Raw genomic sequence first — 72,089 nt, forward strand, 5'->3', positions numbered from 1 at the left:
AAACCGGGACAAAACCAAAGTGTTGCTCTCGCAACACAATAAGAGTTCTGAGACACGATATCCTTCCAAACACTAAATTTCATTAAGATCCGATCATCCGTTCGTAAGCTAAAAATACCTCGTTTTTTTCTAATTTTTCCGATTTAACCGTCCCCCAGCTCACTCCCCCCAGATGTTCGAATCAGGGAAACGACAATTTCTAATTTAATCTGGTCTGGTTCCTGATATGCCTGCCAAATTTCATCGTCCTAGCTTACCTGGAAGTGCCTTAAGTAGCAAAACCGGGACAGACAGACCGACAGAATTTGCGATCGCTATATCTCACTTGGTAGATATCAAGTTTCATAAAAAGTGATCGTAAAACTCTGGATTAGGCTCATTTGACTGAAATCCTAACCTAGCCGTTATGTCTACATAGAGGGACTAGGGAAAATGGAAGTTTATAAATCGAGATAAGAATTCAAAGGTCTTTCCACAGTCTTAGGAATTCATTCAAGGTTCTTCCCTGTTGAAGTTAAAGTTTACCTAAGGTCCCAGGAGCACTTATTCTTGCTTAGAAAATACTTGGTAACTATCTTGTCTCGCGTTAAACTGATAAATTTGTGACAACTGGTGAGAGAAATAATCGGTAAATGCCTTGTTTCGAGTTGAACTGATAAATTTGTGTCTAATCATTTGTAGCTATTCTGAGTTTGTAGGTAACTTTGAAAGCCTTTCATTTACTTTCTCGCATCCTATATGAAATACTTTTGACTGATCAAATAAAATTTGAAATAGTAGTACCTCCATTCACGACCTAATTAGCAGCATTGACCTTACTTGATAATTTGGATTGAAGAATTCTAAGGCTACATACTTTAGCCTTAAATAGTTAGTCAAGTGTATTATATTAGATAAATTCAATAGTCCTCAGACTTTACCATAAGTTTTTTTCTCGGTGACGTCTGGGCAGTAGAGACAAACTCTTTGGGTAACTGCAGCACACACCTATCAATTCCGAGGAAAACCATTAGTCAATAGCACGGAATTCAGCGTTTTCAAGCTATAAAATCAAGTTATCACCAAATTCTGAGTACCGATACGAACTAATTGCTTCCTATAAGAGTGCTATCCATTCATTGATTGTTTCCCTAAGAGCTTTAGGTAAATAATTTCACAAAAAGAAAACAATACTTTAAGAAGGAACGTTTAGTAACGCACGTTAACGTTAACGTTAACGCACGTTACAATAACATGACCTGCGAGACTGTAGGCTCGAAGCTGCCGTTTTTAGAAAACAAGTTTCCAAAACATCTTTGTACAAGCAGAATATATTAGACTCTCAAACATTTTTTCGTCATGATTTTTGTATCTATAGCTTGTATAATCCTTTCCTGAGTACTTTAGTATTTTTCTCTTTACACAAGTAATGCCTTTTAGTTTCCTTCCTCTTTTCTTTGATTTCTTTCATCTTTCGTCAGGTTGAGTACTTGTATTACACCTTGGCTCTTTTTCAAGCTCTGTTCCTTCAGACGCTTCAACGGCCACATATTCCTGAGTGTTTTCTACCACATTTTCTTCATCACTGTCAAAGAGAGGCTCATATTCTGAACATTATCCATTAAGTTTCTGGTACTCTAATCTATTCAGGTTTATATTTTCTGTTGAGTCTGGGGAGAGGAGTTTGGCTTATGTGGACTGAACACGTGTATGCTTAATCACAACTGGGTGAAATGGGACTGGGTACGTTAATCCAAAACCACTAGCTTCAGTGCTAGTGGACTAAAAACCTCGTCGAGAATATACTAACCGACGGATCTTTTTTTTTAGTCTAGATGACACTCATAACTCCATATCGCAAAAAAGGGATTGAACATGTTTAAGCATAACGATTCAAAATTATCAAATAGTTTTCAGTAACACTGAGCCCCCCCCCCAAGAAAAAAAAATCATTTTTCCCATCAAAATGATTTAATAGTAAATGTGTCAATTCCGGGAAAGACAGCAAATCATATTCTTGGCAGTGGCTTATATGGAGTCCGTGTCCGTCTGGAAAATTTTAGATAGGTGTAAACTGATAGGAAAAAGGCTACACGAGCATATACTAACAAAAGAATAGTTTCTGACATCTACAATTAGAAGCGATGACTACTTTCTGGTCCTCCAAGCTTTTGAAACTGAGTTCGATCAGTTATTTTAAATGAAGTAAAATTCGTATAAATAATCGTTCAATAGGGGAAATCCTTTTACTAGACACTGAATCACAACGAAATAATCTCTATATATTTCTTTACATATACCCTGGCCGTCAGCAGCAGATAAAATAGAGTTTATAGTAAGTGATGACTGTTGCGTTTGTTGTAGGTGATGAGCGAGTCGGCCCAATAGTAACTGCAACACTAAAAAATGGATATATTGAAAGAATTGGCTTTTTATGCTTATTCCAAATATATAAAATTTCTTAAGTTTTAGCGTTACCTATCAAAAACTACAAGTCTGAGAAAATTTTGATAAACAGAGCCGGATTTTTGATCAACAGAAAACTCCCCCAAAAAGTCATAAGATCGTAATGAAAATCACACCATCACATTCAGCGTATCAGAAAATCTTACTGTAGAGACTTCAGGCGGCTATCTAAAAAAAAAAAAAAAAAAAAAAAATACAGAACTCAGTTTCTTTTTGCCAGAAGAAAGCTAATGAATGCATGTTTATTTGTCTTTTATTTGTTTTTTTTTTCCCAGGGGTGATGGTATTGAGTCAATGGTCTTAGCGAAAGGGATCATTCAAACGTGAATTAAAAATTCGAGTTCCCTTTTAAGGGACTAACGAGATTAACAAATAAACTTTCAAATGAAAATAATCCATTTTTTATAGAGTAAAAAAAACAAGTACCAACACGTACAAAAGCCCAAATATTTTGATGACATATACAGCGACCATCATCAGTAGAAATAGTAAAATTCTACTGATGACGGTCACTATATATGTTATCGAAATATGTTGACTTTTGTACCTATTTTTTCACTGTCTAAATAAATGGATTTATCCCCATTTGAAAGTTTATTTCTTCGTCATAGAACGGCAGTGTGGTCTAAGAAAAGAATATCTAATTTAAGGTTACACGTCGAAAATCCTAACAAGGCTGGTGGACAACTAATCCCCCTTTCACGCCCCTTATCCTTTCAGATACATCCAACCAAACTTTTGAGAAAGATATATTGTTCAGCATAGTTGAAAATTTCAAGGACAATGCCACTGGAAATGATTATCACCCCGCCCTATCTCCTGGAAAAAGGAAAAATGAAATAAGCCGAATGTCTATATACAGTCTTTCTTATTCGGAAATATAGACATTTTTCAGGGGAGGAGAGATTTTCAGGGGGTGGGCGGTTTTCTACAAGGAGAATTTTTTGTTGGGCAGTAACTTTCATGGGGAACTTTCCAGGAAAATTTTATAAGGGAAGGGAATTTTATAAGGGACCGGAAAACATATATGGAATTCGTTTTATATGTCATATGTTCTCACTGGCAACTCAATTTTACATGTGGAGATGTACTCATAGTAGATAATATATGATATCATAGTTCACTTCAACGAGCCACTGCTGACCCCACAAAAAATGTTTTTTTCTAAAGCATCATTGAGCAAAAACATTAAATATGGGTCAGAAAACACCTTCACTAATTTGCTGTTCGATGTGTTCCTTGGCTCGGGGGATTCATTTTCCGACTCAATCCAAAGATAAGCTCTCTGACTTGGTATGCCTTAGAAAATAACTAAGAAAAAAAACAAAGATAGCACACGAATAGTATTAGCTGGGACGCTTAGGATAACCTGTAGAATAAAGACAAAAACAAATTTAGTACGTAAAGTTTTGTATTTGTCTGCCAGTAGAATTTTCAAAGAGGAAGAAACCCTTCCTCTTTGGGGGTAGAAACCCTTCCTCTTTGAATGCAATTTTACAACTTTTTTCGGAATTTTTAATTTTAGGTTTTTTATGCTTCCGAAAAATTCAAGTTGTTGTAAATTGGATTTAATCTATATTACCCATCAGCTCCATTAATACTAGTGCCCCTATAGACCTTTTTTTTAAACTTATACAATTTCGCAGAAATCCAACAGGCGTGTCCATTATTTTTGTTTGATCAAAAAATGTACTATGATGCAGAAGGTGAAATAAATATTCTGCTAAAGTTGATACAAAATTTTCTGATTTTTATTGTGTTTAAAAGAGTAATATAAGACAATTTTAGGTTGTTGCACTTTATTTCTAAATTTTGCTGTGTCCTTCCCACATCAAATCAAACAGTTCGTGGTAACGAACTGTAAGTAAGGAGCGACCCGGCACAATAGCAACCGAAACCCTAAAAAACAGAATCTTGATACGAATAGATGCATCAAAAGAATCGGATTTTTATGCTGATATCAAATATATGAGTTTCATTAAGTTTAGTCTTATTCATCAAAAGTTACGAGCCTGAGAAAGAATACCTTATTTTCGGAAAAGAGGGAACACCCTCTAAAAGTTGCATAATCTTAATAAAAATCACACCATCAGATTCAGCGTATAAAAGAGCCCTACTGTAGAGGTTTTAAGCTCCTATCTACAAAGATGTGGAATTGAGTATTTTTTGCCAGAAGAAAGATCACGGATGCATGTTTATTATTATTTTTTTTTACCTAGGGGTTATCATATCGATTGAGCGGTCCTAGAATATCGTATGAGGGTTGACATTAAAACAAAAATTAATTGAACGGAAATTAAAGTTCTAGTGCCTTTTTTAACTGACCAAAACTTGGAAGGCGACACGGCCCCCTCCCACGAGGATCGTTTTTTATTTAAAAAATGATCAGAAATTAAGTAAAAAAGATATTTATAAACTGAAAGTAAAGAGCAACATTAAAACTTAAACGAACAGAAATTATTACGTATATGAGGGGTTCGCCTCCTAGTCAATACATCGGTCTTTACGCTAAAGGTTTTTAGTACTTTCAAAAGAGCTATATTAGACAGCCTTTGTGATTCAGGGTTTACTGTTAAAGAATTCGAAAAAACTTTGGACTTTAGTGAGATGAGCGAGGATTGACTATGGGGAAATCCCCCCTCATATATGTAATAATTTTGCTCGTTTTAAGTTTTAATGCTGCTCATTACTTTCAGTTGAAAAGACTTTTTTTTTTTTAATTTAATTTAGCACAAGAACAAGGAATTTCGTGCATCTGACCGTATTTTTTTCGGGATTTTATAATCTTACTTACGGTAGCAGCAGTAGCAGTACTAGTAGTGGTAGCTGTAGTAATAGTAGTAGTAGTAGCAGCAGCATTACCAGGAATATTAGTAGTAGCATGCTTATATTTCCAATTGGTCAATTGGTTATTCTCCCCATCATTCACTGGATGCTCGAATTTAATACCCTAGGCTATTCCTGAGATACACTCTTTTGACAAATGACAAATGGGCATATATGTTTTACTCTATGTACCAAGCCGAGGTAAAAAACTTAAGCGAATTTTACGTAGATGTAACATTGATGCTTGCTTTGAATCAATTATTTTTTATGCAGTTGCTTCTGTGTATTCACTGAGGTCATTCGTAATTGTTCATAGAAATACTCCAATCGGATTAGTATTAATTGTTTAAGTAGATATTGGTTTGTTTCTTACTTTTTATTGTTTTTAGTTTTAGATTTCATTTACTTTAGATCCTACAGATTGTTTTAGATTTAAAATTTAGTTCTTTATCAAGTTTCTTCCATATTTAGTGCTGAAGCCGCCTTGTTTTATACAGGCAGAATATCCGTCGTTTAGTTTGTCTTTTCTTTCTACTGGCCGTAGTCCCCTTTGTTTTCTTCTTCTCTTTGCGGTTTTTTCTTCCTTTATTTTGTCATGGCTGGCTGGTTTGGCCTTAGATCTTTTATACTAAAATACCATGTATGGTTTCAATCACCCACCCCTAAGCCTTTTAAAAGCTATTGGGTCATTTATACTCTATTGAAAACTATATGTATTTTTAACAGTGCGTTTTAATATCTTAAAACATAGGAACACATTAAAAGATTAAATAAAATAAAGACGACAAAAACGAAGACTGAAAAAACTAAAGAAAATAAACTGAATGAATAATGTATACTAATTTAAGTCCTGGAAATTTCAGCTGTTCAAAGTTTTATCTTGCAGAATTTTTTATTTTTCACTGTCTTAGTTATAAAACAAAAACGTTTAAAATATGTTTGGCTTAAAGTAAAGCACAAATGATGCAGTGGCATTTAGATAGTCTAGGGGGGAGGGGAGGGAATATCCTTACTCTGATTATTAAAAGTACTTTTGTTTGAAACTTTGCTCGATTATTCATTTTAATTTCTATCCGTCTGAGGATTTTTTTTCTAATTATGCATATAAGTGTCTGGTATCGTTATGTTTCATGTAACTGTCATATTTATTTAATTTCTGTTTGTTTTTGGTTCTTCTTGTTCATTCACGGTGATTTCTGGTTGTTTAAAGTTTCAGTTATTATAGAACTTTGTATCTAATTGGCTTAAGTTTTGAAATGGCGCTTTACTTTTCTTTGAGAAACTTCTCTTTTTGATTTTTTTTAACTATTTTCTTACAACACGATAATTCTCTAAAGTTTTTAGCTTTTAATTGGTGCTAGAGCTTAGGATGTTTAATCACTTTTTTATAGTAAGTTTTTTGTTAGTTTTCGTTGCCGTAGAATACTTTTTCATTACTTAAAGTTAGAGGCTTATTCAGTGACCAAAAATTAGCAATATGTTTCCTTTGTAAAGTTGGAAGAAAAAATCACCAAAAGAATGAAAGTAGAAAGGGGAAAGCATTTGAGAATTATAGAATTAATAGCAAAACTCGTGAGGCTCTGAGAGTGCTTCAGTACTCAAAGGACCTATTCTAACATGCTAAATGTCTTGTTCCCTCATTATTTTTGCACTTTATTTTTGTGCTTAGCTTTTGATTAGTCCTAGACTAAAGGGTATGGAGTTTTTTTTTTTTTTAATTCCATTAGTTATTTCATTTTCTAACTAATTTTTTTCAGTTAGTTATTGTTATCAACAGATCTTGACTCAAAATAAGCACCTTATCTCTTTTTTAAATTTCATTTTATGCTTTTCTGTATAACAGGTCCTAGTTAACAAATAATTGACTTTTGTCTTATCTTTTATGCTAGTTCTTGGCTATGAACTTTGTTTATATTGTTCTTTGATTCATCACAAACTTGCCATAATGGCTCTGTATCCTGTCTAAAAAAAAAACTTGTCGTGGTAGCTCTTTATGTTAGTTTAAAGAAGTAGGGAGCGGTATTAAAACTTAAAACGAACAGAAATTATACCGTATATGAAGGTTGCTACCTCTATTCTAAATCCATTGCCCTTTTTGTTTAAGATTTGGATTTTTCTTGGGTTTCTCAAAACTACTGCTCAAACACAAAAACCGTTGGTATGGAATAAGAAATATATTTAAACCACTGCAAATTTTTTCGTGGTTTAGTGGCTGTCCTCTTCTGAGACACATGCTTTTTACGCAAAGCCTTTAAATTGTTTTACAGCGTAAGGTTATGACTCAGCAGCCTTGCTTAAGAAATTGAGACAACAATTCAAACTTTATCATATAGAAAGGGGTTCATGAAAGGGTAAATTCCAATTTCTATTCAGTTGGACTAAGCTTTAATAAAGGTACTGCGGGGTGATAGCTTTTCTCTTTTTTGGCAGAATAATGTTGTCTTCTGTAACAAAAAAGGATTTTTTTCCACATTCATATCAACACAGAGATGAAGCGATAAAGTAAGGACATTTCAAATGTATCATCAGAAAATTTACCAAGAGGAGGAAGAAGATGACACTAGGAACTGCAAATTTAGTAAATAAGTTCCTTCTCTTGAAGCATTTCTGTATGAATTTAAATTTTGATTTAAAGAGTTTGGTTTGAGGGTGGCACCCTTTCTTGCATTCTGGCTGATTCTATAAAAAGCCATGAGCACGCTACATAAATCAAACCGAAATCAAATAATAAAAGAATTTTACTTCAATGAAAGTATAAAACAACGCTAAAACTTAAAACGAACATAATTTTTCCCGTAAAGGAGGAGCGTAAAGAGTGGGTAGTTGAGACGGAGGCAGCCCCCTTGATGTACAGAATAACTTTTGTTTGTTTTAAATTTTGCTGTTACTCTTTACTTTCGTTGGAGAAAACTTGAATTTTCAAATTGAATTATATGGAATACGCCTCCACGTAGGCCTTTGAAGGCCTTCGTTTTTCGGCTTCTGAAATTGCGAAAATCTCAGTCCCACCTTATCTTGATTTGAAATTGACAACACTGGTTGTCGGTAAAAGTCAATCCAAGGACATTGTGAAAAAAAAAAATTATTAGCTTGATCTTTGTGTAACAAAATGAGCTTTAACAAATTAAGCATTGATGCCGTTGATTTGAAAAACAAACGGGTTCTTATGAGAGTAGATTTTAACGTTCCTTTAAAAGAAGGAAAAATCACAAACAATCAAAGAATTGCTGCTGCACTTGAGACAATAAGGTAAGCCAAGTTAGGTTCAACTGATAGACCTAACTCATTTAACTTCTCTTTTCAGGCATGTTTCTTTCCTACCAGTCATTATCAATACTTTTTCTTAGCTTCAAGAATTATGAATAGGCCTACTGGCCAATGCATTTTTTTTATCATCAATGTGTTGAAATAGAAGGTAGCTTAGACTAATGCAGCATACCAGTTTATGGATGCCAGAGCATGGAGGTCAATAATTCCTCTGGTAAAATTCTAGTTAATTGACTTCTTGCTATCTCAGTAAAGGTTTAGGTCTAGAAAATGAAATGATAAAATTCTAGTTAGCCTAATTGACTTCTTGCTATCTTGGAAAGGGTTTAGGTTAGGAAAATGAAACTTTCAGGGATGGGTCTACAAGCTAAAGTGTGTACCAGGAAGGTATTTTAAAGTACCCACCCCCACTCCTTCTCTCTCTAGAGGGCCCTAAAATTTGCCTACATGACAGGTCTATACCTATTGAAATTTTGACAAAACAACATTTTACCTTAATTCTCAATTACCAATTGCTTTTTCTGCCTTTAGTTCTGAAAGTGCAATTCCTGTTATTGAGTAAAATTCTGAGCCATATCAGTGTTTTTTTTTCAAAATTTAGGAAATGTATTTGCATATCTTTAAAATCTTACTAATTAGGATTGAGCAAATTTGTGAAGCGGAAAACAATTTTTTCAACCTTCATTCAAGCAGAAGATTTATTTTGCAAGGTTTCACTTTTATAACACACATATTTTGAAGGTCATCAAAGGTTGGGACCCTCTAGAGAGAGAAGGAGAGGAGGTAGATACTTCAGAATACCTTCCTGGGACATACTTTAGCCTGTAGACCCATCCCTGAAAGTTTCATTTTCCTAGCCTAACCCCTTTCTGAGATAGCCAGAAGTCACTAAAATTGAATTTTACAAAATTTTTCATCTTATTCTGTAATGCCACTTAAAAACTTCCATTTCAGCTATATGTTGAAAAAATATCAAAGCCAACAGAAGAAACATGGTCAATGGAGAAATTGTTTTGAATTTTTTTTTTATCCAACTTAATCATGATAAATCAGTGCTTGTAGATTCTAAAACTTTAACAATACAGATCCTAACATGAAATAGGAAATTTGATATATTTAGAAAGAGCATAAAAAATGGCATTGAGTGGTATGTTATTTTTATTTGTTGGTTGATTATATGAACTACTCAGTGTTTACCACAAAACTATCATTATTCAAGATATGGTATCATTGGTCTGTTGCCTATGAAAGAAAAACTGGTATAGTTCTAGACAAGCTACTTTTTACTATCTTAGAAAGGGGTTATGTTAGGAAAATTAAACTTTAAGGGACAGATCTCTAGACTAAAGTATGTTTTGGGAAGGTATTTGAAGTACCTACCACCACTTCTTCTTGCTCTAGAGGAATTGACCTTTGATGGCCCTTTAAAAATCTTTGTGTTATAAAACTGAAACCTTGCAAAACAGATCTTCTTCTTAATGAATACAAGAAAAGTATTTTAGCTTTACAACTTCACTCCATCTCAATTTATGAGGCTTAAAAGATTTATTATCAAAAATAAAACCAGAGGAAGAAAAGCATGAAAACTAAAAATTAAGGTATTATTTTGTTGTGTTAAAATTCCAATGGGTGTAGACCTGTCAAGCAGGCATATTTCTAAGATTTAGAAATCAGAAGAGGGTTTATATAGTAGCTTGGCAATACCTCTCTAGAGTATTTTTTTTTTGCCTTGGATTCATTATTAAAAGTTTTATTTTCCTAACCTAACCCTTTCCAGGATTCCTTGAATTAATAAGTTTATGAACCAGAATGGCATCACCCCGTCTTCTTGTATAAACCAGAGTTGAGAGTTTCAGCTTGCATAGCCTTGTAGGGTAAGGGAGTTCATGCAGTCCACTCACCATCTTAGTGGCTCTTCTCTGGGCTTCTTTGAGAATTTTAACATCTTTTTTGAAAAAGGGTGATGCAAGGAACATACCTGTCTCAAGCCTTGGCCAAACAAGTCCTTTATATAAAAGGCTCAGAGTTTTAGGAGAACAGGAGAAAATTGTTCTTTTTAAGAGCCCTAGTGATGAGCTAGCTGATGCTGCCACCTTCTTTGCATGAGTTCTAAATTTAAGATGATTGTCAACAATTACTCCTAGGTCACATTCTTCCAACACTGGAGAAAGGGACTGACCATAAAGAGAGTAAGTTGTATTGATATTCTTGTGTTCAAAGTGTAAAACATGTCATTTTGACATATTGAAAGTGAGTAGCCAAGATTTTGCCCACATGCTAAGGAGATCAAGGTCTTTCTGAAGTTAGAAAGTATCCTCAAGAGTGCTAGATGGACCAATTACCTTGGAATCATCAGCATATAGTGTTATTCTGCTTTTGAGTGCTAGAGGAGCATTGTTTATGAAAATATTGAACATGGTGGGGCCAAGCACGCTACCCTGTAGAACCCCACTGATAACAATCTGAGAGGAGGAGAGGATAGGATTGTTATCTGCATCAAATAGTCTTACATGCTGAACATGATTTCTCAAGAAATCCAGAATCCATTAAGAATTTTTTTCTCCAAACCAATAGATTGTAGCTTGAGCTCAAGTCTCTTATGACAGTCTTTGTCAAATGCTTTTGAAAAATCAAGAAGGATCATGTCAACAGGGATTCCCAACTCCAGTAGTTTTGTAATATAGTCATATGACTTGAGCAGATTAGTGTCAACTGATCTGTTGCTTTGGAAACCATGTTGAGAGCTGTTGAGAAGATGATTCTGATCAAGATGCTCAATAACTGCTTTGTTGACAATATGTTCAAGAAGCTTAACAACAACAGAGGTAATGCTAATAGGCCAGTAGTTTTCTGCCAAATCTTTCCTTCCCTTTGTGTGAATGGGGGTAATATATGCCACTTTCCACTCTGTAGGAAGCTTTGAGCTATCAAGAGATAGTCTAATGAGCTTTGAGAATGGGTATGCTATTTCTGTTCTGCACCCATTCAAAAGATGGGGATGGAGGCCATCTGTCCCTGCAGATTTATTTAATTCCAACAAAGCAAGCTGTTTCAAAAAAGACTCCAGTCAGCTCAAGAGGTGGTATTGGTTGAGAAACAGTATATGAGGGAGGAGCCAGGAGCTGACTAGCAGTTTCTGGTGTGAAATCTGATGCAAACTGGTTATTTAGGATCTTGACTTTAATAGCCAGGTCTGAAACTGTCTGACCATGATGGGTCAAATCAGGGACTGAGTGCTTATTTTGACATTTGACTGAAGCATACTGTCAAAACAGCTTGGGGTTATTTTTATATTTTCAGCTAACCTTTCTTCATGACTCTTCTTCAGTTGTTTGATGGAATTGATGGCCTCATTCTGTACCTTTTGATACTTCTGATAGTTTGCAGCTGTTTTCTTTTTTTGAAGTGTTTCCAGGTTCAATTATTCCTGTTCAGTAGTAAGTTCAGTTCTCATTAATTTAACAGTAAAAAATCTTTTGATCTAGTACAACATGCTCTGAAAGTTTCAAGTTACTATCCTTAAGTGTTCCTGAGGCATTGCACACATACTACTTTGACAACCTGGATGCACTTAATATCTTTTGAGTTAGTTCAATATCCCCTGCTAATCCCAACTAAATCCCTTTGCTGTTCCAAAGATATTGAAGATATTCCGTTTTGACAACCTGGATCCAAAAAGTGTCTTTTGATTTAGTTCAACACCCTCTCAACATTCCTCAGAAGTTTCAAATAAATGACCTTAGTCATCCCTGAAATGATGCAGAAACACCTTATTGACAAGCTGGATACCCACAGTATTCTTTGATTTAATCCAACATGCCTTAAAAGTTTCAATTTAACACCCTTAGTTGTTTTTTAGACAGTGTATATACCCTGTTTTGAAAATATGGAGGTAATTAGTGTTTTCAACTCAGTTCTGCATTCAATTCATCAATCCTTGATAATTTCAGCTTAATATTCTTAGCCCTTTCTGAGATATTTATGACACACTCTTTTGATAAGCTGGATACACATAGCATACTTTTATTTAATCCAGCATGCATTAAAAGTTTCAAGTGAATATCCTTAGCATCTTCTAAGACAGTGCAGATACCTTGTTTTAAGGCCGTGATTAAGTGAACTTGAAAACATCGGGGTTCAAAGTTGAAGTTCGGGTAGCCTTCTGTCTCTCAATTCTCTAGAGACTGTCGATTGTCAAAACCCTTCAAATAGCACTTATTCATTGGTGGAAATAGCAGGTTAATTATACCAGCTTGTCAATTTGGTCTCTATGGCAATCTGAAATGATTTTTTTCTGGCAAAAAATTTGTAAAAATTTCAGGTAGCTGAAAATATTCTGTGGGACTGTTTGAAAACAGAAAAACATATTGAAAAATGGTTGCAATCATCTTGCAGGTTATTGTCTCCTGCTCATGATAGTACCAATTTTGTTCTAAAAGCGATATTCTTCATAGAGTACACTTGTGAAAAAGAGCTAGACATTTTCTAAGATTTCTAAGCAATTAGAGGAAATAGAGCAAAATCCTAGCAAACATTTTATAGCATCTTCAAGAGGCTACAGCCTGATATTAAAAGCTGTATCTTCCACCAATGAATACTTGAGTACTTTTTAAATATAAATTTTCAATTTAAAATGGGATTTTCGAGTTCCATCAGTTCACTTAATCACAGTCTTAAAACATAGAGGCTCAGAGTGTTTTTTATTCAGTAAGCACTCTGCCCAACAGTCCCTATTAATTTGAAATTAATATCCTTAGCTATCCCTGAGATATTGCCCATATGCTCCTTTTGATAATCTTAATACATTTAGTCATTTGATTTAGTTCAACATGCCCTGAAAGTTTGAACTTAATACCCTTAGCAATTCGTGATATATTTCAAATATGTCCTTTTGAATCTGTTTGTCAAAAAAACATTCAGAGTTAACTAAGAATTAAAAAAATGGTAAAATCTACATGTTAATTAACTAATATAGTAAAACAAACAAGGCTATGTGTAAACGAAGGGAAACTTGCATGATTTATTGCCCCTGTCCCAGTGGCTGCTGGGGGTCATCCCCAGAGGTATAGTTATTCAACTATTTTCAATAAAATAGCTGTCTCAAAATTTTTATTAGATGTTTTTGGTGTTCAGTTAGGGCAGTCAGCTAAAAAGGGCATGAGATGGTTCCTGGTTGCCTTCTAACCTATTGGAACTCTCAGAAAGGGTACAACTTTCAATTTTTAATTAAATGAGCCCTATCCAATGTTCTTATGATAACTCCTTCTGTTGTTTCTTCAACATACTTATCTTTGTTCCTAAAATTGTTTTTCTTCACCTCCCCCCCCCCTTGATGGATATATAGACAGTTTACTCTATAGCTCTGAATTATTTTACAGTAAATACTAATTCGATTGGCAGGAAGAAAAAAGTTACATTATTAAAAAAAAGGCTTAACATCTATTGTGGGCTGTGTATTTATCTATCAGGGGAGGGGGTAAGTGAAGTACTGCACTTTCATTATGGAGATAAGCAAGTATTTATGATTGTCTTAAAACAGTTTTCAGAATTCATGGGAACCAGTTTTTATCAGCAAATGATAGGGACCAATGTGTCACTAAGGGGTAAAAATAGAATTTGCAAGAGAAGCAATTAGTATATTTGAAAAGAGGAGAAAAATGCCCATCAAGTGGTGTGTTCACATTTTGCCTAGCTAATAAATGATTCATTTAAATAGGGATAGAAAACAACCATGATTTTAAACTGAACCAAACTACTAACCTCACTTCCTAATGTAACTGCAGCAATATATATCATCAATATATAGCATTTAGCAATATATTAGCATTTATTGTTTATAGCATCAATCACTTTAATGTTCTTATCTGTTTTACTGCACAAGGATAAGACTTAAGCTTTCTATTTCCAACTAAAGCTTTTCTATTTTCCAAATCGTATGCCTGGTTATAATCTACAAAATTAAAGGCTAAAGGGGTCTGATGATTGAAACACTTTTCAATTAGTAATCTGGGAGTATAAAATTTCCTGAAATTTAATTGTAATTTTGCAACCACTGTATTAAAAACTCATTTTTCACACAATCAGCACCTGAGGCCCTATTATCTTTCAATCATTTTTTGTACTGTGTCTACCTCTCCTTACTAAATTTATTTTATTGCATTTACAAACTATTGAAACGCTTGTCAGCTTTTTTATCGTATTTCCTTCAACTTTATCATGGTTTAACACGTTCTCAAAATATTTTGCCCATCTCTCTTGAAAAAATTCCTTATGAGTAACTGAGGCCCCATCCCCATCTTTAACTCTGGTAGGTCCAGATTGACTACTTCTCTTCAATCTATTAACATGCCAATATAATATCTTGTTGTATGTGAGATTTGGAACCATATGGTAATGTCTTGCCATCTGGTTGTATCATCCATATCCTTAGTATTTTTGTCCATGGCTTCCATTTCATGTCTTCTGGATTCAAAGAAAAGTTTTTCACTGATGTTTGTAGCTGTGTTTCTAACTTTTCTCTCTAGGATGTCTTTCACTATTTCACAAACTATTTTCTCAAAATTATTCCATGTATTTTCTACATTGTCAATTTCTAAAATCTCTAGTTTCATATCCTACAGTTCTGGGAAAGTTCTTCTCAACTTCTCATAGTCGCATCTATCAACATCAGAATTAGAAGGTAGTTACCTTTCCTAAATTTCAGCTGTAAAATTAACTATAGACAGAACTAGATGGTCATCTTCACTTTTAACATCTATAGCAATACCCTAATGTCTTGGACTGATCCTGCCAGTTTTTGATTTGCAATAACATAATCAAAAAGGTTGGCCATTTTACCATGATACAAGTACTATTTTAACTCATGGTTCATTTTTTTACCAAATAATGTAGCGGCCTTAAATAAGTTATTTTACTCTCAAAATTGCAACAGCCAGTTACCATTGTTGTTGTTCCTTCCCACACCAAAGTTAGTCAAGACAGGATGCTATCTATCCCTATTTTCTACCAACCCTGGCAATAAATTTGTCTATAAAAATATCATATCTCTACATGGGACCTTGTCTGTTTTTTCTTGCAACATTATAAAATTTATCTGTTTCACTACTGTTTTCATTAGTCAGTTTTACAGAAGCGTATATTATCATAGCTAATGCCTTGTACTTTTTTGTAGTCAAGTAAGCAGCTAGAATTTTGTTATTAGTACCCTCTCATTCTAGGGAAGACTTAAAAACTTCCTTGTTCAACATGCCTATACACCCTATCTTTCCTGCCTGAATAAGTAAATTGTATCACCTAATTCTATGCTTCCTAATCATGGGGCATGAATTTCTGGAACTCCCTACAAGTGCGATTCAAAACATATGAAATTACTAGTCAGTATGATAGTTGTCTTTCAGCTTTGTAATGCTCTGTGTCGCAATTTTTATACTATCTAAATCTTTGAAATTGTTATAGCCTCAAGCAATGGGCCCCACTAGTGCAGGTCAGGGGACTAGCAATCTCTTCTCAAATCTATACAAAGCACTTAAACTGACTAAGAACCTGACAATAGGAAGTCCCCAGACAACTTTTTTGTCATCAAGAAAGCAATCGAAAATTCTTGCCTTACCTTCCTAAGGTAAGACTTGAGAGTTTCCTTATTTGTCGATAGCCTTACTCCTTACCTATACACCCCATCCTTCCTGTATGGATAGGTAAAATTTATATTATCTAATTTGGTGCTTACTAACCCTGGGGGATTTATTACTAAAACTTTGGAATAGTGTAATTGAAAACATATTCAACATAGTCAAAATGTCAGTATGATAGTCGTCTTTCAACATTGTAATGTTCTATGTCGTGATTCTCATGTTATTCAAATCGTTGGAATTGTCATGCTTCAAGAAAAGCAATGGGTCCTATCAGTGAAGGGTAAGGTCTAATAATTTCCTCATGTCTTCTCAAAGTAGTTAAACTTATTTTGAACCAGACAATATAAAGTTCTCAGAATCTCCAGCCGCAGGAAGACTTTGTTAAAGCCTAGGCATACCTCGGTCATTACATTGCTTTCTGAACTTGGTGATGTTCTTTAATCAACAAGAGTCAACATACTGCACAAGCAATCTCAGGCCAATGACCTCCAACTCCTTTTACATTCATGGCTGCAAGTATTAGACTGCAATGGGTATGCAGCCCATAATGAAACATAACCAGGAACATGGTTTTAGGCCAAAAAAGCCCACCTGTACAAACAAAACTCCAAAACCCATGTTTTGCTTATGAGGTTATAGTTTCTTCAAAGGGTTGCTGCTCCTCAATGTGGCCCTGCTTTGCTCTTTGGAGTCATGGGTAGGCAAACTCATGAAATCTACCCTAATACCACTATGAGGGAAGACTAACAGGGTATTCTTTCCTGGGATAGGGATAAGCGAAGGAGTTGAAATTAAGTTTAGATCCCAAACCATCTCAAAACAATTGAACAGAATTTTACCCAGCCTTTCCCTGTAAGGGTATTTACTATGGGCTGATCAAATTTGGTTTTGTGTTGTTGCTTCATCTAGGTATTTTTCCTATTGATCTTGTCACATTATTTTGATCTTCATGAAATTTTTGCTATGGGTTGTGCTTCAGTCAAATCCTAAGGATGAGTTGAGATGGGTTATCTTAAGTGTCTGGTCATAAAAATGTGGTTTGGACAGAAGTTGCAAAATTGTCAAATGGGATGTTTCTATATTCAGGAAATGCTATATATTCATCTATCCTAGTTTAGTATGCCTTCTCTGTGATGCATTTCATTGTTGGGATAGTTGTTTCTGCTGATTACGAAAACTAGGGGCATGAAGCATGGTTCGTTATGCCCCAATCGTCTGTAAAAGATTTAAATATAACAGGGTAAAATTACGAATTATCATTGGATATCAGTATTTGTGGTATTTGTAGGCATCCAAGGGATATTTGATTCCTTGATAATGCCTTTGAAGTTATGCTGGTGATAAAAAGGAACATTAAAACTCCTACTATATTAATTTACAAGGACTATGTAATCCCAGAAAGGGTCTCTAAATATATATGTGACAACTTGCTCCCTAGGGTAATCTGGGGTTATGTGACTTAATATTGGTTCTTTTGTGGACCTCATTTGTAGCTTGTCTTTTTAGCTTGTCATTTATAGCTTGTTCTTTGGTATTTCAAATTGTCACTAATGAATGTCTTCAAGGTCGGGTGGATGCAAAGGGGGAACGTGCCCCCCTCTGGAAGGTAGAAAGTTGCTGTAATTATTAGGGTGGAAGAGTAAATATTTATGATAGAGAAGGTATAGTTTTGTTGGTGGCCCTTCAACATAAATTCTTTATCTACCCCTGTTTTCAAGCATTTGCTGGGGCATAAGAGGTGGTATTGTGGTTTATCAGTCTTAACAAGGATACTATTCCTGGTCAAAACTGTGTTGTTAGTACTTTAGCCCATTGTTTGCCTCTTCTTTATGGACAGTCAGATATGTCTTTAGGCCATCAATTTACAGCCAGGTCTGTAAGCTCTATTGTTTTGTTCAGATTTAGATGGATGGTTTATTTCAAGAAGGCAGTGATCACTAATGGCTAAAGTGCTAAGAGGAGTGTGTATAACATTCTGGTTTCACATTTAATTTTTGAATCTAATTCTGGTAACGCAAACGCAAAAGTGCATCTGTCATTGCAATGCCTTTTCATGTTACATTAAAATTTGTAGTGTCAATCTGCAGTAAATGTGGTTTTGGAGAAACTGAGTGCTGTGATGATGAACTTTATTGGAGTTAGAAAAACCTTCAAATGGTCTACTATAAACTCACTAGTCAAACCAGTTGCATGCATAATGCTATTGTAAGTGCTCTTGTTTTGTTTATGAAAATTTTCTTCTGCCTCATTTAAATTTCTTAAAGTAAAAATAAATACTTTACATCACAAGAAGAGTTGCTCCAAGCCCATATAGAGGTGTGTCAGTTTCTATTATTGTATCCTTGGATGACTATTCGAAAATAAGCAAGCTTTTCACTAGCACTCCCTTTTTATTATTATTATTGTTATTATTATTATATGATTATTAACTCCCTTAGTATCAAATGATCATATAAATTATGATGCTTTGTGTGACCATGGTATGGTATTTCAGGTTTTTCAGATAAACAATTGTTCTGTTGATATTGGCTCCCTTTTCTTTGGCTATTTTCAAGGTCTGTTCAAGGCATGTATCATGTTCTCTGTTATTTTCTCTGAGAATTTTATATAATCAATTGTAGGGCTAAGTTCGAAATGTGCAATTAAATCTGTGTAATATTTCTCCCATTTTTCTTTGTAATTCATATTTTGCTGGATTAAGACCTGAAAGGTATCTGCAGAGGTAGTATTACCTACAAAGAGTATGCAAGTGTCTAATACTAATAGATTTCTCATGAAACAGCATACTCAAGTAACCATGAGTGGTGACTAGTTTGAATTTTTTTTTGATTTTTCATATTTCAATGTAACATCATCAAATGTTATTGCAGGTAGTTTGGGAATTCGGTTGTTCACAGTTGTTCAAAATCCTCCTTAAGTCTTTAAACAACAACTATGGAGTTTACCTATTCTGTTGGTTTTGTTGTCCATTCTATGGTTTTCAATTTTTTTTCATGTGGCCAGTTTGGCTTTGAAATTGTCAATCAATTGGCTATTGGGAGGTGGGTAACTGTTTATCTTGTGAATTGATGTAAAACAACTGTCGCTATAATTTCAAATAGAAATTACAATAAGTGATTTATCTTTAAAAGGTTAAAGCGGATCCTTTTCAATAAGCAATTACAAACACAAGTTATCCATAAACATTGGCATTTATACTGATAGTTGCATTTAGACCAAAGTTGTTTTGAATTAGGTTATATGCTGCTAAATCCCGGATGGTCTATTCTTCTCTTTTCTATTGATTAAAAACAAATAAAGTTAATATTCAGGAATTGTTGCAATAAATAAAAATAATATGTGTTGTTATTCATAATGTATTCATTATGAATACTATTAATGTATGTATATTGATGTATGTATTGTATTCATAATATATTGTTACCTAGACTTAGTATTGTGAAGAGTAAAGTTGCATTAGAAGTTAAGTTTTTACTGAGGAATTGGTTAATCAGTGGTCAGAGCAGCCTTCCTAGCTTACAGGAGGATATATCAGCAGTTATTTAATAAAAGATTTGAATTGATTTCATTGGAGGAGCATTCATAGTTTAGAGATGGAATATAATTTAGTTTTTTTATTTTATTTACTATAGATTTATTCTTGAATTTATTTATATTTTTCACATTTACTTTTATTATTATAAATATTGGTGGGTATTATGTAGTTTTTTTTTTGCGTTTTTGATGATTTTTCCTTTTTCTTTGAGGGGTTTTCTATTGATTTTTTTTCAGTATCATTGACTTGAAAGTTTTGTGAATGATATAATGGTATCTGGCTAGTGACAGTGCATTTTATGTCTTTTTATGAGTAGCTACTTGTCATAATAGCTGTAGTTTTTGTTAGAAATTAGTCTTAAAACAACCTGGACATTGCAACCTGGTTTAAAATAAGCTATTACATTTTCTAAGATACCTTATATAAAAATATCAGAAAAAAGTTTAAAAAAAGTGGTCTTTGTGTAAAGATTATGAAAAATTGGTATTTGTGAATGAACAGCAAATATATACTGATGATTTTCTCTTGGATTGTCCTCAGTTAAAGAGCATATTAGTCATTTAACCCTTTTGGGCCCTAACTTTTTTCGAAGGACTAAGTTCTGATAGTTTTTGTCACATAAGCTTATTTATAACTCAAACATACCCTTGTCTATTCAAAAGATGTTCTTAGAACATCCAGTTCTAGATTACCAGTTGCAGATATTGAATGATTTAAGTTGAAGATCAATTGTGAATTTGTCTTTTTTTTAGGTATGCTCTTGAGCACGGTGCAAAGTCAGTTGTGCTTATGTCACACTTGGGCCGTCCTGATGGGCGCAGAGAGCTTAAATATTCTTTGAAACCTGTGGCTGAAGAACTCAGAAAGCTTCTTGGTAAAGATGTCAAATTTTTGGATGATTGTGTTGGAGCTGAAATTGAAAAGGAGTGTGCTGACCCCCCTCAGGGCTCTATTATATTGCTTGAAAACCTTCGGTTTCACGTAGAAGAAGAAGGGAAAGGAATTGATGCTTCAGGACAGAAAGTAAAAGCCAGCCCAGTAGATGTGACAAAATTCCGTGATTCCTTAAAAAGACTGGGAGATGTTTATGTTAATGATGCCTTTGGCACTGCTCATAGAGCTCATAGCTCTATGATGGGAGATGGGTTTGACATTCGAGCCTCAGGATTTTTGCTGAAAAAAGAACTTCAATATTTTGCTAAAGCGCTTGATAATCCAGACCGACCATTCCTTGCTATTTTAGGAGGTGCTAAAGTTGCTGATAAAATACAACTTATTGAGAGTCTTCTTGATAAAGTTGATGAGATGATTATTGGAGGTGGAATGGCATACACATTTTTGAAAGTAATAAACAATATGGAAATTGGAAATTCTCTTTTTGATGCTGAAGGTGCTAAAATTGTAGAAAAACTCGTTGCAAAAGCCCAAGAGAAGAACGTTACTATTTATCTTCCAGTTGATTTCGTAACAGCTGACAAATTTGCTGAAGATGCAAATACTGGAAGTGCTAAAATTGCTGATGGGATTCCATCTGGCTGGATGGGTCTTGATGGTGGACCAGAAACAGTTAAAAAGTTTGTTGGACCTATTTCAAAAGCTAAAACCATTGTATGGAATGGCCCTATTGGAGTTTTTGAATTTCAAAAATTTGCCAACGCTACTAAAGCAATTATGGATGCAGCTGTAGATGCTACAGCTCGTGGTGCCACTGTTATAATTGGTGGTGGCGATACTGCTACTTGTGCTGCTAAATGGGGCACTGAAAGTAAAGTCAGTCATGTTTCTACTGGTGGGGGAGCTAGTCTTGAGCTTTTGGAAGGAAAGGTTTTACCAGGAGTTGCCGCTCTTTGTAATGCTTAGATATGAGTGCAAGTAAGGTGTGCGTTAGTCTAATCTATTTGATGTTCATGTGATAATCTATGATCTTTCATTAATTCATGTTTTGTTGAAAATAAAATTCTCCTATCTTCTTTTTTTTAAAGCTTTCCCAATATTAATTCTCTGCAAATGTTGATTTTGAATTTTTAGTTAATTTTGATGGATAGCGATCCCCCCTTTTTTGGCCAGCAAATACTCCTTAAGCGGTGCTTTTATTGACTAGAAAGGGCTCTGCATTTTAAGGCCATAAGCTTCAAAAGCAAATTGATCATTTAGTATGGTACTCATCGTTTTGATTTATTGATTAGCAATCCAAGTTTGTTTATTTTACACCCAACAAAGAAAATTAGTGTCAAAGAGCTTAATGCCTGTCCTGTGGGAAGAAATCATATAGAACTGATTGTCAAATCCATCGACCAAAAAAAAAAAAAAAAAAAAAAAAAAAAAAAAAAAAAAAAAAAAAAAAAAGAAGATTAGCGTGAGTTTTACCAGATAAATATAATTTAGCAGATTATGAACGCGGTTATGACTTTAGGGTAAAAACACGAGTGGCAAGACAAAGCCTAAAATTCGTGTTAGTAATTTTCTAAATGTTGTTGGTATTTTTCAAATCATAGACTTCAACATCATTGAAATTAGGGGTTGTTACTTCTGTTATCCATGTATGGCACTTTGGACAAACCGAACTTCGACTCACTTAATTTTACGCTCTTACTCAGGAGGGTCACCAATGCGGAGAAAGTGGTTGACAGTGCTGTCAATCTTCTCTGACTGGCCTCGTTGAGGGATAAGGGTTAGAACTTTTGCGCGTTGATACTGAAGTAAGTAGGTATCTTCAGCTCATTTGGTGCGATGCCTTCCTCAAGGACGTTGGCAGCCATTTTTTGAGGGAATGAAACGCATGATGATCCTTACCGGGGATGCTTGGCGTAAGGTGGAGTATGTCGCTCTATAACCTTCAGGAACGGAATTGAGTATAGCTTAACCATCACCTGCGTTCCTATATCAAGATCAACGCTTATGTTTTGTTCCTCTCTCTGTGCGAAACTTTTAAGTCAGGTTGGTCATATTTTACCAATATTCATTTTTATTAAATATCTTATTTTGAGTATCTAGTTGAAAATTTATCAATTCAGGAAGTAAAGAGACCCAAACTTACTAAAGGAAGCATTTCAGTAATAATAATAAAAAAATTGGATGCCTGTTTGAACAGATACATATGTAGTTAATCATTTATGCTTTTTTGGGAGAGGGGGCATTCACCAGAAACCTCCCAAAAATTAATTAGAAAGAACCGTGGGAAAAAAGAAGTCGTTTACGAGAACCTGTATTCTGACCTCTCACGTACCCCCCGCCCCACACGCACCAGAAAAAATCCCACATGAAAACGTGTGTATGGTTCCCAATAACCAATGCTATGTCAAATAGTTTGTGGTACGAACTGTAATTAAGGAGCGACCCGGGTCAATAGTAACCGAAACTCTAAAAAACGGAATTTTGATACCAATAGATCTTTCAAATGATTAGATTCTTATGTTGATTTTAAATATATAAGTTCCATTAAGTTTAGTCTAACCCATCAAAGTTTACGACCCTAAGAAAATTAGCCTGAATTTTGAAAAAAGGGGGAGACACCCCCTATAGTATCTGGATGAGAACCACACCACCAAATTCAGCGTATCAGAGATTCCTACCCTAATGGTTTCAAGCTTAATATGGAATTTTTTTTTGCCAGAGGTCATGGATGTTTATTTTTTCTTCTGTTGTCCCCAGGGAGGATCTTATCGACCCACTGGGCCTAGTACATAAGGAGAGGACTCATTCTAACGGAAATTAAAAGTTCTAGTGGTATTTTTAAGTGACAAAAAATTGGAGGGCAATTAGACCCCTATCATGCTACTTCTTTCCCAAGATCATCTTATCAAAATTCCAAAATGGTTATTTTATTCAGCATAGTTGAAATGCCCAATAGATATGTCTTTGGAGATAACATGATCCTCCACAACCCCCGGGGAAAGGTCTTGTTACAAAACTTTCCCATTATTTACACATGGTATTCGCTATTGGGAAGAAAGCATACATCTTTCGGGTAGGGAGGAGAGGACGAATTTTCTAATGCGGGGATTTTGCACGGGAAAATTTTCCATGGAGAGGGGAGTTTTCAGGGGGTGAACTTTTCGTAGGAAATTTATTCTGGGGAATTTGTCAGAATTTCTATACAAAATTGATTTCTCTTCATCGACTCAATTTTACGGGTGGAGGTTTTAAGGGTAATTGTCCGGGGTAAACGTTTGAAAGGTTTGAACTTGCTCAGAGGACATTTCCTTGGGAGGGGGATTTTCCGTGGAGATGGAGCCAGATATCCTTGCATTATTGAAAAAGCGATCAGAAATTAAATAGAAAAAGATTGTTTATGCCGAAATTAAGGAGCAACATTAAAACTCAAAACGAACAGAAATTATTACATATATGAGGGGGGGGGAGCGCCCCTTCCTCAGGGTGTTACTCCTCCTCAACACCTTACTTTTAAGGTAAAGTTTGAATATTGTACCAATTTATGTTTTAAGGGGTCAAAGTTTTGCGATGTATTGAGTTTGACTTTTTTAGATTAAGTTTGGTTTAAACTGGGTTTCGTGTTTTTGCTTGTGAGGTTCGAAATCATATATAATGTTTTACTACTGTCACTACTGTGTTTGGGCCTATGTTTTCCCGTTAAGTTTTGTTTTAAATTTTTAGTATTGGAGGTTTTTGTTTTTTTTTATGTGTGGTGGTTAAAGTTTTTCATTTGTTAGATTTCTGTTTTTGCATTCACATTTTTGGTATTTCGATTTAGTTTTTGTATTTAGATTTAAAGTTTTTCTAGTATATGGAGTTTTTCTAAAGCGTTTGAATTGTGAGTTTTGCATTTAACTTTCGGTATTAGGAAGTATTCGATTGTGCGCGTTGGTTTTAAGATTTTGTGTGTTTAATTTTTTCTGTTATGAGGTGAAATTTTTATCTGTTGTCAATTTTTGCACTTAGATTTAATTTTGTTGTGGTTAGGGCCATATAGTGTTTGTCAGGTTTAAGTTTCCTTGATTGAAGCCTAGGACTCGGGTTTTTATATTTGAAGTTTAGTTTGTTTCGTGGGGTGGGGACCATTGGGAGTAAGATCGGTATCTCATAATTTTAATTCATGGTCATGGATTGTTAAAAAAAAAATGCTAGAAAGAAAAGAAAGGAAAAAATATAAACATGTTTTGGGTTTGTTTTTGCATTTGGTTAAAGCTTGCATTTATTACATTTTTGTTTTATGGGATGTTAAGTTTTTAAATTTTGATTTTAAGTTTTTTTAGTGCTTGAAGTTCTTGTGTATAGTGTTAAATTGTGTTTTTAGGTATTGGAACATTTCGATACATTTTTTTGGTTGTCTTTAGGTTTTAATTAACTTTTTTTTTGGGAAGGGGGATGGCTTAACCAGTTTCTTAGATATAGCTCACTTTTAGATATTAACCATTTTTATGTTTTTTTAGTTTTTAGGTATCGAAACAATTCGATAGTTTTTTTTGGTTGTTTCTTGGTTTATTTTTTTGTTTTGGGAAGGGGGAAGGCTTAACCAGTTTCTTAGATATGGTTTACTTTTAAACGCTAGTTATTTTGATGTTGTTTTATGTTTTAGGTAATGGAACATTTTTAATAGATTTATTAGCTGTTTCTAGGTTTTAATATTTTTTTTGGGAGGGGGAGGAGGAAGAATTAACCATTTTCTTAGATATGGTTTACTTTTAGACGCTACTTATTTTTACGTTTTTTTTTTAGTTTTTAGGTATTGGAACATTTTGATGGATTTTTGTTTTTGTTTTTAGGTTTTAATTTTTTTTAGAAGGGAGAAGGCTTATTTTTATGTTTTTATTGTTTTGAGGCAATAGAACATTTCCATAGATTTTTGTTTTTGTGTTTAGGTTTTAATTTTTTTGGGGGATGGGGGAAGGCTTAACCAGTTTTCTTAGATATGGTTTACTTTTACACGTTACCTAATTTTATGGTTTTTTTTTTAGTTTTTTTTTTATTGGTGCATTTTGATAGATGTTTTTATTTTGGAAGACATGGGGGGGGGAGGCTTTATCAGTTTCCTAGATACGGCTTATTTTTTAGTGTTTGAGTTGCAATTTTTCGTAGCTATTTCTTAGGTTTTTTTTATTTAGGATTTTTATTATTAACACTGATTATTTATTTAGTTACTTTTTATATATGGAGTATAATTTTCGTATTTGATATTTGACTTTCGTATACGGGACAGACATTTGTATTTGTGCCATTAATTTTAGGCCCATTGGATTTAACTTTGAAGGTTTTTGTTAAGATTTCACCACATTGGATTAATAATTCTTTTTGTAGGGTTTTAGTCTTCTTATGTTGTTTTAGCTGGTTTCTTGCAGGTTTTAGTTTATGTTTAAGGGGTCCAAGTCTTATAATGAATTGCGTTTGAATTTTTTAATTTAAGTTAAATGTTTTTGTGTGTGAGATTCGAGTTTCTAAAAGATGTTTAAACTATTGTATGAAGTTATGGTTTGGCATTAAATTTCGTTTTTGAGCTTATGTTTTCACATTAAGTTTCGTTTTAAGTTTTCACTATTGGGGGTTTTGTTTTTTTGTGTGTGTTGGTTAAAGTTTTTAATTTGTTAGATTTCTGTTTTTGTATTCACATTTTTAGTATTTCGATTTAGTTTTTGCATTTAGATTTAAAGTTTTGCTAGTATTTGGAGTTTTTCTAAAGCGTTTGAACTGAGTGTTTTGCATTTAACTTTCGGCATTAGGAGGTATTCGATTGCGCGCATTGGTCTTAAGATTTTGTGTGTTTTAAATTTTCAGTGATGAGCTGAAATTTTTATATGTTGTCAATTTTTGAACTTAGATTTAATTTTGTTGTTATTAGGGCATAACATATAGTGTTTGTCAGGTTTTAGTTTCCTTCATTGAGGCCTAGGGCTTGGGTTTTATATTTGAAGTTTATTCTATTTCGTGGAGTGGGGACCTTTTGGAGTAAGATGGGTATCTCAAAATTTTGATTCATGGTCATAGATTGTTAAAAAAATTCTAGGAAGAAAAGAAAGGAAAAAACATAAACTTGTTTTGGGTTTGGTTTTGCACTTAGTTAAAGCTTGCATTTATTCCAATTTTGATTTATGGGATGCTCAGTTTTTAAATTTAGATTTTTAGTGTTTGAAGTTCTTGTGTATAGTGTTTAAATTGTGTTTTACATTTAAATTTCTATACTAGAAAGGTTTTGTTTGTTTATATTTGTTTTGAGCTTTTGTATATGGCTTAACTTTTTATTTTAATGGGCTGAAATTTGTATATGGAAGTAATGGTTTTGGAGTGTAAAATTTTTTTTTTCAAAATTTGGTTTTAATTTCTTTAATTGGGGTTTGTAGATTTTGTTTTGGTATTATAAAATTAAAATCTTATTTTTACAACTGTTCTTTTATGATGACGGTGGAGATGAGTATGTCATTACAATGGAGTCCAAGTTCTCTTGAGAAGTTTTTAATCCTTGGTGAATACACAATAGCTTCTAGTGGGAGGATATTAGGGTTCGGGTCTAATTGTAAGAGGTGGAGGGGCTACCGATGCACAACAATCACATGGTGACCCTGTTCTCACAATTCTCACTGCCCCATTGGCAGTGCATTCAATAGAGAATGAATCAAATATACGCTCTTTTCTCATTTATATAAACACGCATCCGTGATCATTCTTTTGGCAAAAAATGAAAAATCCACATTTTTGGAGATATGAGCTTGAAACTTTTTAAGTAGAGTTGTCTAATACGCTGAATCTGTGATTTTCATTAAGTTTCTGTGAATGTTAGGGTCTGTTTTTCCCGTTTTTTAAACATAAGGCAAATTTCCTCAGGTTCGTAACTTTTGGCGAGCAAGACTAAACTTGATGAAACTTGTATATTTGAAATCAGCATAAAAATACAATTCTTTTCTTTTGATTTATCTATTGGTATCAAATTTTCGTTTTTTGGAGTTTCGGTTGCTGTTGAGCCACTTCAGTTGTCACTTTTTACTAACAGTTCATTACCACGAACTGTTTGATTCTTTTAAGTTATTTCCTTTATCACCTTAATCACTTTATCACTTTAAGTTATTTCCTTTATTCTTTTTATCATCTTCCGTGGTGATAAAAAACGTTACCTATTTTTGTATTTGTTTCTTAAAATTTGGTTGGACGTGTATTTTTTTTCGGCGGGGGGGGGGGGGGGGGCTTTAGTGGTCTCTTAGATGCATTTTACTTTTTACTGTTTAAGTTTAAATTGTTTGTGGGTAGTGCTTATGTTTTTTAGGTAGAATTTATTATTATTTATACTATTGCTGTACATTTAAGTTATTTGTTTAGATACCTTTTAATTGTGGATCGTAATTTTTTGTGTTAAGCGTTTGACTTTTTTTTGTATACGAGACGGAAGTTTGTTTTGTGACATTAAAATTTCACCCATGGGGTTTAGTTTTTAAGCTTTTTGTTTTGATTTTTATGCATAACATTTAAGTTTCTTTTTTTCAGGGTTCTAGTCTTTTTAAGTTACTTTGGTTGTTTTCTCTCAGTTTTAGTGATATTTAAGGGGATCAAAGTTTTGAACTGTATTTGGAATGATATTTTTTCATGTTTTCTGTCTGATGTGTTAAAATTCTTATATGATGTTCAAGTTATTTTTTATGGGTTTATAGTTTCGCATTAAGGTTCGTTTAAACTTTTAGTATGTCTTCCTATGCGATTTTTAGTTTCAACGTTAAAAATATAGTATTCAATGATTTCTGACCTAGGGAATTTTATTTAAAATTTTTGTTTCTATATGTTGTTATATATCTTTTATATTGTTTATAGATAAAATAAGATTTGTTGCAAAAAACCTGCGAGCTGTAACAACACAAAATAAGGCCTACAAACAAAGCTCTAGGAACAAAATACAAATTTAAGTGATGTTACCCTCACCCCCTCCAAAAAAACTACCAAAGTCCAAACTTTAACCGACAAATATCAACCATAATAAAGTCGATTCCTAAGAACGATAACAAGGTATTCCCTCAAAGGTGATTCCCTATGTTTAGTCCCTAAACGAAGAATTTTACATAACTATTTAATAGCACATATGATGCTTTCAGCTATCCACTCAATAGACATTATTCACTGCCAATCACTCGTCAGAAACATTCATTTTGCAAATTTTCATTCACACATCCACACTAAGGGCAAAAGTAGTAGTAATCCGCCAGCCTAGATTTTCCCCAAAAATTCCTTCTTCTTACCAACAATAAATTCTTCAAATCCTCTCCATTCAACGCAAACTAAAAAAAAAACTTCCCCCCAACACTCTTTAAACCAACACCCAAAACCTCAAAGATTTAGATTGATTTTTATCAGCCTTTCACTCATGGATTTATTTTCCATTTAGGGTTCGCGAGACCATCCATACTGATACGCTTTCATCCATTGTGCCTTTTCCTTCGTTCCTTATCTCCGAAAAGCGGTCCAAAATTGTCTTAGTCTGGTTTGGCCCTGGATCATGTCCTTCAAACTCTACAAATAGGCTGACTTAAGAAGCTGAAGTAAAGTAGCTTTAATAATTAGGTAGCTTAATTATTTTCTCCCTAAATTTCACCATTGTAACCAATCTAACGCTCTTGAAAGGGAAAAGCCCGAAATCTTTTTTCAGTTCCACTGAACTAAAAGAATCCTTCAAGCCTAAAATTGTCTTAAAATATCTTACCTGAACTACTTCTAACTTAGCTTAACTTGGTGAAAACCTGGACCCATAATTTAAACTAGAAGCTAATTTTGTCTGAAACACTTTCCTGGATCCCCATGCGATATTCCCCCATTGTGCGGATCCCCCATTTTTGCGGTATTGGAGCATTTTTTTATGGATGTCGTAATTGTTTCTGGGTTTAAATTATTTTTCGGTTTTTCTTCTTTTTTTGGTTGAGGTTATCTATGCTGTTTCTTCAATGCGGTTTAAATTTAAATATAAATTTTAATTTTAAATAAAAGTTTATAGATCATTATAGATCAAGATCAAGTTTATAGATCTTGTGCATTTGTTAGTTATTGGAACGTTTTTAGTGAATTTTAATTATTGTTTTAAGTTTTCTTTTTTTTTTGGGGGGGGGGGGGTTAACTAGTTTCTTAGATTTGGTTTACTCTTAAACGCTACTTATTTTTATATTGTTTTATTTTTTAAGTAGTGGAATATTTTTAATATGTTTTTATTGTTTTTAGGTTTTAATTTATTTTTTTGGGAAGGGGGGAAGGCTTAACCAGTTTCTTAGTTTTGTTTTACTTTTAGATGTTACCTGTTTTTATGTTTTATTTTAGTTTTTAGGTATTGGAACATTTCGATAGATTTTTTTTGGTTGTTTTTTTTGGTTATAATTATTTTTGGAAAGGGGGAAGGCTTAAGAAGTTTCTTAGATATGGTTTACTTTTAGACGTCACCTATTTTTTATGTTTTTTTATTTTTTAGGTATTGGAACATTTCTACAGATTTTGTTTTGTTTTTAGGTTTTAATTTTGTTTGTAGAAGGGGAAAGGCTTATACAGTTTCTTAGATATGTTTTACTTTTAGACTTCACCTATTCTTAGGTTTTTATTGTTTTTAGGTAACAGAACATTTCAATAGATTTTTTCTTTGTTGTAGGGTTTAATTTTTTTTTGGGAAGGGGAAAGGCTTAACCAGTTTCTTAGATATGGCTTACTTTTACACGTTACCTAATTTTATATTTTTTTTGTTTTTGGGTATTGGAACATTTTGATTAATGTTTTTTGTTGTTTTTGGGTCTTTTTTTGGAAGATAGGGGGGGGGGGGGTCTTTATCAGTTTTTTAGACACGGTTTATTTTTTAGTGTTTGATTTACAATTTTCGTAGCTAATGCTTATGTTTTGTATGTATAATTTTTTATTATTAAGACTGATTGTTTGTTTAGTTACTTTTTAATTGTGGAGTATAATTTTCTTATTTGATAGATGGATAGATAGATAGATAAGTGTATTTCAAAACCTCAGTTTATCGACAAATCTCAGTGCTCAAACAGCAGCGCATTCAGCCGATCTTGAATCAAATATGCCTTCCTGTCTCAGTTAAATAAAAAAAACAAACAAGTTTTTTCAACTAAAAGTAAGAAGCAACATTAAAAATTAAAACGGACAATTTTTTTTACGTATATGATGCGGGTTGTATCCTCCTAAATACCTCACTCTTTACGCTAAAGTTTTTTAGTACTTTTAAAAAAGGTTTTCATTAGTTTAGTTAAACGAGCCTTGTGTTCCAGGAGTCGTTCTTAAGGAATCGGGTCGAAGTTCAAACTATAGCGTAAAGAGCGAGGTGTTAAGGAGGAGGCAACCCCCTTCATATACATAATAATTTCTGTTCATTTTAAGTTTTGATGCTTCTCCTTACGTTCAGTCGAAAAGACTTCTTTAATTTAATTTCTGATCGTTTTTTAAATAATCCAAGGAAATCTGGCCCCACCTCCACGGAGAAATGCCCTCGCAACGGAATTATCTTCTAGATAATTCAATCCCGTTGAAAATTTTCCAATGACAATTACCCTTAACAACTACACACGTAGAATTGACAGGAAAAGAGAAAGTAAAACAGTTTCTTCTTTAACCTCTACCATCCTTCCTCCAAAATTAAAATCAACCTCCTCTTTGCTCCTTAATACTAATACTACTGACTTCAATATTATACATCTCTTATGGGCCTAGGAAATCATTGAATTTTCCGTGTGTAGGACTTGTATATTTTTGCGGTATTGGAACATTTTTTACTGGATGCTGTAATTGTTTCTGGGTTTTAATTTTTCTCGTTTTTCTTCTGTTTTGGGGGGAAGGGGGTCTAAGTTGTTTCTCGGATGTGGGTTAAATTTAAACCACAAATATAGAGTGAAAAATAAAATTAAAATTATGAATCATTCAAAACAAAAATGAGAAGGAAAGGAAATGCAAATATTGAATTTATAAAAGGAAAACATATTAAGTCTTGTAGTGACGTCACAATGAAAAATGAAAATGACGTCATATGGTATATATATATATAGAGATGTAATGCGTGCCATTTTTTAGTTTCTTTTTAATTTTCACTGGTGAAGTGTCAGGTAGTGCTCCCAGAGAAGGATATTTGAGGATTTAAAATGCAGTGAACTAAGGATGGATTTCAGGTAAGGAATGTTTATGCTCTTTTCAAGGAAACTTTGTTGAGTGGATGCAAAGGTGCATGAGTCATAGTTATGGTTAGGGCCAGAAACATACATCTTTCCTTTTTTTCCGCAGCTTTTCTCACGGAATCCGACCAAATTTTTAGGAGATATCTGCATGAATTTATTTTCAAGTCGGAAAAAGTAGGGGTTAGCATTTTTAGGATTCGTATTTCAGTTTTTGAATTTGTTTTCCCGTTTTTATTCTTGGGCTAAAATAATAATGTGCATTATATTCAAGAGGATATCTATTAAAACTATTATTCTTACATGAACCAATTGTTATAATTTATAAAGGCTTAAGTTTAGTCATATTGGGTTTAATAGATTTTAACTTCTATTAGCACTTAAGTTTTGTTTTGTCCTTTTTTTTGAAATTATAAATCTGTCTCCCTTTGCTTATGATATTGGATTCAGGGTTCAAGGCTATTTTTTTGTTTTGGGTTTAAGTTTATGGGTGTGACGCTGAAGTTTCATTTTCATTTTTTTTAATTTGAGGTTTAGTTTTGTCTGCCAGGCTTGAGTTCTTAAGCAGGAAATTCAAATTTGTTTTACGGAGTTTTTACATTGCCAGAATTCTCTTCTGATATTCTTCTTATGTCCTGGTCTCTTATTGTTAACTCAGTTTTACGTGTGGAGATGCTAAGGATAATTGTCTGAGTTAAATTTTTACTAGAATTGAAATATCTACAGGATAAATCTGTGGGAAGGATGTATATATTCCTTGAGGTGCATTGAGATATCTTGGCATTACTTAAAAAATAATCAGATATTAAATAAAAAAAGTTTTTTCAACGGAAAGTAAGGAGTAACCTTAAAACTTAAAACACAATTTTCTTCCACATGACAAATTCCTTCATGGAAAGTTATTCCAGCATATCCCTTTCTTCTCAAACCCTCCTCCAACCAGAAAATCTCCCCTGAAAATGTCTCTACATATCCTAATAAACATTACTATATGTAAGCACTGGTCAAAGTTTGTAGCTTGTAGCCCCTCCCCTGTGGACGTTGAGGGAATAATTCGTCCCCAAAGACATACTTACAGGGTCATCGACACATTCAATAAAATGGCTATCTCAGAATTTTGACCCTGTGACTTTGGGAAAATAATTATCGTGGGAGGGATCCTAAGTGCCTTCAAATTTTTTGGGTCACTTAAAAAGGGCACTAGAAATTTTCATGTCCGTTATAATGAGCCCTCTTGTAACACCCTAGGACCACTGGGTCGATACGATCACCCTGGGAAAAAAAAAAAAAAAAAAAAAAAAAAAAAAAAAAAAAAAAAAAAAAAAACTCGGCCTTCTGGCAAAAAATACAAAGTTCCACATTTTTGTAGATAGGAGCTTGAAACTTCTAAATTAGGGTTTTCTGATATGCTGAGTCTAATGGTGTTATTTTCGTTAAGATTATCTGACTTTTAGGGGATGTTTTCTCCTATTTTCTAAAATAGGGCAAATTTTCTCAGGCTCCTAACTTTTGATGGATAAGACTAAACTTGATAAAACCTATATATTTAAAATCAGCTTTAAAAGACAATTCTTTTCATGTAGCTATTGGTATCAAAATTCCATTTTTTTGAGTTTTGGTAACTATTTAGCCCGGTCGCTGCTTACTTCAAGTTCGCTACCACGGACTGTTTGATAGCATTGAAGGTTTGCATTTACCTTCTTTCCCTTTGGTTAAAGTGGTCATTTGTTAGATTTGTGTTTTTTTTTATTTGGGGAGATAAGGTTTGTATATTCAGCTTTACATACTCATAAAAAATTTTATATATATATAAATATATATATATATATATATATATATATATATATATATATATATATATATATATATATATATATATATATATATATATATATATATATAGTTTCATAAATCAGATTTTAATTTTCGTTAGTATTTGAAGCTTTTTTATATAGTGTCTAAATTGTATTTAGTATATAAATTTCTATACTAGAAAGGTTTTATTTTTTTATGTTTGTTTTGAGATTTCGTGGCTTAACCTTTTTTGGGATTCGCTAAAATTTATTTTGAAGTAAAGGCTTTGTGCTTAGATTAAAATGTTTGTTGTTAGATTAAAATATTTCTTGTTAATCCGGTTTTATTCATTAATTGGGGTTTGGGGATTATTAGGGGATTTTAAGTTTTGTTAAGTATGTAGTTACTATATACGAAGTCAAAATTTTCTTGGGAAGTGTTTAATTTTTCGTATATGCACATGCACTGCTAGTAGGAGGAAAATTGGGGGTCGGATCTAATTATTAATAGTAATTATTAATGCTTAATTGTCATTTTTCATTATTAATTATAAATACTAATTATTAATACTATTATAGTATATTGAAGTTATTTGTTTAGGTATCTTTCAAATTTAGATTACAATTTTTGTGGTAGATGTTGGACTTTTTGTGTATACGGGATGGGGTTTTTCGTCTGTGGAATTAAATGTTGGATCAAAGGTTTAAATTTTTTGTTTAGATTCATGTATATTAGATTGAATATTCTTTTTTTAAGGGTTCTAGTCTTTTTTTGGCATTTTATCAGTTTTCTCTCGGGTTTCATTTTATATTTAAGATGTCAAAGTTTTGAAATGGATTGAGTTAGAGTTTTTTAAATTAGGTTATATATATATATATATATATATATATATATATATATATATATATATATATATATATATATATATATATATATATATATATATATATATATATATATATATATATATATATATATATATAAGTGATCATATACTTTACAGTGTTCGTATTTAAATTTGTTTAGGTACCTTTTACATGTGGAGTACAATTCATTGTGTTTGTTGTTTGACTTTCGAATACCAGACGGAAGTTTACGCTTAAAACAATAAATTTTGGTCCGTGGGATTTGATTTTTAAGCCTTTTGTTTAGTGTTTTTGTACATTCCTTTTTTAGTGTTCTAGTCTATTTCTCTTGCTTAAGCTGTATTCTCTCGGGTTTTAGTTTATAATTAAGTTAGCTTTTGTTAATTAAGAATAGTTTCAGGTTTGTTTTTGATATTTAGTATTTAATTTCTAGTAATGTTTAGTTTTAATGTGTAAAATATTAGGATTCAATGTAGTTTGGCCAATTGGAATTAATTTTAATTTTTTGTTTAGATATTTTGTTATATAGTTTTTATATTGTTTTATAGATAAGATGTATATCAAAAAGACTTTAGCCTTTAGCTGCATATAATACAGCCTACAAACAAAACTCGAGGAAAAAAAATGTGATGTAAAAAGAAAAATTATTAACAAGTTCCAAATATTGACCGAAAAACACCGACCATAATAAAATTTGATTCCTAAGAGCGAAAACAAACTGTCCCCTTGAGTGTCATTCCCTATGTTTAATCCCTAATCCACACCTAGGACAGAAGTAGGGGCCTTCAGGCAGCCTTCTAGCCTCTATTTTCTTAGGGGAATTAACCAGCTTCATAGATGATTACTTTTTTCGGTTTCCAGTCTGTCTATGTTGTTTAAACATTTTTCTTTCGGGTTTTAGTTCATAATTCAGGAGTAAAAGTTTTTAAATTATGTTGGGTTTTGGTTTTTTGATTAGTGTTTCTGTTTTTGTGCCTGAGGTTTGAGTTCATATGTGATGTTTCAACTATTTTGTGTGGGTTTATACTTTTTATGGCACTTGGTATTAACCAAGTGACATATAGCAATCGCCAATTCTGTCGGTCTGTCTGTCTGTCTGTCGGTCTGTCTGTCTGTCTGTAGGTCCCGGTTTTGCTACTTTAGGCACTTCCAGGTAAGCTGGGACGATGAAATTTGGCAAGCGTATCAGGGACTGGACCTGATTAAATTAGAAATAGTCGTTTTCCCGATTTGACCATCTGGGGGGGGGGCGGTTAATTCGGAAAAAATAGAAAAAATGAAGTATTTTTAACTTATGAGCGGGTGATTGGATCTTAATGAAATTTGATGTTTGGAATGATATTGTGTCTCAGAGCTCTTATTTTAAATCCCGACCGGGTCTGATGACATTGGGGGGAGTTGGAGGGGGGAAACCTAAAATCTTGGAAAACACTTAGAGTGGAGGGATCGGGATGAAACTTGATGGGAAAAATAAGTGCAAGTCCCAGATACATGATTGACATAATCAGAACTGATTCGTTCTCTTTGGGGTAGTTTGGGGGGGGGAGTAATTCTTAAAAATTAGAAAAATGAGGTATTTTCAACTTACGAACGGGTGATCGGATCTCAATGAAATTTGATGCTTAGAAGGATATCGTGTCTTAGAGCTCTTATTTTAAATCCCGACCGGATCTGGTGATGGGGGCGGGGAGTTGGGAGGGGGAAACCTAAAACTTGGAAAACACTTAGAGTGGAGGGATCGGGATGAAACATGGTGGGAAAATTAAACACAAGTCCTAGATAGATGATTGACATAAACGGAACGGATCTGCTCTCTTTGGGGTAGTTGGGGGGGGGAGTATTTCTGAAAAATTGAAAAAAATGAGGTATTTTTAACTAACGAACGGGTGATCGGATTCAATGAAATTTGATATTTAGAAGGATATCGTGGCTCAGAGCTCTTATTTTAAACCCGACCGATCTGGTGACATTGGGGGGGGGGGGGGAGTTGGCAGGGTAAACCTAAAACTTGGAAAACACTTAGAGTGGAGGGATCGGGATGAAACTTAGTGGGGAAAAAACACGAGTCCTAGATACTTGATTGACATAACCAGAACGGATCCGCTCTCTATGGGGTAGTTGGGGGAGGGGGTTAATTCTGAAAAATTAGAAAAAAGGAGGTATTTTTAACTTACGAACGGGTGATTGAATCTCCATGAAATTTGATATTAGAAGGATATCGTGTCTCAAAGCTCTTATTTAAAATCCTGACCGGATCTGGTGACATTAGGGGAAGTTTGGGGTGGGGAAACCTAAAATGATGGAAAACGCTTAGATTGGAGGGATTGGGATGAAACTTGGTTGGAAAAATAAGCGGAAGTCTTGCATACGTGATTTACATAATTGGAACGGATCCGCTCAATTGCGGGGGGGGGGGGGGTAATTCTTAAAAATAGAAAACAATGACTTATTTTTAACTTACGAAGGAGTGATCGGATCTTCGTGAAACTTTATATTTAGAAGGATCTCGTAACTCAGATCGCTTATTTTAAATCTCAACCGGATCTAGCGTAATTGGAGGGGGCAGTTGAGGGGAGCCAGAAATCTTAGAAAATACTTAAGAGGTGAGAGGAAGAATCAAAACCAGTCTAAGATACTTGACTAACATAACTGGACCGGATCTGCTCTCTTTGGTGGAGTTGGGGGGTGGGGGGGTGGGGTAATTTTGAAAATTGAGGCATTTGTAACTTACGAAAGGGTGACCAGATCTTAATCAAATTTGATATTTAGAAGGATCTTGCGCTTTAAAGCTCTAATTTTAAATACCGATCAGATCCTGTTACATTCGGGGGAGTTGGAGGGGGAAACCGGAATTCTTGGAAAACGTGAAAATTTGGGTATTTTTATTTTACGAACAGGTGATCGGATCGTAAAGAAATTTGATATTTAGAAGGAATTCATGTCTCAGAGCTGTTATTTCAAATCCCGACCAGATCTTTTGACATTGGGGGAGTTGGAGGGGGAAATCTTGGAAAAACACTTGGAGTGTAAGAATCGGGATGAAGCTTGGTGGATAGAATAAACAAATGTCCTTGATACGTGATAGACTGAACCATACTGGTTTCGCTTTTTCTGGGGGAGTTGAGGGGAGGGGTTCATTGATTTGGCGAGTTTGGTGCTTCTGGACGTGCTAAAACGATGAAAATTGGTAGGCGTGTCAGGGAGCTTCACAATTTGACTTGATAAAGTCGTTTTCCCAGATTTGACCATCTGGGGGGCAAAAGGGAGAGGAAAAATTAGAAAAAATTAGGTATTTATAACTACGAGGGGGTGATCGGATCTTAATGAATTTTGATATTTAGAAGGACTTTGTGACTCAGAGCTCTTATTTTAAATCTTGACCGGCATTAAGCCTCTTATTTTCCTTTTTAAATCAATCTATTGATTTATAGAATTTTGCAAGAGCTCATACCATATGATCTCTTGGCTCTTAGCTCTTCTTGCCTCGTCACAAGTGCCATATGAGCTCTTAGCTCTTGTTAATTATGCGTTTAAAATTTTTAGTATTTATTTTTAAGTAATTTTTAGTTCTATTTTAAATTTTTTGGATTCAGTGAATTTGAGCCAATAAGATTTAGCTTTTAAGCCTGCAGGTACCTGTGTGATCATAGTGTGTTTTGATTTGGTTCTATGCAGTTTCTAATTATCCCGATTTTTTTCCTTAATATGTCTATAGCATTAGTAGTAGTAGTAATTGTAAAATTGATTGTAGCCTAAGCTTTAGTGACATCAGTAGTAATAGAAGTAGTAATAATAATAACAATAGCAGTAGTATGATTAGAAGTAGCAGCTTTAGGTTGCACATATTTTCTATTCGTTAGTTCAACTTGCCTCACAACAAGCCCTGTTAGTTTCAACTTCACTCACCAAACTTTTCCTAAGATATTGCTGCTGCGTCCTTTTGACAGCCTGCAAACAGAGGGATTCAGTTCATATCCCCCCTTCAAAATTACATTAAAGTTTCACCATCATGCCCTTTGGAATAGTTGTAGTACTAGTCAATATAGTAGTAGTGATAATACCAGTATTACCAGTTATAATACATCCATGATCTTTCTTCTGACACGTAACTTTCATCTGGCTACTACCAGTAATAAAATATAATAGCGGCAATACTACTAGCAGCAGTAGTATTAACCAATTGGTCAATTGAAAATACCTCCCATCAAGTCCTGAAAGTTTGAATTTAATACAATTAGCCATTGCTATGACATTGCTGATATATCCTTTTGATAACTTGCATGTTTATATACTTCTTGAAATTTTCATCTCAATTCTCGTAGCCCTACAAGTAGTTGCAATTGAAGTAGTGGCTGCAATAGTAAATGTAGCAGTAACAGTAGCATTAGCAGTAGCGTGCACATGTTTCCTTTTGGTCTGATGATCTTCCGCTTTTACCTATTCTCTGATAGTTTCAACTGAATACCTGAATCAATTCTTAAGAAATGATATTTTTACAATGTGCATGCACATAGCGTCTGTTGATTTAGTTCAAATTCCCCTTAATACTGTAAATTGAGTAGGGTAGTAATAGTGGAGGTGGTAGTTGTAATAATATCGATAGCCTGAAAATAATGACTTTTCGATCATCTTCTTTATCATTTCCTGAATTTTCCAGATTAATATACAGAGTTATTCCTGTTTTTCTCCAAAACACTGTTTGTTCTCCAAAGAACTGTTTGTTCTGCCAAAGAACTGTTCTCCAAAGAACTGTTGTTTCTCCAAAACAACTGTTTGTTCTCCAAAACACTGTTTGTTTAATTAGAATAATAAAAAGTTTTTTTTAAGTACTCGAAAATATTCGAATCAAGAATTAGGTGTTGAGGAGGAGTAACCTCCCTCATATATGTAAAAATTTCCGATAGTTTTATGTATTAATGTTGCTCCTTATTTTGAGTTGAAAGAACTTGTTATTTTCATTTAATGATATATTGAATTGAACACTTCTTTTGTTGGGTTCTAGTCTGTTTAAGTTGTTTTAGCTGTTTTCTCTTGGGTTTTAGTTTATATTTAAGGGGTCAAAGTTTTCACTTTATTAGGTTTGAGTTTTATATTTTTTTATGTGAGGTTCTAGTTCATATATGATGTTTAAACTATTGCTTGTGGGCTTATGGTTTCACATTAAATTTCGTTTTTAGTTTTGGTATTGGTGGTTTTTACTTCTTTGTGTGTGTTTGCTTAAAGTGTTCATTTGTATGATTTGTGTTTTTTTTTTGTATTCACATTTTTTGTATTTTGGTTTAGTTTTTGTGTTTAGATTTAATGTTGTGCTAGTATTTAAAATTTCGTCTCTAGGGTTGGAATTGTGTACTTTGCGTTTAACTTTCAGTTTTAGGAGGTATTCGATTGTGCGCAATGTTTGCATGATTTTGTATGTTTTGATTTTTTCTGTGATGGGCCAAAATTTTTATGTGTAGTCAATTTTTTCTATTAAATTTAATTTTGTTGTACTTAGGGTATAACATATAGTGTATTTCAGGTTTTAGTTTCCTTGATTGAGGCCCTATGGATAAGGTTTTAATATTTGAAGTCTTAGTCATATTTTAGTTTTTAACATTTGAAGCATAGAGGTTGAAGTTTTAGTTTTAGATTGTGCGCGTTGGTATAAAGATTTTGTATGTGCGTAAATTTTTTTCTATGATTGGCTGAAATTTTTATGTTTAGTCAATTTTTGGCATTTAGAATTAATTTTAGTTTTGTGTTAGGGTATAACAAATATTGTTTGTCAGGTTTTAGTTTCTTTTCTATATTTGGTTTTTATTTGGAGGTTTTAATATTTGGAGTTTAGTTTATTTTCCGCTCGGCGGGGACCTTTTTGAGTAAGATAGGTATAGCAAAATTTAGATCTGTTGTCATGGTTGGTTAAAAACATGAAAGAAAACAGCAGAAAGGAAAAGGGTAAAGAGCATAAACACAGCTTGGGATTGTTTTTCTCTTTGGTTGAAGCTAACATTTATTATATTTTTGTTTTATGGGAAGTTAACTTTGTTTAATTTAGATTTTCAGGTTTTTCAGTGTCTGAAGTTTTGTGCTTACGGTTTAAACTGTGATTTTCCAGTGAATTTCTGTACTATAAAGGTTTTATGGGTTCATTTTGTTTTGAGCTTTTTGTATTTAGCTTATCTTTTTTAGCGATGAATTATAATTTTTAAGTTGAAGTAAAGCTTCTGTACATAGTTTAAAATTTTTTGTTGTCAGAGTGTAAATTTTTTTTGTTAATCTCTTTTTGTTTAAATCTATGTTTAAATTTTTTGTTTAAATCTCTTTAATTGAGGTTTGCTGTTCATTTTTGTATATTTTAAGTTTTGTTCTTCATTGTTGGTGGTGGAGGTGAGTATATAATTACTATATATGGAGTCTAAGTTTTCTTGGGAAGTGTTTAATTCTTCGTATATACACAGGTGCTACTAGTGGGAGGGTATTACGGTGTCTGGTCTAATTTTAAGGGATGGACGGGTCTGGCTGGGCAAAACCTTCACACAGCGGCCCTATTTTCACAAATCTCAGTGCACAGCTAGTAGCGCATTCTGGAGATCATGGATCGGACATGACCTATAACTGTAAGTAATGATTGACCCGGCTCAATAGTAAACGAAACTCTAGTAAACGAAAAACAAAATTTTGATACCAATAGATACACCCAAAATATGAGATTTTATGTTGATTTCAAATGTATACGTCTCATCAAGTTTAGTCTTACCCATCAAAAGTTACGAGATGAAAAATTTGCCTCATTTAAAAAAAGGGGGGAAACTCCTTATGAGTGGTAGAATCTTAAATAAAAACAAAACACCATCAGATTCAGCGTATCAGAAAACCCTACTGTTGAGGTTTTAAGCTCCTACTTTATATGTTTCAAGCTAAATATGGAATTTTGTATTGTTTGCCAGAAGAAAGATCACGGATACGTTTTTATTTGTATCTTTTTTTCCTAGGGGATGATTGTACTGACCCAGCGGTCCTAGAATATTGTGAGAGGGTTAATTTAAATGAAAATAAAAAGTTCTAATACCATTTTTAAGTGACCAAAAAATGGGAGGACAATTATACCCTCCACTCACGTTCCTTTTGTTTCTCAAAAGGGTCCAATTAACATTTTGAAATAGCCATTTTAATCAGCATAGTAGAAAGATCGATGATAAATATCTTTGGAAGTATCATGGCCCCCTCACACCCCGTGGGGAAAGGTCTTTAAGTTACAAAATTCGTCAATTGTTTACGTATAGTATTTTCTTTATTTGGAAATATGCCTACATTTTTCGGTGGAGGTTTTACTGTAGAGGTTTTAAGCTCTTATCTGAAAAAATGTGGAATTTGTATTTTTCAAACAGTTCGTGGTACCGAACTGTATGTAAGGAGTGACCTTTCAATAGGAACTAAGACTCTAAAAATGAAGTTTTGGTTCCAATAGATATTTAAAAGGATTCGAATCCTTATTCTGATTTTAAATATGTAAATTTTGTTAAGTTTAGTCTTACCCAACAAAGGTCGCAAGTCTGAAAAAATTTGCCTGATTTTTTAAAATGCGGGAATACCACTTTAATAGACATATAATCTTAATGAAAATCACTCCATTAGATTCAGCGTATCAGAGAACCCTACTTTAGTGGTTTTAAGCTCCTATCTGAAAAAAATATGGAATTTGTATTTTGTATTTTAACAAAGGTTGCAAGCCTGAGAAAATTTACCTGATTTTTAAAAATGAGGGAATACCCCTTTAAAAGACATATAATGATTAATGAAAATCACACCTTCAGATTCAGTGTATTAGAGAACCCTACTTTAGATTTTTCAAGCTAAATGTGGAATTTTGTATTGTTTGCCAGAAGAAAGTTCACGGATACGTTTTTATTTGTATCTTTTTTTTTCCTACGGGTGATCGTATTGACCCAGCGGTCCTAGAATATTCTGAGAGGGCTCATTCAAATGAAAATTAAGTTCTAATAATATTTTTAAGTGACCAAAAATTGGAGGGCAATTAGACCTCCACTTACTCCCCTTTTGTTTCTCAAAATGGTCAAATCAAAATTTTAAAATAGCTGTTTTGTTCAGCATAGTTGAAAGATCGATGATATATGTCTTTGGAGGTATCATAAACCCCCTCAAACCTTTAAGTTACAAAATTTGCCAATTGTTTACGTATAGTGTTTTTTTTTTTATTTGGAAGTATGCCTACATTCTTAGGGGGTATGGGAGTTTCTGCAGATGGATTTTCGGCACGAGAATAATTTTTCATGGAGAGGGTAGTTCCCAGGTGGTAAATTTTTCTGAAGAAATTTTGCACTAGGAGAATTTGCCAGAATTCCTATACGAAATTCCTCTTATGGATTGTTTTCTCATTCCTGATTCAATTTTGCAATTGGAGATGTTAAGTATATTTTTCCGGGTTAAATTTTGTCAAGGATTGAATTATCTAGAGAACACTAAAACTTAAAACGAAATATATAATTACTTATCTCAGGGTGTTACTCCTCCTCAACACCTCGCTTTTAAGCTAAAGTTTGAATATTGTACCAATTTATGTTTAAGGGGTCAAAGTTTTGCGATGTACTGAGTTTGAGATTTTTAGATTAAGTTTGGTTTAAATTAGGTTTCGTGTTTTTACATGTGAGGTTCGAAATCATATATAATGTTTTACTTCTGTCACTAGTGTGTTTGGGCTTATGTTTTCACATTAAGTTTCGTTTTAAATTTTTAGTATTGGAGGTTTTTGTTTTTTTGTGTGTGGTGGTTAAAGTTCTCATTTGTTAGATTTCTATTTTTGCGTTCAAATTTTTAGTATGTCGATTTAGTTTTTGCATTTAGATTTAAAGTTTTGCTAGTATATGGAGTTTTTCTAAAGCGTTTGAATTGTTAGTTTTGCATTTAACTTTCGGTATTGGGAAGTATTCGATTGTGCGCTTTGGTTTTAAGATTTTGTGTTTATTTTTTTTTATTATGAGCTGAAATTTTTATCTGTTGTCCGTTTTTGCACTTAGATTTAATTTTGTTGTGGTTAGGGCCATATAGTGTTAGTCATTTTTCGTTTCCTTGATTGATGCCTAAGACTCGGGTTTTTCTATTTGAATTTTAGTTTGTTTTCGTGGGGTGGGGACCATTGGGAGTAAGACGGATATCTCAAAATTTTGATTCATGGTTATGGATTGTTAAAAAAAAATGCTAGAAAGGAAAGAAAGGAAAAAATATAAACATGTTTTGGGTTTGTTTTTCCATTCGGTTAAAGCTTGCATTTATTTCATTTTTCTTTTATGGGATGTTAAGATTTTAAATTTAGATTTTAAGTTTTTTTAGAGTTTGAAGTTCTTGTGTATAGTGTTTAAATTGTGTTTTTAGGTATTGGAACATTTCGATACATTTTTTTGGTTGTCTAGGTTTTGATTAACTTTTTTTTTGGGAAGGGGGGTGGCTTAACCAGTTTCTTAGATATGGTTCACTTTTAGATTTTACCCATTTTCATGTTTTGTTAGTTTTTAGGTATCGGAAGAATTCGATAGATTTTGTTTTTGGTTGTTTTTTGGTTTTATTTTTTGTTTTGGGAAGGGGGAAGGCTTAACCAGTTTCTTAGATATGGTTTACTTTAAATGCTATTTATTTTTATGTTATTTTATTTTTTAGGTAATGGAACATTTTTAATAGATTTTTTTAGCTGTTTCTAAGTTTAATTTTTTTTGTGGGGAAGAGGGGGAAGACTTAACCATTTTCTTAGCTATGGTTTACTTTTAGACGCTACCTATTTTTTTGTTTTTTTAGTTTTTAGGTATTGGAACAATTTGATAGATTTTTGTTTTTGTTTTTAGGTTTCATTTTTTTTTAGAAGGGAGAAGGCTTAACCAGTTTCTTAGATATGGTTTTATTTCCAGACATCACCCATTTTTATGTTTTTATTGTTTTGAGGCAATAGAATATTTCCATAGATTTTTGTTTTTTTTTAGGTTTTAATTTTTTTGGGGGGAAGGGGGAAGTCTTAACCAGTTTTCTTGAATGTGGTTTACTTTTGCACGTTACCTATTTTTTTTTTTTTTTTTTTTTAGGTATTGGTACATTTTGATAGGTGTTTTTTGTTGTTTTATTTGGAAGACATGGGGGGGGGGGGCTTTATCTGTTTCTTAAACACGGTTTAGTTTTTAGTGTTTGAGTTACAATTTTTCATAGCTAATTCTTAGGTTTTTTTTTATTTAGGATTTTTTTATTATTAATACTGATTATTTATTTAGTTACTTTTTATATGTGGAGTATAATTTTCGTATTTGATATTTGACTTTCGTATACGGGACGGACATTTGTATTTTTGCCATTAATTTTAGGCCCACTAGATTTAACTTTTAAGTTTTTTGTTAAGATTTCAGCACATTGGATTAATAATTCTTTTTGTAGGGTTTTAGTCTTATGTTGTTTTTGCTGGTTTCTTGCGGGTTTTAGTTTATGTTTAAGGGGTCCAAGTCTTATAATGAATTGCGTTTGAATTTTTTAATTTAAGTTAAGTGTTTTTGTGTGTGAGATTCGAGTGTCTATATGATGTTTAAAATATTGTATGAGTTTGGCATTAATTTGGCATTAAATTTCGTTTTTGAGTTTATGTTTTCACATTAAGTTTCGTTTTAAGTTTTTACTATTGGGGGTTTTGTTTTTTTGTGTGTGTTGGTTAAAGTTTTTATTTGTTAGATTTCTGCTTTTGCATTCACATTTTTAGTATTTCGATTTAGTTTTTGCATTTACATTTAAAGTTTTGCTAGTATTTGGAATTTTTCTAAAGCGTTTGAACTGTGTGTTTTGCATTTAACTTTCGGCATTAGGAAGTATTCGATTGTGCGCGTTGGTCTTAAGATTTTGTGAGTTTTAAATTTTCTGTAATGATCTGAAATTTTTATATGTATTCAGTTTTTGAACTTAGATTTAATTTTGTTGTTGTTAGGGCCTAACATGTAGTGTTTGTCTGGTTTTAGTTTCCTTCATTGAGGCCTAGGGCTCGGGTTTTTATAATTTGAAGTTTATTCTGTTTTCGTGGAGTGGGGACCTTTGGGAGTAAGATGGGTATCTCAAAATTTTGATTCGTGGTCCTGGATTGTTAAAAAAATTCTAGATAGAAAAGAACGGACAAAACATAAATGTGTTTTGGGTTTGTTTTTGCATTTGGTTAAAGCTTGCATTTATTATATTTTTGATATATGGGATGCTAAGTTTTTAAATTTAGATTTTTAGTTTTTTTAGTGTTTGAAGCTCTTGTGTATAGTGTTTAAATTGTCTTTTACATTTAAATTTCTATACTAGAAAGGTTTTGTTTGTTTATATTTGTTTTGAGCTTTTGTATATGGCTTAACTTTTTATTGTAATGGGCTGAAATTTTCATATGGAAGTAAAAATTATAATGAATAAAGGGGCTAATTTCCGTCTTTCTCATCATCTGAAACCATCGAGTGTTCTTGATGGCTTGGAAAATGATTTTGATTTATTTATTGATAAGTGGTGTAAGAAAGAGAATAAAAATAAAGAGAGTTTTCAAAGTTGGAAGAATTTAATTATTAGTAGAATAAGAAATAAAATATATTCTAACTCAAAAAATAGTAACATTAAATCATTATTTTATAATGCGAAGATTAAACAAGCAATTGCTACTCTAAAGAATGAATTTGTAATTGTGCCAGTGGATAAAGCTAATAATAATTTTGCCATAATTTGTCAGAAGCTGTATTGTGATATCTTAAAAAGGGAGTTATGCACAACTAACGTTTACGAAAAGGTAAATATAGAGGATGAGAATTTAATTGAAAAGACTGAAGAAATACTTTTTAAAAATTTTAATATTAAATTAAATGACAATGATAAAAAGTTCCCTTTCCTATATTGGACTGTAAAATTTCATAAGAATCCCCCTAAACCACGGTTTATTGCTGGAGCAGCTATATGTCCAACCCGCATTGCTGCTACTGACCTCTCTTTAATTTTAAAGGAAATTGTAAATAAACTTAAAACCTATGGTTCTGGTATTAAAAAATTTTCGAATTTTAATCCATATTGGAGTGTTAATAATTCACTGCATGTGATAGATTCTGTAACAATGGTTTCAGCTAAAAAAATTGAGTCTTTCGATTTTGCGACAATGTATACTAATTTATCACTTAATGTAGTGTTTGATAATTTAAAAACTGTTATCAAGAAATCTTTCCTCTTATCTAGTAAAAGGTTCTTAAAAATAGACATTTATAATAAAAAAGCTATATGGACAAATTGCTTTAATACTACAGTTGACTTGAGATGTTACAGCTTGGATATGATTTTTGAGTTATTAGAATTTGTTTTATGCAATACTTATATAAGATTTGGGGGTGATTTGTACAAGCAAATTGTGGGAATTCCCATGGGGGGGATGCCAGCCCATTTATAGCTGACTTGTTTTTAAGTCAACTAGAATATAAATATATAATGGATAAGAATAATCCAATTAATTTAAAACATGCTTTGTCAAATAATAAAAGATATTTAGATGATATTTTGGTCTTAAATTGTAAGGATTTCATTGATATTTCTAAAAATATATATCCATCAGAGCTTATTCTTGAGCCTAGTCATGGCGCTGGTTATGAAGATCATTTCTTAGATTTAAATATTACTATTTGTGATAATAATAAATTAAGTTTTAAAATGTATAATAAAACGGATGATTTTGATTTTGAAGTGATTAGTTTCCCATTCCCTGAAAGTAATATACACTCAAATATCACATATTCAGCGCTTTTCTCACAGTTACTTGGTTATGCAAGGATTTGTAGTAATTATATTGATTTTAAAAATAGATGTAAAATCTTAAGCCAAAAATTGATATCAAGAGGTTTTTCTGCAAATAAATCAACTTGGCAATTTAAAAAAATTTAGTTTTCATTATAACGAACTTTTAAATAAATATCAAAAGAATTATCTAGAAATACTTAAAGAAATTTTCAACTAATTTCGGAGGTTCGAGAAATGTTGTCGCAGCGCCATTTATTTTGAATTGTGTTTCTAATTGAGCGGATTTTCTTAAAAATTAGCCACATGGTAAAGATGAATTCTATAACTGTTTAGTTCATTCAGGTTTTTTGCAATGTGTTAATATTTGTGATTTGGTAAAATTTATTATATTTAGTTTACCTATTGTTGCTAAAGGGAGGGATATATTAACAGGATGAGCTTGTTTTGGTTTTACTTGGTTGTTTTACATTTGCTGTTTTTTTTTCTTTCATAGGCATGTATTTTGGGGGTGATACCTGACGCGGGGATGCCATGGATATTCTGTGGTAGCCACAACACTGTGCTGGGTAGAGAATTTAGAGTGGCGAAACCCTATATAGACCAGTGTATTCTGCTGATGAGCCCTTATGTTGGGTGTTGCCTCTGAATTATTTGTCTATATTATTTTTTCTATTGTTTGGTAAATGACGACTTATACTTATTGACGACATGACTGCCTGTCCATGGAATATTCTTTATGGTTGATTGTGTGTGGCTATGCTGTTTGACATATGTGATTGTATGGATGAGTAGGGTTGAGGCCTTATTCAAGTGCTGGTCTATATTAATCACTAATTTAGGAAAACAGTCTTCATTTTCTCCTTCTGTCTCTCTTTTTTTTGTGTTTGTGCTGTTGCATTGGTGATTTCTCTTTTCATGATAAAATTAAAATCTTCTTTTTACATCTGTTCTTTATGATGTTGGTGGAGATGAGTATGTCATTGCAATGGAGTCTACGTTTTCTTGGGAAGTTTTTAATCCTTGGTGAATACACAATAGCTTCTAGTGGGAGGATATTAGGGGGTCGGGTCTAATGGTAAGAGGTGGAGGGGCTACCGATACACAACAGTCACATGTTGGCCCTGTTCTCACAATTCTCACTGCCCAATTGGCAGTGCATTCAGCAGATAATGAATCAAATATACGCTCTTTTCTCATTTAAATAAAAAGAAAACGAGTTGTTTCAACTGAAAATAAGGAGCAACATTAGGCCTTAAAACGAACAGAAATTATTATGTATTTGAGAAGGTTTTCCCCCTCATCAATATATTGCTCTTTACGCTTAATTTTGAATTTTGTTCCAATTCCTTAGGAATGATCCCTGAATAACAAAAACCGCTAATTAGAATAATCTGCTCTTTTGAAATTACTTCTTTAGCGTAAAGAGCAAGGAATTGACGAGGGGATGAACCCTCTCATATACGTAAACATTTCATTTCATTTTAAGTTTTAATGTTACTCCTTACTTTCAGTTGAAAAAACTTTTTTTTATAGTTTCTGATCGTTTTTTAAATGAAATTAAATAAAAAACTAATTTTTTTTAGCTGAAAGTAAGGAGCGACATTAAAACTTAAAACGAACAGAAATTACTCCGTATGTAAAATGGTTTGTCCCCTCCGCAATGCCTCGCTCTTTACGCTAAAGCTTTTAATTGTTTTAAAAAGCAGAATTGTGGCAAAGAGTCAAGTTTTTAATTGTTTTAAAAAGTAGAATTGTGACAAAGAATCAAACTTTAGCGTAAAGAGCGAGGGATTGCGGAGGGGACAAACCATTTTATATACGGAGTAATTTTTGTTCGTTTTAAGTTTTAATGTCGCTCCTTACTTTCAGCTAAAAAAAATTAGTTTTTTTTTATTTAATTTCTGAACGTTTTTGAATTAATGCATGTTTGGTTTTGGCTCTCCGCACATAAATTATTAAAATGAAATTTGTATATCAATTCTTTTTTTGGCTAAATGGCTTTCTCTAAGTTTTGATCAGACGATTTTGAGAAATAAGGGGTGGAGAAGGAGGCCTAGTTGCCCTCCAATTTTTCGGTTGCTTAAAAAGGCAACTAGAACGTTTTTATTAGTAAAAATTATACGTAACTTATAAATTGGCAACTTACGTAACAAACTTTCATAATCTTATATTTTTATTATGTATACAAGGGGGTTTGTATCCTCGTTAATACCTCGCTCTTTACACTAAATCCTAAGTTTTGTCCCAATTCTTTTAGAATGACCCCTGAATCAGAAAGGCCGTAGAATAAATAGTTGAAATTACTAAAAATACTTTAGCATAAAGAGCGAGGTATTTATCTCCTCCTAAATACCTCGCTCTTTACGCTAAAGTATTTTTAGAACCCCTCACATGCGTTATAATCTCTGTTCGTTTTAAGTTTCAATGCTACTCCTTCCTTTCATTTGAAAAAACGTTTTCATGTTTATTTTTCATTGTTTTCTTATAGTAATGCTAGAAAATCATGCGCCCTTTTCCTTGAATTTTTCTTCCCCCATGACAGATTCCTCCAAGGAAAGATCCTCCAACATAGCCCCCTCCCTTCAGCCCCACCCCCCAAACAAAATAAAATCCCCCTGAAAACGTCTGTACACTTCCCAATAACCATTACTATATGTAAACACTGGTAAAAGTTTGTAACTTGCAGCCCCTCCCCCAGGGATTGTGGGGGAGTAAATCATCCCCAAATACATAGTTATTATGGTTTTCGACTATGCTGAACAAAATGGCCTTCTCAAATTTTGATCCGTTGACATTGGGAAAAAATGAGCGTGGGAGGGGGTCTAGATGCCCTCCAATGTTTTTGGTCACTTAAAAAGGGCACTAGAACTTTTTATTTCCGTTAGAATGATCCCTCTTGTGACATTCTAGGACCACTTGGTCGATACGATGACCCCTGGGGAAAAAAACAAAAAAAAAACAAACAAATAAACGCGCACCCGTGATTTGTCTTCAGGCAAAAAATACAAAATTCCACATTTTTGTAGATAGGAGCTTGAAACTTCTTCAGTAGGGTTCTCTGATACGCTGAATCTGATGGTGTGATTTTCGTTAAGATTATATGACTCTTAGGGGGTGTTTCCCCCTATTTTCTTAAATAAGGCAAATTTTCTCAGGCTCGTAACTTTTGATGGGTAAGATTAAACTTTATGAAACTTATATATTTAAAATCAGCATTAAAATGCGATTCTTTTGGTGTAGCTAATGATATCAAAATTCACTTTTTTAGAGTTTTGGTTATTCTTTAGCCGGGTCGCTTCTTACTACAGTTCGTTACCACGAACTGTTTGATTTGGAAATCTGGTGCCGCCATTTTTCATGGAAAATTTCCTTTCCCAATGAAAAATTCCTCCCTGATCCCCCCTCAAAACTGCTCTATACTTCCCGAAAACCATTACTACATGTAAATAGTAGGCAAAGTTCATAATTTGCAGCCCTTCCCCCGGGACTATGGGGGATTAAATCATAATCCAAGACATAGTTATCAAGCTTTTTACTCTGCTAAACAAGATAAAAATCTCAAAATTTTGACCTCGTGATTTCGGGAAAAAATAAGTTTGGGAGGGGGCCTAGAGTCTCTCAAATTTTTTTGGTCAATTAAAAAGGGTGCTAGAAATTTTAATATTCGTTAGAATGAGCTCTCTTGACACGATCACAAAGTAGGTTGATACGATCACCCCTGCGAAAATAAACAACAAAAAACAAAATATATAAACACGCATCCGTGATCATTCTTTTGGCAAAAAAAGACATTTTTGGAGATATGAGCTTGAAACTTTTAAAGTAGAGTTCTCTGATACGCTGAATCTGTGATTTTCATTAAGATTCTGTGAATTTTAGGGGCTGTTTTTCCCGTTTTTTAAACATAAGGCAAATTTTCTCAGGTTCGTAACTTTTGACGAGCAAGACTAAACTTGATGAAACTTATATATTTGAAATCAGCATAAAATTACAATTCTTTTCTTTTGATTTATCTATTGGTATCAAATTTTCCTTTTTTGGAGTTTCGGTTGCTGTTGAGCCACTTCTGTTGTCACTTCTTACTAACAGTTCATTACCACGAACTGTTTGATTCTTTTAAGTTATTTCCTTTATCACCTTAATCACTTTATCACTTTAAGTTATTTCCTTTATTCTTTTTATCATCTTCCGTGGTGATCAAAAATGATACCTATTTTTGTATTTTTTTCTTAAAATTTGGTTGGACGTATGTTTTTCTTTTTTTTCGGGGGGGGGGGGGGGCGTTAGCGGTCTCTTAGATGCAGTTTGCTTTATAGTGTTTAAGTTTAAATTGTTTTTAGGTAGGGCTTATGTTTTGTAGGTAGACTTTATTATTATTTATACTGTTGCAGTACATTTAAGTTATTTGTTTAGATACATTTTAAATGTGGATTGTAATTTTTTGTGTTAAGCGTTTGACTTTTTTTTTTGTATACGAGACGGAGGTGTTTGTTTGTGGCATTAAAATTTCGCCCATGGGGTTTAGTTTTTAAGCTTTTTGTTTTGATTTTTATGCATAACATTGAAGTTTCCTTTTTTCAGGGTTCTAGTCTTTTTACGTTGCTTTGGTTGTTTTCTCTCAGTTTTAGTTTATATTTAAGGGGATCAAAGTTTTGAACTGTATTTGGATTGATATTTTTTCGTGTTTTCTGTCTGAGGTGTTAAAATTCTTAGATGATGTTTAAGTTATTTCTTATGGGTTTATAGTTTCGCATTAAGGTTCGTTTAAACTTTTAGTATGTCTTCCTATGCGATTTTTGGTTTCAATGTTAAAAATATAGTATTCAATGAATTCTGACCTAGGGAATTTTATTTAAAATTTTTGTTTCTATATGTTGTTATATATCTATTATATTGTTTATAGATAAGATAAGATTTCACTCATGGATTTATTTTCCATTTAGGATTCGCGAGACCATCCATACTGATAGGTTTTCATCCATTGGGTCTTTTCCTTCGTTTCTTATCTCCGAAAGGCCACAGCGGTCCAGAATTGTCTTAGTCTGGTTTGGCCCTGAATCATGTCCTTCAAACTCTACAAATAGGCTGACTTAAGAAGCCGAAGTAAAGTAGCTTTAATAATTAGGTAGCTTAATTATTTTCTCCCTAAATTTCACCATTATAACCAATCTAACGCTCTTGAAAGGGAAGAGCCCGAAATCTTTTTTCAGTTCCACTGAACTAAATGAATCCTTCAAGCCTAAAATTGTCTTAAAATATCTTACCTGAACTACTTCTAACTTAGCTTGACTTGGTGACAACCCGAACCCATAATTTAGACTATACGATAATTTTCTTTGAAACACTTTTTCCTGGATCCCCATGTCAGCTAGCTGACCTAAATTACTTCTCAAGATCTCATTTATTAACTAACTTGTTACCCCTATTATATATCTTTCAAAATTTTGGGAAATCATTGAAATTTCTGTATGTACGACTTGCGCATTTTTGCAGTATTGGAGCATTTTTTATGGATGTCGTAATTGTCTCTGGGTTTTAATTATTTTTCGGTTTTTCTTCTTTTTTTGGTAGAGCGGATCTATGGGGTTTCTTCAATGCGGTTTAAATTTAAATATAAATTTTAAATTTAATTTTAATTTTATAGAACTTGTGTATTTTTTAGGTATTGGAACGTTTTTGTGAATTTTATTTATTGTTTTAGTTTTTTTTGTTTGTTTTGGGGTTAAGTTTATGGGTGTGACGCTGAAGTATCATTTTCCGATGTATTCGAATAAAGTTTTCTTTGTGGACTCGAACATCTGTATGTTTTATTTGGGGGTTTTAATGTTTGGTCTAAGGGGTTGTCTTTTTTTTTCAATTTGAAGTTTAGTTTTGTATGCCAGGCTTGAGTTCTTATGCAGGAAATTCAAATATGTTTTACGGAGTTTTTACATAAAAAGAGGTAAAACGCCAAGCTCTACGTGATATTGTGTTGAAACAGAAACAAATGTAGTCAATGAGTTTTTTTTCTCAAATCTTAAAATCATATTTTAATAGGAAAGAAAATATACTGAATCAAAACAAAAATTAAAAACCAGATTTTTAATACAATAGAAAAATAGTTTCAACAAAAGGACAAAATACCCATGGATAACTGAGCTTCTATAAAAAAAATCTCAAATATCAAAATTGGGATATTTGGATTGTATTTGTATTTTATTTTTCACCCTGGTGATTGAAATGTTTACCTTTTTACATAATTTTTTCTTTCAATCTATCTATATACATAAAAATAAGTTGTCTGTGTGTCTGTGTGTCGAGTGACGTCATGTTTGTGTCGACTGACGTCATGTCGACTGGCGCCACCCCAACACCTAGTTGGTGGGGCGCTTCACACTCCCCCAAGCCCCCCCACGCGCGAAAGTCGTTACGCGCCATATTAGTTACGCACCATTGTAGTTGTGTCCCTGTGTCCCACTTGTGAATCGAGATATACATACATATATATATATATATATATATATATATATATATATATATATATATATGTTGCATATAGATTGTCAGGTTTACTGACTCTTGAACATGCAACGTATAATTGTCCATGGGAAAAACAATCCGTATTCAGATCTATACCTCATTATTCTAATGATGTGTCCCTGTATCCCGGTCGTCATTTATATTCCCTGTGTCCCGGTCGTCATTTGTGTCCCGGTGTCCCAGTTTGTAATTTCTCTTTGAGTGTCCCGGTCGTCATTTATATTCCCTGTGTCCCGGTGTCCTGGTCATCATTTGTGTCCCGGTGTCCCGGTCTGTAATTTCTATTTGAACAATTCCTGTGTCGCCGTCGTCATTTATATATACCGCCTGTGCCTCCGGCATCCCCGTTGTAGTTGTGTCCCTTTGTCCCGGTCGTCATTTATATTCCCTGTGTCCCGGTCGTGATTTGTGTCCGGGTGTCCCAGTCTGTAATTTCTCTTTGAGGTTCCCGGTCGTCATTTATATTCCCTGTGTCCCGGTCGTTATTTGTGTCCCAGTGTCCCGGTATGTAACTTCATTAGTTGACAAACATGACGTCAGTCAACAAACAACTTCATGACGCATACAGCTCAATCCTTATAATGACGTCAGTCGACAAACATGACGTCAGTCGACACACAAACATGACGTCACTCGACAGACACACACACACACAGACAACTTATTTTTATGTATATAGAAGATGTCCCGGTGTCCCGGTCGTCATTTGTGTCCCGATGTCAGGGTCTATAATTTCGTCAGTCAACAAACATGACGTTAGTCGACACAAACATGACGTCACTCGACACACAGACACACAGACAACTTATTTTTATGTATATAGATAGATTGAAAGAAAAAATTATGTAAAAAGGTAAACATTTCAATCACCAGGGTGAAAAATAAAATACAAATACAATCCAAATATCCCAATTTTGATATTTGAGATTTTTTTTTTGTTATAGAAGCTCAGTTATCCATGGGTATTTTGTCCTTTTGTTGAAACTATTTTTCTATTGTATTAAAAATCTAGTTTTTAATTTTTGTTTTGATTCAGTATATTTTCTTTCCTATTAAAATATGATTTTAAGATTTGAGAAAAAAACTCATTGACTACATTTGTTTCTGTTTCAACACAATATCACGTAGAGCTTGGCGTTTTACCTCTTTTTATGTAAAAACTCCGTAAAACATATTTGAATTTCCTGCATAAGAACTCAAGCCTGGCATACAAAACTAAACTTCAAATTGAAAAAAAAAGACAACCCCTTAGACCAAACATTAAAACCCCCAAATAAAACATACAGATGTTCGAGTCCACAAAGAAAACTTTATTCGAATACATCGGAAAATGATACTTCAGCGTCACACCCATAAACTTAACCCCAAAAAAAAAAAAAAAAACTAAAACAATAAATAAAATTCACAAAAACGTTCCAATACCTAAAAAATACACAAGTTCTATAAAATTAAAATTAAATTTAAAATTTATATTTAAATTTAAACCGCATTGAAGAAACCCCATAGATCCGCTCTACCAAAAAAAGAAGAAAAACCGAAAAATAATTAAAACCCAGAGACAATTACGACATCCATAAAAAATGCTCCAATACTGCAAAAATGCGCAAGTCCTACATACAGAAATTTCAATGATTTCCCAAAATTTTGAAAGATATATAATAGGGGTAACAAGTTAGTTAATAAATGAGATCTTGAGAAGTAATTTAGGTCAGCTAGCTGACATGGGGATCCAGGAAAAAGTGTTTCAAAGAAAATTATCGTATAGTCTAAAATATGGGTTCGGGTTGTCACCAAGTCAAGCTAAGTTGGAAGTAGTTCAGGTAAGATATTTTAAGACAATTTTAGGCTTGAAGGATTCATTTAGTTCAGTGGAACTGAAAAAAGATTTCGGGCTCTTCCCTTTCAAGAGCGTTAGATTGGTTATAATGGTGAAATTTAGGGAGAAAACAATTAAGCTACCTAATTATTAAAGCTACTTTACTTCGGCTTCTTAAGTCAGCCTATTTGTAGAGTTTGAAGGACATGATTCAGGGCCAAACCAGACTAAGACAATTCTGGACCGCTGTGGCCTTTCGGAGATAAGAAACGAAGGAAAAGACCCAATGGATGAAAACCTATCAGTATGGATGGTCTCGCGAATCTTAAATGGAAAATAAATCCATGAGTGAAAGCTTATCTTATCTATAAACAATATAATAGATATATAACAACATATAGAAACAAAAATTTTAAATAAAATTCCCTAGGTCAGAATTCATTGAATACTATATTTTTAGCATTGAAACCAAAAATCGCATAGGAAGACATACTAAAAGTTTAAACGAACCTTAATGCGAAACTATAAACCCATAAGAAATAACTTAAACATCATCTAAGAATTTTAACACCTCAGACAGAAAACACGAAAAAATATCAATCCAAATACAGTTCAAAACTTTGATCCCCTTAAATATAAACTAAAACTGAGAGAAAACAACCAAAGCAACGTAAAAAGACTAGAACCCTGAAAAAAGGAAACTTCAATGTTATGCATAAAAATCAAAACAAAAAGCTTAAAAACTAAACCCCATGGGCGAAATTTTAATGCCACAAACAAACACCTCCGTCTCGTATACAAAAAAAAGTCAAACGCTTAACACAAAAAATTACAATCCACATTTAAAAGGTATCTAAACAAATAACTTAAATGTACTGCAACAGTATAAATAATAATAAATTCTACCTACAAAACATAAGCCCTACCTAAAAACAATTTAAACTTAAACACTATAAAGCAAACTGCATCTAAGAGACCGCTAACGCCCCCCCCCCTCCGAAAAAAAAGAAAAACACACGTCCAACCAAATTTTAAGAAAAAAAAATACAAAAATAGGCATCATTTTTGATCACCACGGAAGATGATAAAAAGAATAAAGGAAATAACTTAAAGTGATAAAGTGATTAAGGTGATAAAGGAAATAACTTAAAAGAATCAAACAGTTCGTGGTAATGAACTGTTTGTAAGAAGTGACAACAGAAGTGGCTCAACAGCAACCGAAACTCCAAAAAAGGAAAATTTGATACCAATAGATAAATCAAAAGAAAAGAATTGTAATTTTATGCTGATTTCAAATATATAAGTTTCATCAAGTTTAGTCTTGCTCGTCAAAAGTTACGAACCTGAGAAAATTTGCCTTGTGTTTAAAAAACGGGAAAAACAGCCCCTAAAATTCACAGAATCTTAATGAAAATCACAGATTCAGCGTATCAGAGAACTCTACTTTAAAAGTTTCAAGCTCATATCTCCAAAAATGTCTTTTTTTGGCAAAAGAATGATCACGGATGCGTGTTTATATATTTTGTTTTTTGTTGTTTATTTCCGCTGGGGTGATCGTATCAACCTACTTGTGATCGTGTCAAGAGAGCTCATTCTAACGAATATTAAAATTTCTAGCGCCCTTTTTAATTGATCAAAAAAATTTGAGAGACTCTAGGCCCCCTCCCAAACTTATTTTTTCCCGAAATCACGAGGTCAAAATTTTGAGATTTTTATCTTGTTTAGCAGAGTAAAAAGCTTGATAACTATGTCTTGGATTATGATTTAATCCCCCATAGTCCCGGGGGAAGGGCTGCAAATTATGAACTTTGCCTACTATTTACATGTAGTAATGGTTTTCGGGAAGTATAGAGAAGTTTTGAGGGGGATCAGGGAGGAATTTTTCATTGGGAAAGGAAATTTTCCATGAAAAATGGCGGCACCAGATTTCCAAATCAAACAGTTCGTGGTAACGAACTGTAGTAAGAAGCGACCCGGCTAAAGAATAACCAAACTCTAAAAAATTGAATTTTGATATCAATAGCTACACCAAAAGAATCGCATTTTAATGCTGATTTTAAATATATAAGTTTCATAAAGTTTAATCTTACCCATCAAAAGTTACGAGCCTGAGAAAATTTGCCTTATTTAAGAAAATAGGGGGAAACACCCCCTAAGAGTCATATAATCTTAACGAAAATCACACCATCAGATTCAGCGTATCAGAGAACCCTACTGAAGAAGTTTCAAGCTCCTATCTACAAAAATGTGGAATTTTGTATTTTTTGCCTGAAGACAAATCACGGGTGCGCGTTTATTTGTTTGTTTTTTTTTGTTTGTTTTTTTCCCCAGGGGTCATCGTATCGACCAAGTGGTCCTATTGCTTGCGGGATATTTCAGGCAAACATTACCTATAATACCGAGATCAACTCCTGCAGACGAAATGAATGCTTGCCTGAAAAATTCTAATTTATGGGCACACGTAAAAACATTAAAATTAACTACAAATATGCGTGTCCGATTGCAAAACGATGACTCTGGTCAAAAATTTTCAGATCAATTGCTGGCAATTGGAAACGGAAAGCTCTCAATAGACTCAATTTCAGGACGTATACAACGACCTGCTGAATTCTGTAATTTAGTGACGTCCAAAAATGAATGGATTGAAAAAGTATTTCCGAATATTCTAAAAAATTATAAAAATAATAAATGGCAAAGTGAAAGAGCGATTCCTGCACCCAAAAATATAGACGTCCACGAAATCAACAATATGGTTTTGACCATGATTCGAGACCAGCCAGTCCTTTACAAGTCAGTCGACACAGTTTTGGAACCAACTGAGGCGGTTAATTATCAATTGGAATTTTTAAATTCCGTAAATCTTTCAGGGTTTCCACCACACGTGCTACAACTAAAAATAGGCGTACCAATAATACTATTAAGAAATATCAATCCACCAAAGCTTTGCAATGGCACGCGACTTGCCGACAAAAAAACAATGGAAAACGTAATAGAGGCAACAATCTTGACAGGACCTTTTGAGGGTGAGGCTGTTCTTATTCCTCGCATTCCCATGATTCCAACAGATCCACCTTTTCAATTTAAAAGATTGCAATTCCCAATTCGATTAGAATTTGCAATCACCATCAACAAAGCTCAAGGTCAATCATTAGAAAAATGTGGTATAGATCTTAATACTGATTGTTTTTCCCATGGACAATTGTACACTGCATGTTCGAGGGTCGGTAAACCTGACAATCTATATATATGCAGCGACAATTGAACAGCGAAGAATGTTGTATATTCGCAAGTTTTACGCAGTTAATTTGTATTGTATCTTTCTATCTATCTATCTATATAAAAACGAGTTGTGTGTATGCATGTTTGTTTGTTTGTAAAAAGAGCGTTTGCATATGACGTCATTATTAGTACATAAGGCTTTGTATATGCAAAGACAATGGGAAAGCCAAGAATGTTGTATATTCGCAAGTTTTACGTAGTTCAAAACACATATATAAATATATCTATATTCATAGGTGGTACACAGGGACACAACTACAATTGCGCGTAACTAATATGGCATGTAACGACTTAGGCGTGCGGGGGGGCTTGGGGAGGGGGCGCGAAGCGCCCCTACCAACTAGGTTTTGGGGTGGCGCGAAGCGCCACCCTAACAGCTAGTCTTTTCTAAAACCAAGCTGGAAGGGCGTAAAATTGCAGTTACAGTTAAAGGCCGGTAGCAGTAGATATTCAAATAGCTTACCAAAAAACAGGACACAGTGATAGGACGGTAATTAGAGCAAGCACAGGGGTCCTTACCCCTTCTAACAATGGGAGATATACAGCCAGACAAAAAACTATCTGACACAATAGACTATGCCAAGCACATCTGAAACAATAACTGCAAATGCTTCAGTAGTGAAGGACAATTATAAGCAGAAAACTTGAAGCAAAGACCATCACTAACGAAAAAACCAGGATTATTCTCTTGCTTTAGAGCTCGGAGCATAACATCAGATACCACCGATAATACTTGACATTGGTTGATACAGATTGGGAGGATTGAGTGGACAAAGTTTGTAAAATGATTTGGGAGATTAACATTAAATGAAAGCAAAATATTTTTATAATGAGAAGCGAAATCACATAGCCGAAGACAAAAATTAATTGGAGGCGAACACTTTACACTGTTTATAACACGATCCCAGGATTTCATTTCAGAACACTGTTTGCTGATAATACGAGTTGATTATAAAATGGAATGGTACTTTAATAGATGCTAATAACTGGGACAATGTCAATACATAAAGTGGAAAATTGGAATTTTTCTAATTTATCTTTGAGAACCACTTGGGAGAGTTAGGTCGCACAGATCTCGCCATGGAGAAAGATAGTTGGCACGTGATTGGTAAATGATCATCGTCGATTTTAGAGTCGTCCACATGAAATATTGATGAACGTAGAGTTGAATCTGACACAATTACATGATCAAGGTTGGAATTAAGATCACCATAATTGTGAATGTAAGTAAAAAGAAGATCTTTATCAGCAAGATGGAATCCTCTGGGCAGTGAATCGAGAAAAATTTGAGGTCGGACAAAATTAGATAATAAGTCAGTATTCATGTCACCGGCAAGAATCCATTTGTTATTTTGTTTTGAAAGTTCACTAAGTAGTGTTTGTTGGCGATTATATGCTTGTGAAAAACTAGTCAATGACTGCACAGCTTTTCTATTATAGAGGAAATAAATATTTATAAATGCGGTATCATCAAATTTTATCGCTAAGATGTTAGTGTCACTTTGCAATAATATCGGCTTAGTTTCATGTCTGAAATAGATGGCCGGACCTCCTGATGGTCTATTACGGGTATTCTTGATGTATATACTTATATATAAAAAAATATATCAAATATTTATATATAATAAAACAAATTGGAAACAAGATAATTATCCAAAAAATGACAACAAGGGAATAACAAATGACACAAGAAAAAGCCTTCCAGGCAGTATGTAACCAACTACTATATGAAACATCGTGTTTGGCTTCTTATTTTTCTTCGCTAAAACTCAGTAAGAGAGAATCAGAATCAATAAAAACATGTTGTGTTGCTTCTTGATAGCTTGGAAGACTGGACACTTTATCATATTCAGGAAGATCATTTGTAGATATCATTTCTTTCTTTTTTTTCTACAAACCGTTTATTAGAGAAAGCAACATAAAACAAGGATTATACGGCTCTTATCCGGCTTTTGAGTTAATGCTTGGATTCCTCTTCAGTTCTCTTCAATTGAGAGAATATCTCCTGTTCACCCAGACCACTTGTAAAATGTTCACTTGTTGAAACGTGAATTTACTCCTCTCCAGTTCCTTCAGTCCAGAATTCCTCTTCTTCAAGTTTTGGTCTTAACTGAATGGCCTCTTCAAGTTTTGATCTTAACTGAATGGCCTCTTCTACAAGTTTTGATCTTAACTGAATGGCCTTTTCTTCCAATTTCTTAAATCTTTCTGCCTTTTCACGTAGAATATTGAAATGACAATCTTTCAACTCATCAGCCGCTTTCTTAGACCAATTGGCTCGAGATATGCAAACAAGAGAGCCACTTTCTGGTTCAAATCTACAGATGGCAGCACCGATACGAAGTTGAAAATCCTTATGTATTTTACGTTTCTCTGCAATATATCTCAATTCCATGGGGACATCAATTTGAAACTTAACAAAATCCTCCTTTGTTAAAGGAGGGTTGGGATTTGGTACACGGATTCTATCCACTGGTACAATTTCATAAAAGGTCACTATAGGATATTCCGGGTTTAAGTGTTTCACAGAAAAGAATTCACCATCGATCAAGATCTCCTGAATGGTAGCACGGTAAAATCCAAATAACATGCAAACTACTTCAATTTCTTGTCCTTCAGCATATGAAGGCGCAGCACCAGTGGTGTCTTTGAGAGGAGGTAGGCGTGCCTTTGCGAATGGATAATTTTTTGTTTCCAAATTCTTTCGCCCGTCCATTACAGTCAACATATTTTCAAATGTAACTAAAATTTCTGTATCAGTAACATCTGTTAAGATAGCCTCATAATAGTGTCCGTCGTCTGATAAAACTTCTACAAGTAGATCTTCCATTAAGAAATGACCTTTCTTAAGTTAATGTTAATAGACTTGAACAAATATATATTATTAAGTTTTTAAGTTATGCCTCACTCTTAAATCACCTAAAAATGTATTTACAAACAAATTTAAAGAGGATATTTTTCATACCAACTATTTGTAAGACACAAATTCTTTTTGACTTTAAATTGACGAATTTTTTTACGATGCATCTTTTTTAGAACTTTTTTTTAAATACTCACTTTTGCGTCATGTCACAGAGTGATTTCAAATTCTGCAAGTCTATGTCCTTTAAATCAAACCAGTTGCTTAGTAATCTTATACGTAAGAAGTGCTAAGGAACTTCACTAGTCTGGTGAATCAAGTACAAGGTGCATACCCACACAACCAAATATACACATGGTAACAAGACAGTCGACAAGAGCACCAAAAAGGACCCTCTTAGGGGTCTTTGCTAACCAAAAATTTTACCAAAAATATGAATTTTACCCAAAACTATAAAGATAAACAAAAATAATATAATGTAAATGGAACAAGAGAATAAAAATAACTTTGACTAGTCTATTTCTCTTTTTAACTGACTAATCACAATATTTAACATCATATTTGACTTTTTCTTTTTCTGCGTGAGTACTCTGTAAGACAGTCACAATAAATAACAAATATTTGAAACAATAACAAAGCTTGTTTATATAGATTCTTATTGAACCTTGTCTTTTAACCACTGACAATGTGAGCCTCAGATCAATATCATGACGTTACTATAGGTTCGATACAAACACTTCAGGAAAAACAAAACATATTCCTTAAAGCTCTGACCTAAATTGTTTTTTAGTTTATGTTCATGGTTTGAAAAGAACTGGTGGTTGTCAGCCCTACCCATATTGATTTTTGCTCGTTTCGAGTTTGACTTAGTTATTTGTTATAATATATGTTTGTTTTGAGTGTCATTTATTTACAAATGGTGATTTGTTACACTTTTACGCTTGAAAGAGTATTTGACCTTGTTTCTGTTCATTTTTTAATTAGTGGATTTCCTTAATTTTCTTTAAAAATTTATTTTGTGGAGAAAGTTCTTTAAATTAATTATAGAATAGCCCATAGTAACTGATAAAACAATTGAGGTCACAGCGGTAGCTGCAACCCTGTAAAAGACGAACATGTCCCATAGTAATAAGAAATAGCCTGACACCCCCTAAAGATGGGGCCAGGTCGAAACACAATAGAATCCACTGAAACCATACTGACCGGAAACCTTGTATGGGAAACTTACACTCCCATGGCTTCAATAGCATTTTCCCAGTTTCCGGAACAAGCATTTTTTTCCGATTTCTTCTTTTCTGTAGCTAGCAGGGCACTGGCACATTATAAAGAACTGTTTAAGGGCTGATTATAATGGACATTGCTATTCTATCGCTTTTTTAGCCTTTACGCTCTTTACGCTTTTTTTCGCTCTTTACGCTAAAGCTTTTAATTGTTTTAAAAAATAGAATTGTGGCAAAGAGTCAAACTTTAGCGTAAAGAGCGAGGGATTGCGGAGGGGACTACCCAATTCATGTACGGAATAATTTCTGTTCGTTTTAAGTTTTAATGTCGCTCCTTACTTTCAGCTAAAAAAATGTTTTTTTTATTTAATTTCTGAACGTTTTTGAATTAATGCATGTTAGGTTTTGGCTCTCCTCACATAAATTATTAAAATGAAATTTGTATATTAATTCTTTTTTTGGCTAAATGACTTTCTCTTAGTTTCGATCAGACGATTTTGAGAAATAAAGGGTGGAGAAGGAGGTCTAGTTGCCCTCCAATTTTTTTGTTACTTAAGAATGCAACTAGAACTTTTAATTTTTAACGAATGTTTTTATTAGTAAAAAATATACTTAACTTAAGAATTAACTTACGTAACAAACTTTCATAATCTTATATTTTTATTATCTATACGAGGGGGTTTGTACCCTCGTTAATACCTCGCTCTTTACACTAAATCGTAAGTTTTGTCCCAATCCTTTAAGAATGGCCCCTGAATCAGAAAGGCCGTAGAATAAATAGTTTAAATTACTAAAAATACTTTAGCATAAAGAGCGAGGTATTTATCTCCTGCTAAATACCTCGCTCTTTATGCTAAAATATTTTTAGAACCCCTCATTTGCGTAATAATCTCTGTTCGTTTTAAGTTTCAATGCTACCCCTTCCTTTCATTTCTTTCTTTCATTCTATAAATAATGCTAGAAAATCCTTCGCCCCCTTCATGGAAATTCTCGGCCCTCAGGATTAATTCCTCCATGGAAAGATTTTCCCACGCAACCTCCTCCCACCCCAACGCAAAAAAAGTCCCTCTGACAAAGTATGTACACTTCATAATGACCATTACTATATGTAAACAATAGTCAAAGCTTGTAATTTGCAGCCTCTCCCCCGGGGACTGTGGGGGATTAAGTCGTCCTAAAAGAATTAGTTATTAGATTTTCGTCCAAATTGAACAGATTCACTATCTCATAATTTTGGTCCGGTGACTTTGGGGAAAATTGTGCGTTGGAGTGGGCCAAGGCGCTCTCCAATTTTTTTGGTCACATAAAAAGGGCACTAGAACTTTTAATTTTTGTTAGAATGAGTCATGTCGTAAAATTCTAAGACCACTGGATAACAGTAGTGTTCTCTGATACGCTGAATCTGATCGTGTCACTATCGTGAAGATTCTATGACTTTTAGGGGATGTTTCCCTATTTTCTAAAATAAGTTAGATTTACCCAGGCTCGTAACTTTTGACGGGTAGAACTTAACTTGATGAAGTTTATATGTTAAAAATCAGCATTAAAATGCAATTCTTACAGTTCGTTACCACGAACTGTTTGAAAACATGAATGGCGGTAAAGCCAGTTGAAAATCCTCGAAACAAGAACAATATCGCTTTTTTGCAACTCTAGATTCTTCACCAAAAAAAGGCTTGAGTAGCATCATAAATTCTGGCTCGGTAACATATAGACGTAGAACTAATTAATTAAATAATATAAGTGTCTTGCATTGTTGGTGCATCATTTCTCGCAGTATTTCCCTCTGGTTATTGTCCCACCCATAGGGCCATATCCCCATGGCAAAATACCCTCTCGCAAATAAATACCCCTTTGAAAATTCCCCTCACCTGTAAAAGTGAGCCAACAAAGGGAAAGTAAAAAGAATTAAAAGAACAAAGAAAACAGGGTATTTCGGAATATTCTACCTATTTTCCAAAAAAAAAACAGGTAGAATATACGGAGTAGAGTATCCTATAGTATATTTTTTTACACATTTACTTACTGAAACTGTTTTTGCATTTAATTTGTTGAGTTATCATTACTGGGTAACCTAAAGGCTAAAGAAATACAATAAAAAAGAAAATATAATTAAACCGCGTAACTTATTTCCCTTATAAATGCGGTATCATCAAATTTTATCGCTAAGATGTTAGTGTTACTTTGCAATAATATCGGCTTAGTTTCATGTCTGAAATAGATGGCCAGACCTCCTGATGGTCTATTACGGGTATTCTTGATATATATACTTATATATATAAAAAATATATCAAATATTTATATCTAATAAAACAAATTGGAAACAAGATAATTATCCAAAAATGACAACAAGGGAATAACAAATGACACAAGAGAGAGCCTTCCAGGCAGTATGTAACCAACTACTATATGAAACATCGTGTTTGCCCAAAACCTTTTTGAAATAGCGTTGGGTCAAAACAAGAAGTACATGATTAAAATCGCAATGGCTGAAAACACAACCGGATGAATATTTACAATAAATAACCCAGATCACTATCTCTATCTAATCTCTCGATCTAATATTTTCACCTAATCCTTATGATGTTCCAGTGCCTCCGAGATAGCTAAAGGGGAAAAAGGACAGGGAAAACAGAGACGTCAGTGATGCAAAAATCTTAGTTCATATAACTTACTTTTTCTTCAAGTCAATGGATTTTCTTTGTTGTTCAAGCCAATGAGCTGTAAGTTTCCTACATAGGGGTTTCGGACAAAGCGATTGCAATAGTATACACTGTGTTTTGATATGAAGCTATTTTTAGGAGTTATGGGTTATTGATATCTTAGTACGGGACGTGATTGTCTCTTACATCGTTGCTAGCTATTGCTCCAACCCAGATTGTTGAAAGGAAAGCGTGTATGAATATTGCATTCATTAATTACGTTATATACGGTTACAACCCACGATTATGACGTCATTCATCAAGCTTGCACATAAAATTACAGTTTCCTTTTAAACATTTTATTTTAAATATATTTTTTATTACAAAAGGCACTAAATGTGGCAATTTTTGAAATTAGAATGGGCCATTTAACAGATCTCTAGGCTGTCCTGTGGTGGCGCATTGGGTTTGACCTAGCTTGGTAATGCGGGACCCAGAGATCGAATCATGCTGCAACAATGCACTGCAAGGCAGACACAGGGACCTTAGTAGTCAAGAAGCGTCGTTAATCTGATACAACACAATACAGATCTCTATGATGTTCCAGTGCCCGCTAGCTACGGAGAAAAAAAAGTCGAAAAGGAAAAAATATACTTTTGATGCAGAATATCGCCCTTGCAGCCACTTTTCTTGTTTTTCAAACCAATGAATTTTCCTCGTTATTCAAGCCAAAGAGCTGTAAGATTCTTATCTTGGGGGTTGGACAAGGCGATAATAATTTATGTCTTATATTGACCTTACATAGTTTTTAGAAGCCATAAGGCATTGTAGTTTTTACTCTGGGACGTGATCATGGGTGCTTACGCCAAAACAGGACTGGCTCAGTACTATGACAATAATAATGATTTATTTATAAACCACAAAATAAATAAAACTGTGGAGTAAAACAAGCACAAAAAAAAGATCATAAACATACAATTCTGCAACATAAATAAACTAACTCAATTCAAAAAATGGCCAAAGAGGGTCAAAAACACCAATCATTTGCTGATTTCTAAGATATATATCTGCAGATAATTATTTCAGTCGCGAGGGTGCATCAACGATGTCAAATTTAAAGATGTCTGTATGGTCAAAGTACCACTGAGGCAGACGCAGTAAATATTTATAATACTTAAAATACTCTAAGCATATTTTCTTTGTATCCTTCTTTCGAAGGAAGAAAACAAAACCAGAAAGTTAAAAAAGCAGCAGGGGCACAAAAACTAGATTAAGGACGGCAGAGTCCTTCTCGGTTATACCGACCACAATTGGGTGAAATTTTTCCGTAGCCAACCTGTATACCTTTCAGTTTGCTGGACGTAATAGCGGAGCAAATAGACGAAAGTGACATGGAAAAAGATAGACTAAACCACTTAATACTTGCTGAACATGGCATAATTGAAGAACCAAAACAAATAGGTGATGCTGGTGAAGAACTCCCAAAACCCAAAAGCTCATATTTGGTGGCATTAACTGTAAGGCCTACTGTTTTGTCCGGCTAAGAAGCAGAACATCATCAGCATTAGCAACGTGACTAATGCCAAAATTATCATTGTAAAAATCTAACGGTTGAAGACGCCGGACGAGACATGAAGCTAAAACACACTTAAAGATGCTCTTCAAAAAGATGCGCTTTTTTAAACAGGAATATACTACCCTACAGTACCATTCCACTTCACCCTAACTGAAGATTTAGCATACCAATACTTAAGCATGGGAATAATAGAAAGGTAAACACCCTACAGACCCTACTAGAGAAAACAAAGCATTTGAACGAATTACATTTTCAAAAGTACTAGATATATAAACAGTCAAACAATACAGAGGAATTCTTGAGCACAACTTGTTTAATTAGCTGACCCACAACAGGATGAGCTTGAACGCAGCCCCTATCTATATATATAGATATATATATATATATATATATATATATATCTTCTATATATATATAAAAATAAGTTGTCTGTCTGTCTGTGGATGGATGGATCAGGTGACGTCACCTGAAAAAACTGGATCAGGTGACGTCAAAACTGAAAAAACTAAAAAAAGGCAAAAACTACAAAAAAAAACTAAAAACTAATAAAAAAAATAAAAAAGCTAAAAAACTAAAAAAACTAAAAAAAGGCAAAAACTACAAAAAAAACTAAAAACTAATAAAAAAGCTAAAAAACTAAAAAAACTAAAAAAAGGCAAAAACTACAAAAAAAACTAAAAACTAATAAAAAAATAAAAAAGCTAAAAAACTAAAAAAACTAAAAAAACTAAAAAAAGGTAAAAAACTAAAAAAACTAAAAACTAAAAAAAACTAAAAAAAAAGGAAAAAACTGAAAAATAAGCTAAAATAAAGGTAAAAACCAATAAAAAACTAAAAAAAAAACTGAAAAAACTAAAAAAAGGCAAAAACTACAAAAAAAAACTAAAAACTAATAAAAAAAAGTAAAAAAGCTAAAAAACTAAAAAAACTAAAAAAACTAAAAAAAGGTAAAAAACTAAAAAAAATAAAAAATAAAAAAAAAATAAAAAAAAGGAAAAAACTGAAAAATAAGCTAAAATAAAGGTAAAAACCAATAAAAAACTAAAAAGAAAAAAAGGAAAAAACTAAAAAAAATTTTCATCTAAAAAACTAAAAAAAACTAAAAAAGGTAAAAACTAAAAGAACTAAAAAAGAAAAAAATAAATGACGAAACTCAAAGAGAAAGCGACCAGGACAAAAGGAATGTTCGATTAGCAATCAACAAAGCACCGGGACACAGGGAGTATAAATGACGACCAGGACATAAGTAAAAAAAAAAAAACTATCTATATATATAAAAATAAGTTGTCTGTGGATCTGTGGATCGTGGATCAGGTGACGTCACCTGAAAAAACTGGATCAGGTGACGTCAAAACTGAAAAAACTAAAAAAAGGCAAAAACTACAAAAAAAACTAAAAACTAATAAAAAAAATAAAAAAGCTAAAAAACTAAAAAAACTAAAAAAAGGCAAAAACTACAAAAAAAACTAAAAACTAATAAAAAAGCTAAAAAACTAAAAAAACTAAAAAAAAGGCAAAAACTACAAAAAAAACTAAAAACTAATAAAAAAAATAAAAAAGCTAAAAAACTAAAAAAACTAAAAAAAGGTAAAAAACTAAAAAAAACTAAAAACTAAATAAAACTAAAAAAAGGAAAAAACTGAAAAATAAGCTAAAATAAAGGTAAAAACCAATAAAAAACTAAAAAAAAACTGAAAAAACTAAAAAAAGGCAAAAACTACAAAAAAACTAAAAACTAATAAAAAAAGTAAAAAAGCTAAAAAACTAAAAAAACTAAAAAAACTAAAAAAACTAAAAAAAGGTAAAAAACTAAAAAAAATAAAAAATAAAAAAAAACTAAAAAAAAAGGAAAAAACTGAAAAATAAGCTAACATAAAGGTAAAAACCAATAAAAAACTAAAAAGAAAAAAAGGAAAAAACTAAAAAAAATTTTCATCTAAAAAACTAAAAAAAAACTAAAAAAGGTAAAAACTAAAAGAACTAAAAAAGAAAAAAATAAATGACGACACTCAAAGAGAAAGCGACCAGGACAAAAGGAATGTTCGATTAGCAATCAACAAAGCACCGGGACACAGGGAGTATAAATGACGACCAGGACATAAGTAAAAAAAAAAATTAACAAAACTAAAAAGAAGGTAAAAACTACAAAAAAACTAAAAAGAAAAAAAAACTAAAAACTAATAAAAAAACTAAAAAATCTAAAAATCTAAATAAACTAAAAAAGAAAAAAAAAGGAAAAAAGTAAAGGAGAAAAACAAAACTAAAAAACGAATGTATATGCAGACCGGTACACCGGGATACAAATGACGACCGGGACACAGGGAATATAAATGACGACCGGGACACAGGGACACAACTACAACGGGGACACCGGGGGAAACAGGGGGATATAAATGACGACCGGGACAAAAAAACTAAAAAGAAAAAAAACTAAAAACTAATAAAAAAACTAAAAAATCTAAAAATCTAAATAAGCTGAAAAAGAAAAAAAAAGGAAAAAAAAAAGGAGAAAAACAAAACTAAAAAACGAATGTATATACAGACCGGGACACCGGGATACAAATGACGACCGGGACACAGGGAATATAAATGACGACCGGGACACAGGGACACAACTACAACGGGGACACCGGGGGAAACAGGGGGATGTAAATGACGACCGGGACACCGGGACAGGGAATGGTCGATTAGCAATCACCATCAACAAAGCTCAAGGGCAATCATTAGAATCATGAGGTATAGATCTGAATACAGATTGTTTTCCCATGGACCATTATATGTTGCATGTTCAAGAGTCGGTAAACCTGACAATCTATTTATATGCAAAGACAATGGGACAGCAAAGAATGTTGTATATTCGCAAGTTTTACGTAGTTAAAACCATTATATATATATATATATATATATATATATATATATATATATATATATATATATATATATATATATATATATATATATATATATATCTATCTATATTCACAGGTGGGACATAGGGACGTATCATGGCGCGTAACTATTATGGGGCGTAACGACTTACGCGCGCGGGGGGGCTTGGGGGGGGGCGCGAAGCGCCCCCACCAACTAGGTTTTGGGGTGGCGCGAAGCGCCACCCCAACAGCTAGTCTATATATATAAAAATAAGTTGTCTGTCTGTGGATGTGTGGATCAGGTGACGTCATGTTTCTGTGTCGGCTGACGTTATGAAATTATTTGTCAGGTGACGTCATGTATCTGTGTTGGCTGACGTCATGAAATTAGTTGTCGTCATTTTTGCTTTGACGGTGACGTCATTCAAGTTATATAAGACATATGTTCACGTAGAAATCTATTAAGGTTTAAGTTTACAATGACTGATGAAGATGCTCAAAGAGTCTATGCCAAAAAACTTGCTGCTGATAGTTCCTCGGCACGCTTTCTTTTCTGACTTTCTCTATCAGCAGCAAGTTTTTTGGCATAGACTCTTTGAGCATCTTCATCAGTCATTGTAAACTTAAACATTAATAGATTTCTACGTGAACATATGTCTCATATAACTTGAATGACGTCACCGTCAAAGCAAAAATGACGGCAACTAATTTCATGACTTAATTTCAGAACTTAATTTCTGTGGTGACTGACGTCATGAAATTAGTTGTCGTCATTTTTGTTATGACGATGCTTAGTATATTGTAAAACACATTAATTTGGTTAATAATATACCATTTAAAACACCAAAATGAACATGCTGGAGTAGTCACTCGGTGAGAGAGGGTGTCAGAACGGAGAATGAAGGTCCCAGGTTCAAATCCTGGTTAGGCTAAAAAAGGTAAAAATCTAAAAACTAAAAAAAAACTGAAAAAACTAAAAAAGGCAAAAACTACAAAAAAAACTAAAATCTAATAAAAAAAATTAAGAATAAAACTAAAAAAAGTAAAAAGAAAAAACGAAAAAAAACTTAAAAAAGCTAAAAAAAGGTAAAAACCAATAAAAAACTGAAAAAAAAGGAATAAAACTAAAAAATTTTCATCTAAAAAACTAAAAAAAAACTAAAAAAGGTAAAAACCAATAAAAAACTGAAAAAAAAGGAATAAAACTAAAAAAATTTTCATCTAAAAAACTAAAAAAAAACTAAAAAAGGTAAAAACTAAAAGAACTAAAAAGAAAAAAAACTAAAAAAAGGAAAAAACTGAAAAATAAAGGAGAAAAAGAAAACTAAAAAAATATAAGTAAAAATAAAAAACTCAAAAGATAAAAACTTCAAAAAAACTAAAAAAAAGAAGAAAAAACTAAAAAACCTAAAAAAAGGTCAATGCAGTGTACAATTGTCCATGGGAAAAACAATCAGTATTAAGATCTATACCACATTTTTCTAATGATTCACCTTGAGCTTTGTTGATGGTGATTGCAAATTCTAATCGAATTGGGAATTGCAATCTTTTAAATTGAAAAGGTGGATCTTTTGGAATCATGGGAATGCGAGGAATAAGAACAGCCTCACCCTCAAAAGGTCCTGTCAAGATTGTTGCCTCTATTACGTTTTCCATTGTTTTTTTGTCGGCAAGTCGCGTGCCATTGCAAAGCTTTGGTGGATTGATATTTCTTAACAGTATTATTGGTACGCCTATTTTTAGTTGTAGCACGTGTGGTGGAAACCCTGAAAGATCCACGGAATTTAAAAATTCCAATGGATAATTAACCGCCTCAGTTGGTTCCAAAACTGTGTCGACTGACTTGTAAAGGACTGCCTGGTCTCGAATCTTGGTCAAAACCATATTGTTGATTTCGTGGACGTCTATATTTTTGGGTGCAGGAATCGCTCTTTCACTTAGCCATTTATTATTTTTATAATTGTTTAGAATATTCGGAAATACTTTTTCAATCAATTCATTTTTGGACGTCACTAAATTACAGAATTCAGCAGGTAGTTGTATACGTCCTGAAATTGAGTCTATTGAGAGCTTTCCGTTGCCAATTGCCAGCGAT

General features: G+C 33.2%; 2 protein-coding genes across 2 annotated transcripts; one reads left to right on the forward strand and one right to left on the reverse strand.

Annotated features, from left to right (window-relative positions):
- Nucleotides 1-8,304: 8,304 nt before the first annotated feature.
- On the forward strand, nt 8,305-21,674 carry LOC136030109 (probable phosphoglycerate kinase). The gene is made up of 2 exons (XM_065708787.1): nt 8,305-8,520; nt 20,457-21,674. Exons 1-2 carry the CDS (start codon nt 8,381-8,383, stop codon nt 21,562-21,564), a joined length of 1,248 nt encoding a protein of 415 aa, XP_065564859.1. The 5' UTR covers nt 8,305-8,380; the 3' UTR covers nt 21,565-21,674.
- Nucleotides 21,675-59,648: 37,974 nt separating this feature from the next.
- On the reverse strand, nt 59,649-61,662 carry LOC136029818 (fragile X messenger ribonucleoprotein 1 homolog). Its single transcript, XM_065708279.1, has one exon. The coding sequence runs from the start codon at nt 61,654-61,656 to the stop codon at nt 60,880-60,882; it is 777 nt and encodes a 258-aa protein (XP_065564351.1). The 5' UTR covers nt 61,657-61,662; the 3' UTR covers nt 59,649-60,879.
- Nucleotides 61,663-72,089: the final 10,427 nt, after the last annotated feature.

This window comes from Artemia franciscana, chromosome 8 (genome assembly GCF_032884065.1).
Source record: "Artemia franciscana chromosome 8, ASM3288406v1, whole genome shotgun sequence".
Classification (NCBI taxonomy): Eukaryota; Metazoa; Arthropoda; class Branchiopoda; order Anostraca; family Artemiidae; genus Artemia; species Artemia franciscana.

What these genes read in the sequence shown, in the direction of transcription:
- LOC136030109 (XM_065708787.1), top strand. Translation starts at nt 8,381, where the DNA reads ATGAGCTTTAACAAATTAAGCATTGATGCCGTTGATTTGAAAAACAAA. An exon ending in GCTGCACTTGAGACAATAAG is followed by an intron (nt 8,521 to 20,456) that starts GTAAGCCAAGTT and finishes TCTTTTTTTTAG; the next exon opens with GTATGCTCTTGAGCACGGTG.
- LOC136029818 (XM_065708279.1), bottom strand. Translation starts at nt 61,656, where the DNA reads ATGGAAGATCTACTTGTAGAAGTTTTATCAGACGACGGACACTATTAT.